This window comes from Callorhinchus milii, unplaced genomic scaffold (assembly GCF_018977255.1).
Source record: "Callorhinchus milii isolate IMCB2004 unplaced genomic scaffold, IMCB_Cmil_1.0 Scaffold13, whole genome shotgun sequence".
NCBI lineage: Eukaryota > Metazoa > Chordata > Chondrichthyes > Chimaeriformes > Callorhinchidae > Callorhinchus > Callorhinchus milii.
The window spans coordinates 4,120,185-4,182,020 of NW_024704754.1; the positions used below are offsets into that span (position 1 = coordinate 4,120,185).

The 61,836-nt window shown below is 42.3% G+C and overlaps 3 protein-coding genes and 1 long non-coding RNA gene across 5 annotated transcripts in view; 2 read left to right on the top strand and 2 right to left on the bottom strand.

The window, feature by feature from the left end:
• The window catches only part of ergic1 (endoplasmic reticulum-golgi intermediate compartment 1), a 28,424-nt gene extending 26,657 nt beyond the window's left edge, over window positions 1-1,767 (top strand). For both annotated transcript variants that reach the window (XM_042339935.1, XM_042339934.1), the window contains exon 10: window positions 1-1,767. This exon is cut by the window's left edge and continues 1,312 nt beyond it. The gene's annotated coding sequence lies outside the window, so the exon portion shown is untranslated.
• Window positions 1,768-30,946: 29,179 nt separating this feature from the next.
• Window positions 30,947-42,066, bottom strand: htr4 (5-hydroxytryptamine receptor 4). The gene is made up of 7 exons (XM_042340156.1): window positions 41,827-42,066; window positions 38,284-38,365; window positions 36,569-36,715; window positions 35,889-36,089; window positions 35,063-35,216; window positions 34,030-34,589; window positions 30,947-31,029 (listed from the first exon to the last, which is right to left on the bottom strand). The coding sequence occupies exons 2-7, from the start codon at window positions 38,307-38,309 to the stop codon at window positions 31,008-31,010; spliced, it is 1,110 nt and encodes a 369-aa protein (XP_042196090.1). The 5' UTR covers window positions 38,310-38,365; window positions 41,827-42,066; the 3' UTR covers window positions 30,947-31,007.
• Window positions 32,594-36,637, top strand: LOC121850067. The gene is made up of 3 exons (XR_006085456.1): window positions 32,594-32,690; window positions 35,849-35,977; window positions 36,374-36,637. It is a non-coding gene; the product is annotated as an uncharacterized LOC121850067 (long non-coding RNA).
• A 9,998-nt stretch (window positions 42,067-52,064) lies between the features above and the next one.
• Window positions 52,065-55,123, bottom strand: slc26a2 (solute carrier family 26 member 2). The gene is made up of 2 exons (XM_007912295.2): window positions 54,542-55,123; window positions 52,065-53,843 (listed from the first exon to the last, which is right to left on the bottom strand). The coding sequence occupies exons 1-2, from the start codon at window positions 55,112-55,114 to the stop codon at window positions 52,344-52,346; spliced, it is 2,073 nt and encodes a 690-aa protein (XP_007910486.2). The 5' UTR covers window positions 55,115-55,123; the 3' UTR covers window positions 52,065-52,343.
• Between the last annotated feature and the right edge of the window lie 6,713 nt (window positions 55,124-61,836).

Consider the following 61,836-nt stretch of genomic DNA (forward strand, 5'->3'; position numbering starts at 1 on the left):
ACATTTGAGTTTGTAGCAAAGACAAATATGATGTAGGATGACGTGTGTATAAAAAAGACAGTTCGAGAAAACTAAAGGAAAAAGCAGTCCACACAAGTGTATTTTTGTAAATGTGAAGCTTTTGAAAGTGAGTATGAATTGGTAGTGAATTATCTAATGCATGCTTCATGAAGGTGCCAAATATTTTGCCTCATTTTATTAAATAATACATTTAAGGCTATATTCAGGCATAATATTTCAGTGTTCATTTCCCCAGAATTATGAAGCAACTGTTTTAACAAATGTTTAACTGGAAACTGAAAGTCCAGAAAGCTGTTGTCCTGAATTGTTTCTGTTCTCTGCGTGATACACAGAAAGTGTATAACAGAGGCTAATTTCACCTTTTCTAGCTTTTGGTTTTTCAGCGACCAAAACATTTGACCAACTTTATTTTTAAAACGTAAGATTTTCCACATTTCCATTACGATGTCAACTTGTACCGTTCACATCAGTGCGGCAACAACCACATCAAATGGTAATTGTGAAATCGTGGCTAAAGTTAAAAATAATGTTTTTGTAATGTTGAGTAGTTGATCACAGTATCCAGTTTTAGAATGACAGCAACATTGACAGTTCTTGCCTTATTTCTCACCCTTTTGGAGTTGAAAAGTGGTACTTGTTTAGCGACAGTTTTAGCTGCTGTTTAATGTTTGCCTGTTTTTTAGTTGCCGTGTACACTGAAGGAGTACTTGTGAAACGTACTGTACCGAGGCAATCGCAGCTGGTGAATCCGGAACCCTGCCACTTTCAATCAATAAAAACCTGCACATGTTTGTATTACCACTGTGGCTCAGTATTAGCAAGACTTCCAATTTGTTACCTGTGGCATAATTCCCTTGAATACGTTGTAATTGAAGGAACACTGTAGTAGTGTAAGAGATCAGGGAGCTAAAAGCTGTTCCAACATGTATCCAGACAATCTTTTCTATGCAAATAAATCCTTGCTGGGTGGGACTCGCAATTCCTGATGGTAAATTTAGTGAAAGTCCCTTGTATTGTGTTCTATGTCCAAATCCTCTGATAATACATGGCCAACGGGATGCTTTGACGTCGATACAAAGTCAGTTTGAAATATCACAGTATTGAATCTTCCAGTGCCTGAAAATGACTTTGACGTCTACAAAGATCAAAAGAATAGTGTTCCCGGGTGTGTGCATGGACATATTGTGTCACATATTGTGAAGGAACCCAACCCTTGGATAGAGATGGGTGCACTGCAACACAATGAAGTAAATAGCCTTGTAAATGCAACGTGTACCGCATAGAAAAACAAGGGAAATTCTGTTTCGTTCCCAATAGAGTTTATGGATACGTGCTTTTATTTGGAAAGTGGTAATCAAAGGTAGATAATTGGGTGGGTGATGGGTGTTGGTGCTGTCAGACTATTAATTTTTATACAAATATCAGAGATGGAGCAGACTTTATTTTATTACATCCAACCTGAACCCAGAGACTGTGAGTTGTGCTTTGTGTACGGAGGAATCCTGGCAGATCTAGCAAATCTTTGCCACATCGAGCAGTGCATCTCTTTTAACTGTTTTAGTGAGCGAATGCTCAGAGAGCAAGCTGATCCGGTTGAAACTAGGTTTGAGTATCTGAAGAGAGTTGGAAACATTGGGTGATGGAAACTTGGGGATCTCTGCAAGACACTTTTAAGAGTATGAATTGTCCTGATTGTTTTTAAAGTATAAAAGAATTAAAAATAATTAAATAGTCATGAGATCAAAATACCATTTGGTGTGTGTGCTTTTTGTTTACGATGTAGTGTTTAGGTAAACATTTTGCTTTCACTTTCCTGGTGAAAACATTCGTAAATGTTATATTATCAATCTGTCTGCTTATCTCGAAATGGTTACATTCATTGAATGCGTTGTCATTGTTTGGTGTGGAGGTGTAAAACACAACCTTCATGTCTTCAGTTAAATGTCCCAACGAGAATAATTAGCAAGAAATTCTTCCACTTAAGCTTGACATTTTAAAAAGAAATGTTTGGAATAATTTTATAATTGCCTTTAAGAGACATTTAATATCCTGAACAAAACATGGTCACTGCCTGTATTCAGTGTGAGGGTCAACAACAACAAATTACATTTGTACAGTGCCTTTCACGTCAGGTGGACGTCCCAAGGCTCTGGACAGTCAGGGATTCAGTGTGAGGGTCAGTCAAGCACGTTTCTTCTTTAACGTCACTTTTGTAAGGCAAAGAATTTTTTTCAGTGGTGACATCTGAGGGTCACACGGGAAACCAAATGATAGTGTGCCAAGACTTTCAAAGGGCCTTTGATAGAGTGCCATATGAGAGATACCTTTGAAACTGCCACTAAGTATCCAGGTTGAGACCCGATTCTGGACTAGAAAACTTCTGAAGATGTAGATGAAAAACTAGGGGAGAAAACAGCTTACAAAAAATTAAGACTGCAGTGAAGACTTTTGTGAGATTTTACACGTTAAGACAAAAATAACCTTGGCAGATTAAGAGGAATGTTGGCTTCAGTGCTTTTTGCTTATATTTAGTCCGTGAGATGAAGTCAAACATCGTGCCCTATTCCCACCCCACCCCACCCTCCCTTTACTTGTCACCCCCATTTGTAACTCCTTTGTATGTGTCCTGGCAAATGTCCATCCACCTCACAGACATCTCCACACACCTGATAAATAGGAAGAGCGTGTCATCAACCCAAAGTACCCGCCAGCATTTTGAAATCCACCACTCACGGCTCACAGCACTACCCCCCACCCCCCACACACACACACACACCATTTCATCACTGTGTTGTACGAATGTTTTCTGTAGGCGGTGTGCAGCCTTTGACGATCCTTCTGTGTTTTCTAGTGTATATTCACTTGTCAAGTCTGGCAAAGTTCTGAAGTAGTGTTGGTCTTGGCTGAAATTAAGATTGCACCTGTATGTTTGCGGTCGGTTAAGATCATTTATACATTTGCCTCGGAACTGCATTAATGAAACAAGAACAACATTGCATCCATAGACATGAATTAACATGACAGCAGATTTTCGATCAAGTGTCGTTTAAAATGAGAGCTCAGTCTTGAGACGTGAAGACCTGGATTTGCAATGGAAGCTGATGAGAATTGGGTTATGTAATGGTCCTGACCTTAGCTTTGTGCGGCTGGAATAATGTAGTGCTTTGAAATGCACTTGGCATCAGTCACCACAGAAAGAAACTCTTAATTGCTGGGCAGTCTGGAAATTGTTCCCTCCCGGCTGACTGCTGTTCTCTGATGTCAGCACTCCACAATCAACAGAGAAGTCAGTGTTCTCAGATGCATTACTACAGCTGACTTTTGTCAGAACGCTTTGAGCAGTGGTTAAAAGCCAACGTTACAGCTGTTTCAAATAACAGCAAATTCCACAGTGGGAAAGGCTCGCAGGAGAACAGTATGTTGTCATTCATATAAAAACACACGCTTGCACATACTTCATTTACAACCCTTCCCCCTCCCCAAAAAAGGATTCTAGAAATATTTCACACAATGTCTTCAGGAAATCCAAAGGCTTGTGTAACTGAAACCCACTTAATCATAATCGTGTGGGCTGAAGGTTGTTTTTGTCGACTTTTTGTTGTGAATTCCGAGGAGATTTTTTCGAGATGAGAACATTTTATATAAAGAGGAGTACTGGAATAGCGATGGTATTCGGAAATGTGTGTGCGTCTGTGTGTGTGTGTGAGTGGTGGGGGTTGATATCAGACCTGCAGTGGCCCGTGAGTGAGTTAATAATAATAATAATCCTTGCATTTGATATATGGCCTTATCATGTCTTCCAGACGTCTCAAAGCACTTCACAGAATATATTGCAAAGTGAACTGATTATGTATTTTGTGGGCGAAATGAGTTATGAAGAACTCCCACACAAACTGATGTAGTTACTTTTGATATTGTATTTTTTCTGTTAGATTGTAAACACACCATGATTACTTTCAAATGCTTATTATAAGTACACGTCACCCTGCAATTCCCCCTTTTAGTTTAGTGAGCTAATGCTCTCCTTTTCACATGCTTTCTCTTTTCCTTTCTCTCCGTGCTTCTGTATTGCTTGTCACGAGTAGGTGACCTGGAATTGGTGCCCGTAAACACGGGGCCGTTAAATAACTGATAACTGAACAGTAGGCAACACAACCTCACTCTCTGATGGCCTATTTTTGCTCCTGGAAGCGATTTCACATCGCCTTCAGCAGTGAAATGATAGAAACTGGAGACTGCTTTAAGCACATGCTCAGAACTCAGCCAAGCAGTGCTGAACACTGCCTTAATGTTACTGTTACTGCCTCAGTTAAACATTGTTCATTGGGCTTTGATGGGGCTATATTTATGGACGGACCGAATGGATTCACATGGATATCAGAGTGCATACTGCAGTGAGGCAAATCACTTTCCAATTAATGAACCGCTTCATGCTGTTCTGTCATCTATTCAGCCTGAAAAGTGCAGTGTAAACCGAGAAGCTTGGCTCGTTCACCAGCTTTGATCGTTGTGGCTCAGAGGATCACGGAATTTCAGCCTTTTTTAAAAATCTAATCTGTTTAACGTGAAACTCTGGGACAGTAGATCTGTTTTAGGCACGAGCATACATCGCAATCCACGACTGTTTACGGGCAATTGGCTGCCAAGTTTTGCTCACAAAATGTACAGTCAATTCACATTACAGTATATTCTGTGAAGCGCTTTGAAGCGTCTCGAAGAAGTGATAAGACGCTGTATCAAATGCAAGGATTATTATTATATTACATCTCACACAGCACGTATTAAACTTTCATATTCTCATTAATTTAAAAAAAACTCTTGAGCATCTACCAGTTATAAAATCTGGATTACTACAACCCTGAAAAAACATAACCCTTCAAATAAGAGCCGAAAATCGAGTCCAACAGATTCCTGATCTCAGGCAGCAGAGAGATTCTGCCTATCTTGGGGATGAAATGAACTATACTTTAAACACAGCACTTAAACACTTTGGAGTTAGTGATAATTTAAATATTTTTGTGAGCGGTGTCGGAACTCCAGTTACGAAACTGTGTATGATGGCTTTTTAGGAATGTAGAACATGGAGTACATTTGTTGATTTTTTTTTGTTGGGAATGAGTCTGACTGCCTGCAACCAGATGTGTTCTGATGTGTTCACATTCCACTCATACTCCTTACGTGAGATCACACTTCCTGTAGTCAGACGGGTACACAATGTTCCGCACTGGCACTGGCTGCTGAAAATGTTGACAGACCGGTGTCTTGAAGCAATTTAGAAATAGCACAGCTTTCAGTTTTATGTTTTTCTGGGTAATTTGCACCCGTGGTTGCAGGAATTGTTACGTAAGCGCAAGTCCCAGCGCCTTGGGACGTCCTCCTGACGTGAAAGGCGCTTTATAAATGGAATCTTGTTGTTGTTGTTGTTGTTGTAATGATTCACAGTTTTTCTTTAAGAGAGTCAATATTAGGGAAAAAATAACTATTCAATATGGATTCAGTTTAAATGGCAGAATAGGTATATAGGTTTGATATTGTTTTTTTTAGTCAGCTGGATGTCTCGACAAATGTGGAAACTCATTACCAGGTTTAAGAATATTTAAACTAGTCCAAAGGTTCCACAAAGGAATATCCACCTACACATACAAATTCGAATGCAAATTATTTAATTACCCAGTACTGTACATGAAAGTTAACAAGTTAAAAGATCAACAATCTCTTAATAGTGATTTAATTCATTTGATGTAATTCTTTCTGCTTTATCTTTCAACTTGGGACATTTTCACAAGTCACTTTCTGCTCACTGATTATTTCCCAATATCATTCTAGAAATAACAGTGCTAAATGTAAAGGCAAGTATTTCATTTCCGCTTGGAAAGTTTTTGTGCTCATTTTTTAATGCTGTGGCTTTGTAAATGAAATATGTTGTTCCATTTATGTTGTTGTTGTTGAATATGTTTCCATGTTTGAAGTCCGTGCAGGGATAGTGTGAGTCAGCATAGACTAAATCCCCTTCTTCAGTGTCCTGTACTGTGTACATTAATGACCCACTCTGTGGTGTTACCATTGCGACTCTATCACCCCATCCTCACCCAACTCCACTGGCTTCCCATCACACAGAGGATATAGTACAAGATCCTGGTCCTCACTTTCAAAGCCCTCCATGGCCTCGCTCTTCCCGCCTACCTCTGCGACTGCCTAACCCCCTACCAACCTCCACTCAGCGGGCTCCGGCCTGCTTCACATCCTCCGCTTCACCCGCCCCACCATTGGCGGGCGGGCCTTCTACCACTCTGCCCTCATCCTCTGGAACTCCATCCCGCAGTCCCTCCACCTCGCCCCCTCCCTTACCTCCTTCAAGACCCATCTCAAGACCCTCCTCTTCGACCGTGCCTTCGGTCACCCTCCTTCCACCCCCTGCCCTCCACCCTCCCCGATCCCAACCCCCAGCTCGGGTCTGAAACATTGAGTGTCCAGCACCTTGGGATGTCCTCCCGACGTGAAAGGCGCTGTGTAAATATTATCATTGTGGCTTCTCTCAGTGAATCAATTGCTTACCAGCCAGAGCTGATGAAAGGCTGGTTTTCACCTCAGTGTTATTGTGTACAGATGCTTTAACATGGTTGTGAGGAGACTTTAATGTGCTGTCTGGCTAGATTCAAAGCTTGGTTCTAACCAACTGACGCCCCCGCCTTTCACCACCACCACCTGCCCAGCCTCTCATTCGTTTAAAATGTTTTACTTTTATAAAAATGACAGCGAATTCCTCTTTTTATGTGAGCGGATACCTTGATTTTCGCAAAGAATTTCGATGGACAAACGCGAGAGTTAAGCGTCTCATTTTTCCTACACTTCACTTTTCAGTGACTTACAGTTTACAGATTTTCTGCATTAAAAGAAGGAAGCGTTTCAGCCACGAAACTCACAGTCACTCCACTTTACAGGAAACCCTGGGAAGCGCATTGAGACATCTCAATGATATGATAAGGTCCTGTATCAAAAGCAAGGATTATGATTATTATATATATTACTATATAAATTATTACAGCAGGAAGGGTATTGGAACATGCCTCTGTGCCACTGGTAAATATTTCCATTGATTATGTGGCGGTGAGGACAGACTGAACTTGTCAGGGAGTTCACAACACACAGGCATGTGTTTCCTTTCATACGTTTTGCAGTGAAAGATGGTCAAAGACCTTGGAGTTTTGGTGACGCACGCCCTTTCTTACTGACAATGTAATTTGGCGCCAGTGTGTGAAACCCACAGGAAAGAGATTGCTGAGAGTCCAATTCCATTCAGTTCTCAATAGTCTAAATGTTTCCTGTGGGTGACCTGATTTTTTTTTGTTACTGATGTATAGTCTTTGTGTCATGTGAAAAGATGAAGTGTTCAGTATGCTTTTTGCACACAATTTACAGTGAGATACAGGCCCTGGCTCAGAAATAAGCATCAGTCATGCTGATTTCATGTGTGTTTCCGTTAGAGATGCTGGACCGAGCAGTGACTTACCAGTAGTGTGGTTGTCCTGACTTTCTAGCATGGAGGGCACATTGCCTGGAATGTGACTGTGAGCTTGCAGTTAATATTAATACTCATAATCCTTGCATTCTGATATATCGTCTTCGAGACGTTTCAAAGCGCTTCACAGAATATACTGCATAGGTTGTGGGTGAAACGCGGCAGCCAATTGCGCACAGCAGCGTCCCACAAACAGTGATCAAATTATTTTTATTTATTTTAGAGGAATTATTACCCCTGGAAAAGCGATCCGCCAATCGACTAACAACTGCAACTTACTGCTAGGTAGACAGAGGTGCGTGGAGTAAGGAAACTTGCCCAAGGTTTCGCCCTGCAGGGAATCGAACCCAGGTCACTCGCTTGCAAGGCGAGTGCTCTAACCACTGAGCAACTGGATTCCACAAGCTCCAGGATTCCAGTTCATAACAGTCTCTGTTCTTCCCGAGTAGGAAATTGACAAGAATGTGGAGCACTGATGCTGATGTTCTGTTTGCAATTACGGGCTCCAAGGAGAGCAGTAACTTGTCCGTCCTTCGCTTGATTGTGGAACAGCATGTGTTAAAGCCTACTGTTAAGTATGATTTTACACAGACAGCTGGTGGTTGGTTAGTCTCATCCCTTCCCACACAGGAGTTAGAAATAATAATGCTGCTCACAGAATAGAACATTAATGACTACAAATCAAACCGCTCACAATCAGGAATATAGTTTGGATGTGATTTGTCGCATGTAAATGCTACATTTTATAGCGAGGAAATGCTACTTTATCAAAGCGAACCAAAGAGCCTTTTTTTATTACGTATAATTGTGTGTCCGAATGTTCCAGAGGATACTGATGCTGAAAATCGCTGTGTGTAACGCTGCTGTCTGCTGTGTGAAGAACAGTTTTGGAAGCAGTGTGTTGCAGTGACTTTGTGTCTGTTTACTACAAAACTATTTTGTTGTATTGGCAACTGTTATCAGCTCAGTGTTGGAGACATCAAACTGACGTCTGCTTGTTCAGGCGGACGTTAAAGAAACCACAGACCTATTTGAAAAGAGAAGGGAGTTTCTCTATCCCAATGTTCTGGCCAATAGCCCCCCCAGTAAAATTGTTCATTCACTTCACGGCTGTTTGTGAGATGTTTCAAAGCGCTTCACAGACTATACTGTAAAGTGAATTGACTGTATATTTTGTGGGCGAAACATGTTTCTTCTCCCAATGCAAAGGGCACTATACCAAGCTTTATTATTATTATTGTTGTGTTTCCCTTCTAAGTCAAAGTCCGCACCTTATCTCAGGCAAACCAATTTGTGATAAAGGATGCACTGTAATCTCTTGTTATGAATAAAATCCTATGAGTGATCGACTGTGCTCCTGGGATGGCTAATTCAATCTCTCTTCCTGTTTTGCTTCACATAAAAATGAGGTCACCGATGTTGGCTGTGCCTAGTTTATGCCTCGCTCATTCCTGAGATTCGCCACTGACATTGAAATTGCTGGGAAAACATCATATAAATCGATGTTCATGTTATTCAACTTATCGAGGCCAGAAGGTAGTCAATTAGCAGAGGCCTTTCAGGTGAATCGATTCAGATTATCAGCCTCTGTTCCAATATTGCTCTTTAAAAGCTGATTAAGGATGTGTTGTGGATGGGGGAGGAGGGTCGATTTGATTGAATTGGGCACAGACGACAGTAATGTCAATTTACTCCACTCTGATTTCATCCCATGTCGCTACAACTTCCTGTACAGCTGTTTCCTTCTCAAGCCTTTGGCTAATTGATTTGTGTATTGTGTTTACACTGTGTGTATTGACAGTATTTGGTGTGTTGTCTTTCCGATGTGAAGAGCGTTATACAACTGTAATTTGTTGTTGTTGTTGTGGTCTCCATTCCCACTGTCCCTCCGCCTTGCTCCCTCCCTTGACTCCTTCAAGACCCTTCTCAAGACCTTCCTTTGACCGTGCCTTCAGTCACCCTCCTACCTCTACCCTCCCCGCGACTCCTGATCCCAAATACCAGATTGTGTGCGGATCCCTGACTTTCCAGCGCCTTGGGACGTCCTCCCGACGTGAAAGGCGCTCTACAAATGTAATTTGTTGTTGTTGTGGTTGTGCTGAGTTACAGAAGCGAGTGCATGTGCAGTTCCTGTCGCTGCCTTTGTATCTTGTTTTATTTTGAACTTTATGTTTAAGGCTCGTTTACTCTGTTTTGGGTTCAGACTTACGCTTACAGAGCTGGGCTTTTATTTAGCCATTGCTGAGAACGCCTGAGAAGATGGTGGTGAGACCATCTCTTTAAAGCGCTTTATACCAAAGAGGCTCTCTGCCTTCATGTGTATTCAAAACTTACCGTAAAACTTTATTTCAAATGTTACTTTATTTTTTTAAAAATAACAAACTCATGCACACTAACAGGCAAAGGACACAGTTGTTGAAAAGTTGATTTATCTGCCAATAGGGTGAAATGTAAACACACACAGTCACTGCACTTTACGGAAGCTTTTGCGATGTGCTTCTAGTTGGTCTCGATCCAATATCAAAGTCAAGAAATATTATAGGTTATCCTACATTGACCCATAAATACTGAGGTAACGCACTTTACTATTCATTTCTGTGAAGTCTTTTAAGGTGTCTCGACATGTTAAGATGCTATTTTATTCATTATCGACCACAAAAAGTTGGATTCAGGCAACGCCCTTCACGTGGATAGAGTCTTGAAATACATGTGTTGGGTTACAGCAGGTTATATTTGTTAAAACAGGAAGAGTATTTAAATAACAAAGATGACTAATCGTCACAATTTATGTCATAAACGTGGTGTGGACGGCTGCTCTGGTGCCCTGCCCAGTCACAGGAACCTTTCAGATCATCATCAGGCACCAGCAGACGTGATTGTGAGCACACACTGACTCACCCTCTGCGCTAATTTACTGCGTGCACTGCAGAACCGCAGTTACCCTCATCGGTTTCAGAATCATCAGAAAAAAAACAGCAAATGTCTCCTGTAAGCACTTTGGTTGCTTTTCCGGGTTCACTGCCTATCTCTCTGAAACCTCTGTTGGGGGTTTCGTTCGGAGAGTCAGTCACACGAGTACAGAATTGAATGAAAGGTTCACGTTTTATTTATATTTTATTTGGCCACCTGCAGAAACCCACATCTTTGCTTAAAGTATCCGAACCAAATCGAGTTCCAATACGTGTCACTTGCACGTGGACATTATTTTTTATTTTTATTTTTTTTTATTTTTTATTTTTTTATTGCTCAGTGTAATAAAACTACCTCAATCCCCATATGTTTTTTTATAGAGCCAAAATCTACATAGAGATGAACAGATCCATGTTAATTATTAACTCATGTTGACTTAATGAGTTCTGACTTGGCTTAAAGGGCATTGTTCGTGATTTCCTTGGTGGGTTTGTGGGAGGTGAATCTATTTACTTGGCGTATACCTGGAGTCCTGTAGCTTAGGGGTTAAAGCATTCGCCTCGCAAGCGAAAGGGTCTGTGTTCGATTCCTGGGCAGGACGAAACGTTGGGCAAGTTTCCTTGCTCCACACGCCTCTGTTTGCCTAGCAGTTAGTAGGAACTTGGTTGTAGTATAGTATATTCTGTGAAGCACTTTGAGACATCTTGAAGACCTGGTAAGTACGATATCAAATGCAGGGATTATTATTATTATACAACAATTCTGTGCTGTTCTGTTGTGTAGAAGATATTGAGAAAACAATAATTGAAATGACTGGAAACTCACAGAAAACTCTGTATGATAGTTAACACTACCTTATGGTGAAAACTATTACATTTTTTTTAAACAACAACTTGTTCAACTCCTGCAGAGAAACATTGTAGATTGGCAGGTCACTTTTCCAGGAGTAATAATCCCTTCCAAAAAAAAATAATTTGTTCACTCAGTCCATGACTCTTTGTGGGACGCTGCTGTGCGCAAATGGCTACCGCGTTTCTCCCCAAAATATACGGTCAATTCACTTTACAGTATGTTTTGTGAAGCGCTTTGAGACGTACTCGAAGAGGTGGCAAGTCACTATATCAAATGCAAGGATTATTATTATTACACGGGCCTACCTGATCTACCTGTATTCAGACTGGTTCTCTCTGGTTTGTACGTGATGGTTAAGCACACTGGCTTCGGGTTTCAATAAGGTGATTTTGTTTACTGGATGTGGTGCACGTATGTATGTGATACCTGATTTCATGCCAACTTCCTAAAGGTAACAAAGTTCCAAATATTCCTTCACTCATTCTCTCACGTCAAAACCATCGTCAGTTATGTTTGATTGCCACTGCGTCCTGAGTAACATGAGCGCTTTCAAGACACGTGTGGAAACCTGTAGCTTTGTAGTTAGAGCACTTGTTCTGCAAGCAAGAGGTACTGTGCAGGGCGAAACACTGGGGTAGCTTCATTCTCTACTCGCCTCTGTTTACCCAGCAGTAAATTGGAACCCATATTAAGTGATTGGAGGATCACTTTTCCGGGGGTAATAAACCCTTCATATAAAAAAAACGATAATTTGGTCACTCAATCCACGACTGTTTGTGGGCACTGCTGTGCGCAATTGGCTGCTGCGTTTCGCCCACAAAATATACAGTCAATTCACTTTATAGTATATTCTGTGAAGCGCTTTGAGACATCTTGAAGACCTGGTAAGGTACGATATCAAATGCAGGGATTATTATTATTATACAACAATTCTGTGCTGTTCTGATGTGTAGAAGATATTGAGAAAACAATAATTGAAATGACTGGAAACTCACAGAAAACTCTGTATGATAATTAACACTACCTAATGGTGAAAACTATTACATTTTTTTTAAACAACAACTTGTTCAACTCCTGCAGAGAAACATTGTAGATCAATTAAACCTTTCTGGTGTTTAGGTTTTTATTATCAGGCGTGTGGATGCAAGCAACCAAATATTCTCTTTTGTAGGTCACTAAAATTTTTAATACAATTTGGGAAAGGTTTCCTATACAGGTAGCTTTACACTGTTGATTCACAGCCACCTTTCTATTGTTCTTAAAATAAACTTGCCAGGAAACTGGCTTTCAAAAATGAAGGTTGAATTTAAGAATTTTTAACAAATTTTAACAAATTCTGTAGTGGTACTTGCGCAGAATAGATCTATCTTGAGGTCTGTCTATTTCAGGATTGATACTCTCTTGTTCTCCACCAGTAACTTTCAGGTGAAAGTGTCAAAGAATCAAAAAACCCACCATAGATCCCTAGATCCCTAAAGTGAAACCTTAGGTAAGTTTACTCCACACGCCTCCGTTTACCTAGTAGTAAGTAGGAACCTGGTGGTTAGTCAATTGGCGGATTGCTTTTCTGGGGATAATAATTCCTTCAAAAAATTAAATTATATTAATAATAATGATTTGGCCACTTAATCCCCGACTGCTGTGTGCAATTAACTGCTGTGTTTCGCCCACAACCCGTACAGTTAATTCACTTTACAGTATATTCTGCGAAGCGCTTTGAGACGTCTAGAAGATGTGATAAGGCAATATATCAAATGCAAGAATTGTTATTATTATTATTATTATTATTATCATCATCACTTATCGCTGAAGGGTGAGAGACTTGGAATTGTGCTGAACCACTTTATTTGGAATGTGAATCATTTGGACTCCCACATTTTGAGACATTTTCAGTGAGAGGATTGGAAACCTGATTCTCAATGATTGATCTCTTTGCCATTGCCTTTCTTTGGAGTCCATTAGAAAGTAATATTTTGAAGCTGAACCATTGTTACGGCCTAAATAACCTACTGTATTTTAGGCCATAACAATGGTTCAGACTGGGATCACAGGCCCTCCTTGTGGTCAGTTATAGAGCTGCAGTGATGAAACCTTAACAACAGATCTCAGTGGCTGCGTGATGTGTGGAAAGCGAAAAGGAAACAGCAGAGTCAAGTGTGTATGTGCTTCACTAAACATAACGGGCGAATAATGACTAAGTGCCTATAGAGAACAGAATGTCGGAGGTTACACAATTAATGTTACCACATGTAACAACACCAGGGTATCTTTTTGCCTGCGATGATATTATTATGATGTACACGGCGGGGCAGGTTTAGTTGTGTCTGCGTCTGGTTTGTAACAGTCTGGAGTTTCCTGTTCGCGGCAAGAAATTGCAAAGGAAAATCTTCGAGGGCTTGATTCCCAATCAGTTAGGTTCAGATAATGATAATAATCCTTGCATTTGATATAGCGCCTTATCACGTCTTCTAGATGTCTCAAAGCGCTTCACCGAATAGACTGTAAAGTGAATAGACTGCATATTTGCGGGCGAAATTCGGCAGCCAATTGCGCACAGCAGCGTCCTACAAACAGTCGTGGATTGAAATGACCCATTTATTTATTTATTTATTTATTTTTCTTGAGGGATTATTATCAGGCGTGTGTGGAGTAAGGAAACTTGTCCAATGTTTTGCCGGGCTGGGAATCGAACCCAGGTCTCTCGCTCGTGAGGCGAGTGCTCTAACCACTGAGCTACAGGACTGCATGATTCCAAATATTCTAAACATTGTGCTAACAGCGAACAGTGATCTGGGGTCAGGCCACACCTCAGTGTTAGTGGACTGAGCTCTGAGCAATAATGAGATACCCCAGAACTCTTCATTCCTGAAAGGACAATTTCAGGACAGACATCAGGAAATGTTTCTTTATCCAGAGGGTAATTAATGGCTGGAACAGATCGCCAGAAAGGGTGTTCACAGCCAGTACGCTGGACTCGGTTTAAGGACAGCTCAATGCTGTGATTGGGAGGGCAGAAGGGTGGGTATTCTGCAACAATTGCACCCAATGGGCTGAAGGACCTTCATCATCTCCCGATTTTGTGATGCTATTTGTCATCACCTGTGGTCGCATTATCTACGTCAGCACGGAGTCATCGAGACCAGCCTCCCACTTGAGCTCCATTATAGTTCACCAGTCACAGGATCTCTGGGCATCTCCACACCACATAACTATGGCAGGGGGTGGGGGGCAGTTTAACGTTCTCGAGTCAACTTCATTCACTACAATCATCTTCTTCCCATGATTAAATGAATTAGGTTGACCTTTGCCAACATGTCATCTGTTGTGTGCTCAACATCAGGATCTGTCTGAATCACTATCCAATGTTGACGTACTTGGGTTCCAAAGCCCCTTTGATGTTAGCCACTTGTTTCTGACTCAATTGCATTACCAGAAATCTAGCAATTTCCAAATCACAGTATTTCAAAGGTCTAGTTTCCTCCTTTCCTCCTGATGTTGAAGTCACCTTTCACGCACAGTGTCACAGTCTGGCCTCAGCGGTGAAACCCAGACAACTCTCTCTGTTGTAAAAAAGGATAAACACTTGGGTTCCAGTGATCAGTGTATAATTAGGGTTGATAATTATGTTAGCTTGGTCTGGGGTTTGTGCCCATTCTTGTCTCTGGGTCAGAAAGTTGTGGCTTCAAGTCTCACATCAAAACTTTTAGCTGATTGACTAGTCTGACAATCTGGGGAGCAGTCTATTGTTGGACATGGCATCCTTTGGATGAGATGTTTTACTGGGATCCCACCTACCTGATCAAGTATTTACAGGATCCATAATAATCTGTATATTATCTCGCAGCACTCTGAGACAGTATCCTGTGAAGGGCACTATATAAATGCAAGTAGAGTCCTGTAGCTCAGTGGTTAGAGCACTCGCATCGCAAGCGAGAGGACCTGGCTTTGATTTCCAGGCAGGACGAAACGTTGGACAACTTTCCTTACTCCGCACGCTTCTGTTTACCTCGAGGTTGGTAGGAACCCGGTTGTTAGTTGATTGGCGGATCGCTTTTCCGGGAATAATAATCCCTTCAAAAACAAAATAATAATAATTTGGTCACTCAATCCACGACTGCTTGTGAGTCACTGCTGGGCACAATTGGCTGCCGCATTTCACCCACAAAATATACTTTACAATATATCTTGTGAAGCGCTTTGAGACGTCTCAAAGATGTGATAAGGCACTATATATCATATGCAAGGATTATTATAAGTTGTTGTATATAATACAGTGCATAAATCCTTTATCTAGTCCTGGAGTAACCTCTCAAAGTTGACGAGTTGCCTTGGGTGGCAGACGCTGATCTAACAATACAAAGTTCAGTGTTTCCCACAGTTGTTTGTTTGTGCTGTCTGTCTTATTTTGCCTGTTAAACACCACAGGAACAATTTGCTAACATCACTGAAGTGTGGTCACAGACACAAAGTGACTGTGTGATGCTCATGGATTTAAGCAGAAAGATTTTGTTTCATGGTTTATCTTTCAGTTAAACCACAGCTCGGTTTGTTTACAGTCTTATCCGTCACTAAAGTTGGAACTTTGAGCTGTGATGGAAGATGCCGTCAGTTAAAAGGTCTGTTTGTGGTAGTTGTGAATTTGGATTAAATAAATGGATGTTTAGGACTGGGGAGTGGGGTGGGGGAGTAGGTGGGGGGTGGGGGAGAGGGGTGTGTGTCTGAGGAATGGATCTCAATGCAACTTCAGACAATTTAGTTAGTTTAACTCGACAGACAGTGACTCCTATCTGGAATTGTCTGCCCTTGTGACATCGTTCGATCATGTCATGGCTGCGATTGCTAAACCAGGCGTGTGTGACTGGACCTGGTGATTACATGTTCGAATGAACTCATGGGGATTTATCCTCGCTGCATACTAATATGTAGGAGGTCACTAGTGTGTACATTTCTCTCGCTCCATCTTCATCTGTATCTCATTAATGCGTCTGCCTTGTGCTGTGGCCACAAGGTTTAGTCAGGTTTAGTTCAGTCTAAGAAAAAATATGATAGAATTGACTTTTATATACACTAGTGCCCTTAACATCGGGACGATGTCCCATTGCCGGGTGGGGTTGTCTCATTGCCGGGTAGGGGTGAGGGGGAAGATGATCAAAAGCCCGGTCAAAAGAGGCAGAAACAGCACAGAAAACGATACCAACAATTGCCACAGTGACAAAAAAGGAGAATAATCTGTGGAGGTTAGAAATCATTACAACAGCCGTTTTAATAACAATAATGATAATAATCCTTGTGTTCGATATAGCGCCTTATCACGTCTTCGAGATGTCTCAAAGCACTTCTCACAGATTATACTGTAAGGGAATTGACTGTATATTTTGTGGGCGAAACACGGCAGCCAATTGAGCACAGCAGTATCCCTCAAACAGTCGTGGATTGAGTGACCAAATTATTATTATTTAATTTTTTTTAAGGGATCCACCAATCGACTATTTATTGCTAGGTAAACAGAGGCACGTGGAGTAAGGAAATTTGCCCAACGTTTTTCCCTGGCCGGGAATTGAACCCATGTCCTCTCACTTGTGAGGTGGGTGCTCTAACCACTGAACTACAGGACTCTGTACACGTTTTATAGGGCCTTTCATGTTCAGAGGATATCTTAAAGGACCACACGGAGCCTGGGCTGGGATGCGGGGAGCTGAGCACGTTTTTTTTTTGATGGTGTGGGGAGAGTGGGGTGGGGGAACGTTACTCACAATTTAAAGCAACAATCTCACTGTTGAACCCCACCTGTCAGGCAGACGAAGGAAGATATCGTTTAAAATATTCATCGGGTTATTTTTAAAGTTATACTATGAAAAGGGTGGTAAACAGGAGGGGAATTCTCATCTGACTTTTAGGGGTGGCTGTCCACCCAGTAAATGGATAAAGTATTATTAAAATGGTTGCTTGGCGATCTTGCTCTTACACACGGGCTTTTGTGGGCTCAATTGCGACAAAAGGCAGGTTTGTGCAACCTTTGCCAATGACCTAATGATCAGCATTAAAGGTTAAGAGTAGATCTCATGAATGTGTCATATTTGGTACTTACTGTCACAGTACTACACACCTGTTACTCACTCCGTGAGTTTGTCACTGTTATTGTTCTGGTTAAACAACACCTCACTGAACACTCAGCCTCATCTGCTCATTCACAGACAGGGGTTCTGTAACATTCTATTTGTGTCGCGTGTCAAAGTAAAATGGAGGAGGAAAAGACCTTTAATCAGCAAATGGAGAATGACATCATTTACCAGGTTTATTTTAGTTTACGACGGTCACTGAAACACGGCGAATTAATGGGATACACTGATCCTTATTCTACGTTTAGTACCAGACAAAACAGACACAAATATCGATGTGAAGTTTGTCAGTTATTCCATGGAAATAATAGGTACAACTTAAACACTGGTATATTTTACAGGTTTGGTTTCAAATATAATTTCAGCTCTTTACACATGTTTCTTGTCTGTGCAACAGCAGTCCATCAACAGTGGCTAAGCAGACATAAAGTTGGAGAAGAGAAGGTTGACTTGACGGGCGGTATGATTGCAGTCTTTAAGGTTCTGAAGGGAGTAGATAATGTAGACCATAATAAGCAGTTTTATCTTGCACTGAACAGTAGAACCAGAGGACACGGCCTGCGATTGAAAACTAGATGGACCCAGGTGTTCTTTCCCCCAGCCAATTCTTACGTTATTGTTTGCATTCTACCTTGCGGATAACCAACAAACAACAAACAAAATGACATTTATATAGCGCCTTTCACGTCGGGGGAGGACGTCCCAAGGATAATGTTTGAGCGATGGTTCAATATAGTCTGTGAAGCGCTTTGAGACGTCTCAAAGACGTGATAAGGCGCTATATCAGATGTCAAGAATTATTATTATTGTTGTTGTTATTATTATTATCCTCCATTTCTAACATGAGTCAGGGCTGCTCCGAGTGCTGTTGACTGGTCGAATCTGCTCCAGATGGGAGTCTTGATACAATGAAGAGCGCCCTCTGGTAGCCAACACGAGCACCGGCACAAACTGTCCATTCCGGGCTTCAAATGTGGTTCTTCCTTTAATCCGGTGTATATCAGCCAGGCCTAAAATTAGTCTTTAATGGGGAATCCCGTCCTTTGGATGAGACATTAGACCGAGGATCCTGTCGGCCTGTTCAGGTGGATGTTAAAGATCCCGAGGCAATATTCCAAAAGAGAAGGGAGTTTCTCCTGCTGTCCTGCCCAACAATCCCCCCACAAAAATACAACTTGGTTATTCACTTCATGGTTGCGTGTGGGACACTGCTGTGTGCAAACTGGCTGCTGTGTTTCGCTCACAAAATACACAATCGTCACCACTTCACAGTGCATTCTGTACAGGAGCCCTGTTGCTCAGTGGTTAGACCATTCGCCTCGCAAGCGAGAGACCCGGGTCCGATTCCCGGCAGGGCGAAACCTTCGGCAAGTTTCCTTACTACACACGCCTGATAATAATCCCTCAAGTAAAAAAAATAATAATTTGGTCACTCAATCCATGACTGTTTGTGGGACGCTGCTGTGCGCAATTGGCTGCCACGTTTCGCCCACAAAATATACAGTCAATTCACTTTACAGTATATTCTGTGAAGCGCTTTGAGACGACTTGAAGACATGATAAGGCGCTATATCAAATGCAAGGATTATTATTATTATGGTTAATGAATTTTGATGATGAGTCAGGTATGTGTGAAGCACTTTGAGACGTCTCGACGACGTGATCAGGCACGATTTCAAACGATTGGATTATTACTATTATAATAAATGCTGCCCACAGCCTAGCGGACATACACGCAGAGCAGAATCCAGGTCCAATCAAACCTGAACAGGCGTTAAATCTGGAAACGGAGAACTGTATGTGGATTGTGTGGGGAAAGATCCTCTCTCTCTCTCTCTCTCTCTCTCACTTGCTGGGCTGTGAAGGTTCCAATAGTCTGTAGCAAACTCGAAGCAGAAACCCAGATGATCTCTTCAGTGTTTCCAGCTGGGTTGATGCCTATGCCTAACCTACTGCCCTGGAGCTAGAAGAGGAGCAGCAACCAAACCATATTTTGACCTGCTGGAACGCCCAGGCCTGTGACAGTGGAAAGATTGAGAGTGTTTGCCTTTCCAACACACTAAATAAACAAAAAAAGTAGATAAACAGATGGGTTTCACACCAAATACTGTTGGTTTTCTTTCCATCAAAAATCTATAGGCAATGTCATTAATGACGTGTTTGTTTTCCTTGAGGCAATTCTTCTGTCTTTAGATTAAATTGATCATAAACTCAAGGACTGAGCACAAAACCAATGGAATGTCCCTTTCGCCTCATCAACAGAACTCAGACGCTTATCATCAGGAAAACATTCATTAACCAGAATATCTGTATTTAGGGGTCAGACAGCAACTTCACAGAACATTGAGTGACCGACTGCCAATAAAGGGAACTCTTCCCTGCAAATACCAACTCTACTGGCGATTTTATTGACCCTAAAACTCATTTTGCGCAGAGTGCAAGTTTCTTATCTTCTGAAAAAGTGAGGTTTCTTCCTGGCTTTAGCTAAGAATGCAACATTGAGAGACTGCACTAAGGTTTCCCAAATCGGCATCCGTGAGAGATAATAATACACTTTGCATTTGGTATAGCGCTTTATCAGGTCTTCGCTAGTCTTAAAATGCTTCACAGGATATACTATTAAAGTGTATTGACTGTATATTTTGTGGGTAAACCATAGCAGCCAATTGTTAATGACACTGAAACTCTTCCACAAATACATTCAGAATTGGGAGCAAAAAACACTCTGGTCAGAACAATTCAATATCCGATTTGTTACAAATAGCCCTTTAGAGCATCACATAATCCTCGGCTCAAAGGCGAGACTTTATAATCAATAATTTAATTATTTTAAAAGTATTTACAATGTATTAACGTAGGATGCTCCAGTACATTGAGAAGTGCTGCATTGGTTCCACCATTTCTGCTCTTTTGCAGACTGTCTGGTAATAATTTGTTGAAGATGTTGCTCACTCATTATGTGGTTCTTGTGGTTTTCATGCTAAATGTGCTCTTGGCTTTATTCAATGCAACGTGAACATTTGCTTTGTTTTCCTGTAATCATTGCTGTATTCATGCACACCTGTTAGCACAGGGTCTGTGGGAGTCACACTAACTCTCACGTTAGTCAAGTGGATTCACTGAGTCTTTCAGATGATGGGATTCAAGGGTCCAATTATTCTGAACTAGTCTGGCTCACCAATGCTGGTTTTGAGAATAACATTAGTTTGGAAATTTGCAAAGAATTCAATGTGATTTTGACTGAAAAATAGCAGAAAGCAGAGACCGGCAAAGTTAGAGACAATAATAATCCTTACATTTGCTACAGCGCCTTATCATGTCGTCGAAACGTCTCAAAGCGCTTCACAGAAAATACTGTAAAGTGAATTGACTGTGTCTTTTGTGGGCGAAACGCAGCAGCTAATTTGCGCACAGCGGCGTCCCACAAACAGTCGTGGATTGTGGATTATTTTTCTCCAGTGATGAATACAAGTGTCGTCACAGTCAGGTTTGGAAGTGTGAAAGAAAAACTCTTCAAAAAACCTTTACTCGTGATGTGTTGGAAGGTGGCACCATCTCTGCCATACCTGTGTCACAGTGTACTTGGGTGCAGAGCCCCAGTCTTCTTGCCAGCGCCTTGGGACGTCCTCCTGACGTGAAAGGCACTATACAAATGTAATTTGTTGTTGTTGTTGTCCTTTTCTTGCGTCGTTGCTATGTTTACAGGCCCTGGGGATGAGTGCCAGCAGACTATTTGACTGTGTTTTGGGGTGTTGGTGGGCGGGTGGGGGATTATTACTTGCCTACGGTTTTGCCCCTTAAAAATGTGACTTTAGTGTGTGTAAATTGCCTTAAACGAAAACTCCACAATTGGAAACCACATTGGGATCTTTATTCATCAGCGAAAAGATTTAAATAAAAAGACAAATTATTCATTGTTAGACTGATGAACCCAGAAGAAAAAAATGCCGAAGAATTAATTTGAGATTTCTCGAGGGAAATTAATTCCAGTGTATAATGTGTCCTGTCTCTGAGATTACAATATAGTAGCTTTATTATTATGTTAATGTCGCTCCCGTGGTAGATACGGAATTATTACTTTCCAAATATTTGAACTGATATAAATGCAAAGCAGAGAATTACTTGGAAATACACAGAACAACACTATTACGTCTGTTGAAAGGGGGTAGGGGTTGGGCTAAAGTGGCTGATGCACCATGTTCTGTACCCATTGACTTTGGTACCCTGTACTTTAGGAGGTGGGAAGGAGGGGGAGTGCACAGAACAGCTTGTGAGTGATAAAGCTGGGTCACAAGTGTCCAGCAAATGAGTTTAATGAGTGGTGTCAAAGTACACAGTTACTCCGCTTTACAGTAAATCCTATGAAGCGCTTTGAGACGTGTCAAAGACCTGATAAGTCACTCTATCAAATGCAAGGATTATCATTGTTACCTGCGCACAATAATATAATAATAATAATCCTCACATTTGGCCCAGCGCCTTTCACATTGGGAGGGCGTCTCCCTCTGTTTCCCAGGTTTCACGGTGAAGTCGACTGACTGCGTTTTGTGGACGAAACTCAGCAGATGGTTAGTGGCAGAGGTGGGAGGGAAATTGCACGAGAGATGCATGACGTCACCTGACGTTTGCTTTGAAGCCCTTTGGAAGTGTCTGAGGTGCTTCTGTGACTTGTGAACGTCAAGTTCCCCTGATCTAGGCCAACATCTCTGTGAAAGGGTGTGTAATGTGTAACGACACCAGCCCATGGACACTTTGCTTGTGTTTCCTTATTATTTATCTCTGGGTTCCCACGTGCAGGTGGGAGGGATGGAACCCTCGGTTGGGCCCGGATGTTCTGTTCTCTGTTAAACATAGTGATGGGTTTCCGCATGTGTCAGACACCCAGTTACCCCCCCACCCCCTACCCCCACCACCGCACACCCAAAACAAAATTACTCATTGGGCCACAAGGAGGAGATGGAGAACAGTTTTACTGAAAATCTGAAGTTTGGTCTGTGTGTCCAATCAGACACAAAATCTCACTTCTGTACAGGATGTTGACAAAGTTGGGTAACTTTCAGGTCTGTCCTAAGTGTCGATAATCTTAAAACAATTGTGCAATGTTAACTTTGAATTGAATCCGCTTTAACCAGAAGGGGATTTCTGACAGAAAGCAGAAGAGCTTTCAAAATCGTTGTGTCACCACCCTTGTCCTTAACACGCTGATAGAGTGTCTGACTACAGTATGAACAGTAATCTGTGTGTGAGTGTTAACTATCCCATGTGCAAGATAATAATAATAATAATAATTATAATCCTTGCATTTGATACAGTGCCTTTTCACGTCTTCAAGACGTCTCAAAGCGCTTCACAGAATATTCACAGAATAGAAGACGTTTGAGGTGGGTTCACTGTGTGCAAATACCTTCAATTCTGCAACTAATAACAACAGCTTGCATTTCTATAGCGGCCTTCACACAGGGCAGCATCTCGGAGCACAAGTGACAAGCTGTGTCAGTAACTTTCCACTAGGCACCGCGGTCAGTATTTGACGTGAATGTGTTAAATTCTGCAGCGTTTCTTTCATTAAAGTTAAATCCCTCATTTATCGCTACACTCTGGGTATCACGTGCCACTCACACCTCCCAGTGAAAGAGGCAGCATCAAGAGCAAAAGTTGCGTAACCTTTAAGGCAAAATAAACAGGCAGTGTTGACTTTGACCAAATCCGCTTTCACCAGGACGCAGTTTGCATCAGTCCAGGAGAGCAGGCTTCAAAACCATTGCGTAACTGCATTTGGTTTTAAAGTAGTGATGGTGTGTATGTTTTGTCAGAAACCACTGGATTTAAGATCACTTTGCTGCCTGGAAACATGCCTCGCTCCTGGCCTGTGGAGAAGGGGAGCTGTTCAGTCACTTGGAAATTGTACAAATTGCGAGTCTTTTCCATGTTGCCAGAGGTCCTGTGTGCTCGACCTTGATTGGAACTTTCTGGGTCTCAGAATACGTCATTGATCAGCACTTAACATGCTTTTATTTACAATTTAGCGAATGTAATTTCACTGCGAGGGAGAGAGAGAGAGAGTGAGAGCGCTTCAGATGATGTGAAAATGATGCACAGAATCTTGACGGAACAGGTTTGCTTCTAAATGTTTTGACACCATGTCTAAAAGGGCAGTGCTGTTTTCCAGGTATCATGGCCAAGGTCTGGGCAAATGCTCTATTTGTTTTTCTGTTTTATAGCTGGTCTAAAATAGCAACAGATTCAAAGCTGAGCCTAGGGCGAACCTCATTATTGCAGATCTCAGATCTCCCTCTTGTTGGAATTGTCTTTCTCTTGATTTGGTGTAAATGTCATTCAAGTCAATGGTGGAGCAAGAAGAGTGAAGCTTTAATAATAATAATAATCCTTGCATTTGATATAGCACTTTATCACGTCTTCGAGACGTCTCAAAGCACTTCACAGAATATACTGTAAAGTGAATGTGACTCTGTGGTGAAGACATATAATCTCCTCATCATAATAAAACCCCCCGGTGTTAATGCCAGAGGTTACAGCAGAGAATTAGCCTCTGATCCTTACAAACTGCCTAGAACCTCGATATAAAAATCTTCACTGAGATTTGCTTCTATTCCGCAGAAGCTATTTGCTGTGTGTATAAGTCATTGAGGCTCCACAATAGTTTGATATCTGCCTTTAGGGCGAGTGAAGAGTCGCTGCAGTAGCCATTGGACAATAAACGGAGCAGACAGTCAGAGCCACTGTATCCTGAAATGGTCACAGAATGTGCTGGTGCTGAGGAGAATTATCCCACCTGGATTCACACATTGAGCTTCCTGCGATAACGCTGTAACTACTTACTATTCCAGCTGTGAGAAGCTTGACACCCATTGCAAGGATTCTGTAATTAATGTATTAGATGTTATCCGAAAGTATAATTGTGATGCTTGATGTTTTTAAGGCTTTAGAATTATGGTACAGCCAACTAATCTCAGAAGGCATGATGGGGGCTGGTTGTCTCAAGCGACCAGTTTAGCAGGTATTAAAAGTATCTTTGCTGAACCAGTTGAGGTCAGCTTCTGATTCCATTTCATATTTTCCTGGGAAAATGTTCGCTCCTCTGGAGACAAACGACCGAAAGAAAAGGCTGCAGCCTCCCTCAGTCACCCGCTCATCTCAAGGTTGAGAAGCACTCAGGTTGGAGAAGGCTGTCAAAGCAAAGGTTGCCCCAATCTCTCTTTCTCCCGATCAGTTCTTTTCTCGTGGGAAACCAGCCTGCTCAAGGTCACTAAAAGCTTGAGGAGGGTGGGGTCTTACTCCATTTTCTTTCGGAGGAAAAACTAGAGACAAAGAAACCATGTTGTAAAAGATAATGGAATCATAGAATTATACAGCACAGAAGGAGGCCATTCGGCCCATCGTGTCTGTGCCGGCTCTTTGAAAAGAGCTACCAAATCAACTCCACTCCCCCGCTCTCTCCCCATAGCCCTGATCAATCCCACTCGCCCGCTCTCTCCCCATAGCCCTGATCAATCCCACTCCCCCGCTCTCTCCCCATAGCCCCGATCAATCCCACTCCCCCGCTCTCTCCCCATAGCCCTGAACAATCCCACTCGCCCGCTCTCTCCCCATAGCCCTGATCAACCCCACTCCCCTGTGCTCTCCCCCTAGCCCTGCATAACCCCATAGATGAAGTAGGTGAAAGGTCATCTACCAACTGGATAAAGAAAGATCGATTCGGGAAGAGAATCAGAAGAGACAGAGAGTTGGCACTTGGAGTCCTGAACCATATTTCAGCTTCTAAAGAAGGAAAATCAAGACTAAGACTGAGACGACTGTCAACAACTTTATCGACGCTCTCAACAGTACCTGGATAGCTTCTCGTTGATCGATTGGGCAGCAGTGCAGCAGTACCTGAATACATTTCGGTGGACACCTTACACCATTCCACTGCTCCTACTGTAGCTCTTTAACAAAAATCTAATGGGATAAATTTGTTATTATTTTGTAGTACTGTACGTGTAAATGCACAATACTTTGGTGTGTAGAAGATGCCACGCGATGCATCCATAAAGGAGAAGGGAACCGAGAGAGAGGACGGGGTGTATCCTGGAGTGTATAAACACTGGCACCGCAGAGGCTGGTGGGGCAGAATGGCCGGTTCCCGTGCCACACCACTCTGTGTGAGTGTTTGTTATCAGATCCCTTCGATATCGTGTTTAACAATCAGTATGAGCACAACCTCGGCCTGTGAGACGCTGCTGTGTACAATTGGCTGTCGCGTTTCGCCCACAAAATATACAGTCAATTCACTTTGCAGTACATTCCGTGAAGCGCTTTGAGACGTCTCGAAGACATGATAAGGCGCGGAATCAAATCTAAGGATTATCGTTATTATTGTTATAATGTTCCTCATTCAGGCTGTGTGGGTGTGTGCAGGGGTCTGATTTACACTAAAGTTAAAGAGACGTGATGGTAGCTTCCTTCCGTGCAGCAAAATTGTTAACAGATTTGAAGTTTTCGCTCTGGTCACAAGTCCTAGAGGTAATTGTCCATTACAGATGCGTCACTGACTTGGGGAGACGGGCAGCATTTGGAACTGAAGCTCGTGATTAGCTGCAACAGGGAACAAGACTCTTCCATCACTTCGTAACTTGTTGAACAAGAATACTTTTCATTTTCCAATAACTGGTTTGCGTCTTCTCTAATACGGTCGGTATTTTAGTAAACTGAGATCATGACTCAAACGTTGGTTGAAAATTGACGGTGTGTTTTGTGGGTGAAACACGGCAGCCAATTTCTTCAAAATTAAATTAAAATGTCACTGGTATTGGAGAAATAAATCAACAAGCGGTGCTAAAGCTTTTACTGATTAGGACATAAATGTGATGAAGTGTCAGACTGACTTTATTTTACACTCAAGACGTTTCTTCTCTGATAACACATCTGTTCATAGGAAATGGCCTCTCTGAGCACAATCCACCGATTTATCCTGTCAGCCCCCTTCGCCAACAGCTTTTAAATCTATTTATATACACTCTTCTTAGATACTATCTTGAAAAATAAATGACAGCACAGGTATACATTAAACATTACTCGCCTTTCCAATTACTAAGGACGTGCAGGATTGATGATAATCTCTTGGGTTCAGTGAGTTAAGTGTCAGCAAAGTACTCCATCTGCTCCTCAATCAGAGGAAACATTTTCCGACTGTCTTGGAAATGATCCTTCTCCCAGTCACCTTTGATGCATTCGACAACGTTATTGTTTCGATAACGTTTAAGACACATTTGCTTAATTTGGTGTTCAGCTTATAAATCGTGCTCCACTTTACTTACCGAGCGGAAAACGAGTGCGTCAGGAACGTGGGCCGCAGAGTGTGTAATCCACCGCCGCGAACAGCTTTTTTTTCATTTTCACAGAATCTTTTTCACTGCAATTTTGTTTTACACATACCGTATTGTTGAAGACAGCTGTCACATAGTAACAGAATACACAAGGTTCAGAAGCCATTCATTAAAAATACCTACAAGGACAATACTTTGGTCACCGTAATAAATAGTATACAAAGTTATAGTCCCGGACGTAAAAGGTCCCACTCCCATTTCCTTTGTGTAGCTGACCTATTTGTGGAGGCGGAGGTTGGCTATTAGAGTGAAGAAAATAATAATTCCAGTGGTGAATTTATGAATTCTGCCTACGAATCCTGGACAGAAACAAGGTCGCTGTGATTCCATATGGTTTTGGAGAGGCCATTGTGTAAAACGGTGTATCTGTGAATGAAGAGTAAACTCAGGGTCAGAACATTCAGCAAAATTAATAATAACAATCCTTGCATTTGATATAACGCCTTATCACGTCTTCGAGACGTCTCAAAGAGCTTCACAGGATACACTGTAAAGTGAATCGACTGTGCATTTTGTGGCCACAAATGTCACTTTCTGACAGGTTTTCTTTTCAAAGTACTTTTAAGGGAAAGGTATTAAACTTGTTGAATTGTTCCCAAAAATATAACAATATTAAATTCTGCTGTAAATAGTGGAATTATCGAGTTTGGCCTCTCACATTCCTCTTTACAGACGTCAGGACTGGATGATAGAAATGTGTGTTTAGACTTAAACTGATTTCACATGATCTTGTAATGTTTTACAAGTCAGACATTCTGGATTTAAAAAAGGTTTGTGAATTTTCCTATGCTCTGGTCTACTGTCTGAGAATATTTAATCCGTATATCCATCCCATTAAGTCAGATATATCCAGTAACCTTGAATATTACGTAACAAATAATTTAATTAAACTGTTATCAATACATATTCATGTGATATTTTTATAGGCCCTGTGATACATTTTCTAAAATGTTTCAAAACAAACCTAGTATTTGAACAAAAATTAGAAATTGCCAGTGACCTATTCTGCAACAGCCTTATTTTTCCAAAGCTGTGAGATGTGTATTTTAAAATCAAGTAACACTGAGAGAGACGCAGCCTGTTGATTTTATAGAGCAATCAATAAATTATATCTGCCGGTCTAGTATCATTGTGTGACTCATGAACATCAGGTCAGCCTTGAAGTGATTAGTGCTGTGAGATTCTGAGCAATCAACATTTTTTATTACAGATTAATTTGGAGGCTGTGGAACAGAACACAATATTGCAATATTCCCTGAGCTGCTCAAAACTCTGCCTTAATTTAAAAATACTATCAATGCCAATCATCTTACTTCATTGGAAAAATCTATTCCGGAGACATTAGCTACTACTTGTAAAGAGTATTGTTCAACATTTTAATCCAACCCAAAAACATAAGCTGCTATTTCGATCAGGATATAGATGGGCAACTGGGGAAAATCAGAATTTATTGAATGAATAATTACTTTTTCTGGAACATCTCAGTTTAGAAATGTGTTATTCATGAAAAAATGAATAAACTTCCCTGAAATCATACATAAGGATAGTTGGTGGGAACCATTGAAAACATTTATTTTCATGAGTGAGATTCTGTCATCCATCAAATCATGAGAGGCAAACACACCACATAATGCATTGACTGTGAGCAATGGAGAAGAGTTGCTTTTGGACTGATATCTTGATTGTATAAAGAAACCAACTGATATTGTTTTGATCATTATTGTCATGTTTTTTCAATTAAAATGACTTATTTTGTTTCCTGATAAAAATTGCTTCCAGCCCTCATGATAGGCTATCAGAAAGCCTACAAAATATACGGTCAATTCACTTTACAGTATATTCTATGAAGCGCTTTGAGACGTCTCAAAGATGTGTCAAATGCAAGGATTATTATTATATTATAAAGGATGCAGCAAAAAATATCCAAACATGAGACATCCCACAGTAACTATGTCCCATTGACAGTTACATGCGTGTGTGTGATGTGAATGTTAACTGTCTTATCAATCTTAGGATTGTAAATTACAGAAATATCTATTTCTAGTACAGAGAGTTTTAAAAATAACATTCCTGGAAAGAAAATGTGCAGATTTAATTAGTTTGATCTGCATTATGTTTGCCATTAAACTCATAGTATAAACTCGTTAAGAAAACCTACGCTAATAAGTTTTCAAATGGCAATTCCAGGCATTTAATTGTGCTGATAGTTTACCTAAAGGGTACTGTGTGACGTTATTGTGGTAAATAAATCAGGTTTTAATGTTGCAGAACGCCCTAAATTGTGTCCTGATTCCAGGCTTTGACATTCCAGCAAACCCTCCACTTTCGGTGCAAAGTCAGGAAAAATCGGCTGCTTTTAAACTGGCAAAACCAAATGCATTGTGTGATTTAGTTGCTGTGGATCCGTGCATCGGGTTGAAGTTCAGTATAAAGTGTCCGTCTGAAGCACAGCACAGAAGAAGCCAGGGCTAACCAGCAGTGTGGTTTGCAGATTGGTTGAGAAGCCAATCTGCTGCGCCAATTTTGCTCACAAAATATAACCAAGTGAATGCGTTGTCTGGGCATGTACAGGGTTCCACGGAGATCGCCTGTACCCTGATCCACCAGATCCAACCAAAATGTTCTGAAATAGCAGGGTGTGAGGGGGGGGAGAGGGGGGTGGGGTGTGAAGGGTCAGCTCTTGCCTGGAGCTGGTGTGAACCTGGTCTGCTATAGACCCAAAGCCTATTTGAGAGAGACAAAAACAGGTTCTTTGAATCATCGACAATGTAGACTGTTTTTTCTTGTGGCATATCTGCAGTGACCACTGTGCACTGTGTGTCCTGCCCAAGGACTCAGTGTCCTCTTGTGACTTCTTCTGTCCTTATCTGGTTTGGCTGTTGAGAAATATTCTGTCGAGGCAAGAGATCCATTAAATACTTTTGGATAGCAGATTCAGTGAAAGTGCAGGAAACCACAGACACAGAGTGAGGATAATACATGTTGTCAGCTCAAGAACATCCAAGTGATGTAGACTGAGGCTTTTCTCGGGCAAATTGATGATTTTAAAAAATTAATACTGGCGAGATGAACAAGGTAAATGTTAGGAAAATGCTTTCAACTGCTTTTAAGTATTAAGAACTTTTCACAGTGAATCTTATTTAATAATAATAATGATAATCCTTGCATTTGATATAACGCCTTATATTACTTCTAAGAGACTTCTCAAAGCACTCCACGGAATATATTGTGAAGTGGATCGGCGGTATATTTTGTGGGCAAAGTATTTCACACTTACTAGATGGTTCTGAGCAATAGGATCGCATTTGGTTCAGACGCTCTGGTTCATGGGAATGCTCTTTCTTTGGAAATTCTGGTCTCCTGTGCTGTGCTTTGCTTGTTGTGCTCCATTGTATTTGCTGCCACTTGAACGCAGTGATACATTTCCTACATGCATGGACCGTGTGTGGAATTGCTGATATTTTGGGTGAGAAAAGCAGAAAAGCAGCACTCTGGGACACTACCCTGCGTGAAGGACGTTATATAAATGTAAGTTATTGTTGAAAAGCCCTTCATCATTAACTGTGGAGTCTGCAAAGACGAGTGCTTGGAATAGGGCATTTGATTTTGTGTTGAAGAAAAGTTCTTTGTATTTTAAGACTTTGGTTGATGAAAATATAGTTGCGTAAAATATTTGTGTAAAATATCCCGCACAAAGTCTCAGTTTTGTGATTTAATCTAATTCATCAGCATTTTCTTAGATAATAATAATACTTGTGTTTGATATAGCGCCTTATCATGTCTTCGAGACCTCTCAAAGAGCTTCATAGAATACACTGTAAAGTGAATTGACTGTGTTTTCTGGGTGAAACGTTCACACTACACTGGGTAGAAGAGGCTCCTTTCCACGTGTTGCAATTAGATTGGTGGTTTGAGATCCTTTTATCTCCTGTCTCTGAATTCAGAAGATGCGTTTCATTATCAAACTCTTTTGCACAGCAATCTGAACTACAGGGCTATGGCCTGGAGTCTCTCCTCGCAGCTGCAAAGCATCATAACCTGATCTTGCACAATTCCTGTCATCTATACCAGGCTTTGGCTTCACATGTGTGTTTGGCTTCTCATGAATTCAGTCAATGTCTGCTCTGGCATCAGTTCTTCTCCGTCACGTTGACATGTCCAAGCTGCTTATTCATTCATTCATTCAATCCGGGGCCAAAGTTATTCTAGGCGTTTTGTTAAACTTAATAAGAATAAGAGAATAATTCCAATTAATGCTCAGTATTTCTCAATATGCATAATGTATGCAATTCCAGGTTTCTCTCTTTCATGTACTCAGATATTATAACAATAAGGAAAACAACCCTATTTGGGGCAATTTCCACTAATTTTTCTTGATAATGTAAAGTTTCCATTGACCTTCCTAACATCATATTACAGAATTACAGAGAGAGATACCCTGCTTACAGTCACCTTCGCTTTCTCTCCAGCTCAGCATCAAACTTCGCCATTGCTCAGTGCTACCCTGCATGAAGAGCGCTGGTTAATGCAAATTGTTGTTGGTATTGATACAGCACAGAAACAGGCCATTCAGCCCAACTGGTCCATATATTGCCAGGTGAGTAATATGCCAGCTTTGCAATGGATGCCGTTTGCTTCTCTGCACAGAAGCGGAGACTAGGCAGGACATGAGGAGAGCCTTCAATACACCACACAAATTCACGTGCCATCGGGCCAAAGGACAGTTTCCTATGCTGATCTGAAGCTTAACAATTGGGGTTCGGTGCAGGATGATTGTCTTTGAGGGGAACTAGACAGTATCATTCCACATCCCTTCAAGATCACACACATCAAATAACGTTTAGAACATGCAAGGGAATGTTCTTAATTTCTGCAAGCTTTGTTCCTGGATTAAACAGTCAGTGGGTAAGAGGTATAAAAGTCAGAGTAACTTACCCGTCTACACTGGGTCAGGGCTAGTGCAGAACAGCAGGAAAAGCTTGGAGAGAGCAGAGCAGCCACTGTGAAGTGCAAGCAGTAAAGATTGAGAGGAACAGAATCAGAAGAGTGAGAAGCGAAAGCTTAATAGGTAGAGAACGTCACAAACAACAAATCAAAATAATAATAATAATCCTTGCATTTGATATAGCGCTTTTCATGTCTTCTCGACGTCCCAAAGCGCTTCACAAAATAGACTGTAAAGTGAATTGACTGTATATTTGTGGGCGAAATGCGGCAGCCAATTGCGCACAGCAGCATCCCACAAACAGTCGTGGATTGAAGGGACCAATTTATTATTTTTTTCTTGAAGGATTATTATTAGGCTCTGTGTGGAGTAAGAAAACTTGCCCAAGGTTTCACCCTGCTGGGAATTGAACCCAGGTCTCTCGCTTGCAAAGTGAGTGCTCTAACCACTGAGCTATAGGACTCCACAAGTAGCGCCTTATCACATCTTTGAGATGTCACAAAGCACTTCACAGAATATACTGTAAAGAGAATTGGCTGCATACTTTGTGGGCGAAATGCGGCAGCCAATTGCACACAGCAGCGTCCCACAAACAGTCGTGGACTGAAGTGACCAAATTATTTTTATTTATTTTGAAGGAATTATTACTCCTGGAAAATTAGCAACTGCAATTAATGAAATATGGCTGATTTGTTATCATGTTGGTACAAAGCAAACAATCCGATAGGTTCAACAAAAGGACAAGAATTTTGAAAAATAACATTTTCTTTTTGTCCTGTAGCTATGTTTCAGCGTACATCAACTCTGAGGTTAGTTGCAATCCGAAGAACATCTCTCTGTCGTGAAATGAGGACAGTTAAGGTTGATTGGAAAATATTGAAGCTGTGGTGGTTAGTGGTAAATGTCAGCAAAGCGGTCAAAGCAAAATAGTCTTTCATGTGAGTATAAAGGGAAACGTTATTTAGTTCATCATGTTCATTGTTACCAAATTGAGGATCTGTTGGCTTGTCTCATCTTGCAATCATCCACTGGATCCTAAATATGCCAAGACTGTGCTCCTTGCACGTCCATTTGTGCTTAATTTGTTGACCACTAAATACCAATGTATTTCTTTTCCAATATTTTGTGTATGATTCACCCAGCTGCCTCAGTAGCAGACAGAGACAAACTCTTACATCAACTCTGCATTCAGCTTTCAGAAGCTCACCACGTGTGTTCTAATCATAGAATCATAGGGTTACCCACCACAGAAGGAGGCTGTTCAGCCCATCATGGCTGTGACGGCTCTTTGAAAGAGCTGTGCAAATTAATCCCACTCCCCCCCCTACAACCTTCCAAATTTGTCCTCCCCAAATATCTATTCACTTCTCTCTTAAAAATTGTTTTCGAATCTGCTTCCACCGGTGCATTTAGGCAGTGCATTGCAGATCCGAACAACTCGCTGTGCGAAAAAAAATTCTCCTCATCTCCCCTCTGGTTCTTTTGACAACACTCCAGTATGTGAGGTACACAGTTCTCTTGGGAGAGAATGAAATGGCAGACAGCACTGCAGAGTGCAGGGCTGACATTAATCACAGACACCTTCCCAGTTATCACAGAGGTGACTTTAACATGGGCCACTGAGCCCGCAGGATGTTTCTCTAGATCTGCGGCACTCCGGGGGTTAATCTGAAAGCACCCTTTTTTTGTATTTTAGCTGATTGTCCTTACCATGGATGGAAAGAGGGAAAACAATGTGAATTTTAAAATCTACAGCATCTTCAAGACAACACATACTGTGTCTGTGAAGTGTATCTGATGACAAGAAGCTTATAAAAAACTGCTCAAGTTTTTCACGAAATGTGGTTATGTGTTATCGCTTGTGAATAGATACCAAACAGCGGTCCTGCCTACTAAATACAAGTTGTTATTGAAGCGATGGGTTCTTGAGAACAAGCCAATTTGAGTTGGATCAAGTGTGATTTATATTACAAAGGGCAAAATACTGCTGAGGCTGGAAATCTGAAATAAAACAGAAGTCACTGGGAACATGCAGCAGGTCAGGCAGTATCAGAACTGGCGAAAGGTCATCGACCTGAAACGTTAACTCACTTTCCTCTCTCCATAGATACTGCCTGACCTGCTGGTGTTCCTAGCGACTTCTGTGATTTATATTACGTTCATCTAATGCAGGAATACAGCACACGACATCGATTAACTTGTATAATAGGAGGTTTTATGCAGGATGGGAAATCGTGGCTAAAGTAGTTTAAAGAATAGTAAACAGACTGGACCTACCTAAGTACCTGTGTGGATCCATTGATGGCTGTAGAAGAGGAAGGGATGGTCTGGCCCAGGAAAGAGGCACGCCTGTACCTTCTGTTCCCACAGCACAGAATAGTCAGGAAGGCACATCTGAAGGATTTGTTGAGAAAAGCATAAAGAAATGGATTGAGCCCCGAATTAATATATCCCAGCCACAGGAAGGCAGTCCACAGCTGGTCGGGGACAGAGTAGTTTATAAATGGGTCCACCACATTGGTGATAAAAAATGGGGCCCAACAGAGACAGAAACATCCCATAATAATGCACAAGGTTTTGGCTGCTTTGGTTTCAGTCTTCATTCTGTGGTGGCCTTGCTGGTCAGCCTGTTGCCCGTTGTCTATGGAGGCTCCTGCCCGTTTCAGTATGTCTATCTGCCTTACATGTTCTCTGGCAGTCACATAGATCCTCTGATAAGCGAGGACCATTAAGACGAGGGGTATGTAGAAAGCCACCACTGAACACGTTATGGCATACGGTTTGTTCACCATAAATACACAATGCTTTGTATCGTTTCTGAATTTTCTGTCTTCTATCTACAAAGTGAGCACAAATTACAAAATTACGTTTGTATAGTGCCTTTCACGTCGGGAGGACGTGAAATGTATAAATGTAATCTGAAGGTCTTCATAAAGGACGTGTGGAGGCAGCTTACTGAATATCACTTAGAAAACTAGACAACCAAAGCGTTGTTTAAAATAAATTCTATATTACTGGTACATTTCATGATTCTCGTCCATTGGGGCTTCGATTGGCTGTATTTAGTTATCTACATCTCCACGTCTCGTTGGTTAGCTGAAAAGGCTGGTCAGCCATTGATCGCCTCGGGACGTCCTCCTGACGTGAAGGCAGCTGTATAAATGTAGTCTGCTGGTGTTGTTGTTGTTGTTGATCTTAATATTCGATAATATTAGATAATTTCTACAGTAATTAGTATTGCATTATGCACTGCCTTCAGCATTGAACATATTCAGTGTTGCATTTTAATACTGTTGCAAATGAAACTCACCAACTCCTGTATCCCAACGCTATTCCAGCCTTTCATGATAGGGAGGAAGGAGATGAATAATGGGATAAACCAGCAACCTCCCAGCATGATAGTCACCCGGATTGGAGTCATTTTATTACTGTACACCAGAGGCTGACAACAAATAGCATAGTACCTGCACGCAAACCACAGGAAATACTTTAATTATAGAATTAATACCCAACGGAAAGGCTGAGTGAATCATTACGTGACAACAGCATAAACCGACACAAACTGATCCCCAGCATTGGAAGGCATGGCGTTTTATGAATAATTAGAAAGTGTGTAGAGGATTTTTTCTTTACAGAAAACAAACATCTTTATTCCCGTCAACCCGCCTCAATGATCCCTCAATACTGTCAGAAAGTCTCTCCTTTTCTGTCATGTGCCTTAATTGCCCAGAAAGTGTAAATTGACCTGAAGACAATTAATTAATATCTTTAATCCTATCATGGATTTTCCTCCCCCCCATTTTCTGTGTGCGTGTGAAGGAGATGGTGTATGTTTGCATGTGTGTCGGTATGTATGTCTTTGTGTGTGAGAGAGAGAGAGAGAGAAAAGGTGTAACAGATAGAGCTATGGAAGAAGTGAAGGACAATTAGTTTATGACGTTTGATGTTTCCTATTTTTGCCTATCAGAAGAAAATCAAAAACAGTACCTAAGGAAATAAAAAAAGAATATATATTATTATATGTAATGACGAAATGACTCTTCTCTTTTATGTTGTAAAACTCAAGCTAATTGGAAGCACTGTTTTATTCTCATAGCTCAATGAACCTGTCTAAAGGGATCAGGGCCTTCACGTACCTATCGAGAGAAATGCAGCACAAATGGAGAATAGATGCTGTCGTCAACAAGACATCTAAGGACGTCCGAACAAGACAGAAAGTATTTCCGTAAGCCCAGTTATTTTCTATCAGCTCAATGGCTCCAAAAGGCATCACCATGACAGACACCAGCAGGTCAGCGAATGCCAGAGACACAATGAAGTAGTTGGTCTTGATTTTGCTGTAAAATAAATGAGTATAATTTAAGGAGCTCGTAAATGATTCGCAACTCAAAATCTGCCCAGACTTAAATATCCAGAGATTTAATTTTTTTAAAAAAACCTTATAAATAACCGATACTTTTAATCGAAAACGGGAATGCATTCTGCTCAATTTTTTACAAATATATTAATTGATATCACTAAAATGACTCTTAGTGTGTGCCTGAGGTATTACTGTGCACGGAACTGCTTTTCATATGTGATAGGGATATGTCATATGTGTAACGACTTTTATTCCTTTCAGAAAATATTCAAAGATAACATTGGAAGTGCAAGCAATCTACAACATATCCTACAACAATGAGTTCACTTGTCATCATACTTGCTACCCCAGGTTCACCACAAAGGAAAATCTGGTTGAGAAATTGTGTTGGTTAACAGAATTTGATGTGTTAACTGACTCGTGAAATCCCAGGTTTGAGAGCATGGAAATACCCACCGTAGCTGCCGATCCTTACAGACAGCCACCATCACCAGAAGATTTCCCAAAACAGTCATCATCATAACAGCAGCAAGAAAGGTGATGAGGACCGTCTTCTGAAGCATAGACAATCCGTTAAGGTCATGTGGCTCACTTTTACTTGCACTAAAAGCCAAGGAGAAATAAGATCTCATCAATGTTAAGGGCCACATGTTGAAACTGCATTCGATTTCAACTGGCTTTTAGTCCTGAAACCAGCAATGAGCGAGGCTACATATGCATCAAAAATAAAAGCAGAAGTCTCTGGGAACACACAGCGGGTCAGGCAGCATCTATGGAGAGAGGAAAATGAGTTAATGTTTCAGTTCAATAACCTTTCGTCATCGAGCTGAAACAGCAACTCATTTTCCTCTTTCCAAAGATGCTGCCTGACCTGTTGGGTGTTCCCAGTGACTTCTGTTTTTATAACAGATTTTCAGCAGCTGCAGTATTTTGCTTTTTGTGTATATATCAGTTTGGCTCAGTCATTAGAATTTTTGCCTCTGAGTCAGGACAAATGATACTGTGATTACAATAAGTAATATCATTGCAAAGATCAATGCTTAAGTCCATCTACTTAAACTCTACATATTTTGAATATAATCTTTTTATTATTATTAAATGACTAACTGTAACTATTTACTATCATTTTTTCCCGTGAGATTAACGTGCACAGGGGAAAAGTATTCAAAGTTCTGCAAACTAATATCCAAGATGTTTATCAAGAATAAACATCATTACCAGTGTCTGTATAAACAGTTAGCTAAGAATATACTTCTACTATTAAAAAACCAGAGAAAGTACTATTTTCTGTGACTTGTCTCTGTGTATTTGTTGATTGATCTGAAGGCTGTGACAGAGCTATTATAAAGGAGGGCTGAGCTTTCTTTCCACTCGAGGCAACAACATTTTGTCTAACACACTGAAAACTATCCTACATTAGCTGGTGAAAGCTCGTGAAAATGGATGTTTGCTCGTTCATTCTTATCTCTAGAAATTCCTCAGCCTCCATCATAGAGCAGCATTGTGCTCGCAGAAACATGCTAAGTTCCTTTGTAACAAAGGTAAAATACTGATGTGGCTAAAGGAAGGAAACAGAGGACAATCTAATAATAATAATAATAATCCTTGCATGTGATGTAGTGCCTTATCACATCTTCGAGACGTCTCAAAGCGCTTCACAGTCAAGTGAATTGACTGTATATTTTGTGGGTGAAATACCGCAACCAATTGTGCACAGCAGTGTCCCACAAGCAGTCGTGGATTGAAGTGACCAATTTATTATTATTTTTTTGAAGGAATTATTACCTCCGAAAAAGCAATCCGCCAATCGATTAACAACCGGGTTCCTACTTACTGCTAGGTAAACAGAGGAGCGTGGAATAAGGAAACTTGCCCAACGTTTCAAACTGCCCGGGAATTGAACCCAGGTTTCTCGCTTGCAAGGCGAGGGCTCTAACCACCGAACCACAGGAATCTAAGGAATGCAATCTAAGGTATTGGGGGAGATATTGAATGCAAACTCCCTTGCTTTTTGAATAATGTTGCCAGGTCTTTACGGTCCACTTGGACAGGCAGATGATAACTGGCGTTATTGTGTATAGAATTATGTCAGCATGGTACCATTTCAGTTTTTAACACTTCAATACATTTTAGAAGACTTCAAACACCATTTGCAATTTTCTCCTCCCTACCTCTCGTTCACATCAGCTTTATCCATCACAAGTAGTTAACATGCATACATTCAGGTTTAGGGCCCACAGAAGATAGGTGGTCCTGTAATAAATAACAAAACGATAGATTAATCTTATTTCTGGCATATTGACATGCAAGAGATGGCAAGTCAAGGAGTTGCACTCTCTGAGCCCTGTTACAGTGACTGTAGCCATCTGAACTCATATAATAATAATCCTAGCATTTGACATAGAGCCTTATCACGTCATTGAGACATCTCAAAGCGTTTCACAGAATATATTGTAAAGTGAATTGACTGTGTATTTGTGGGTAAAACGCGGCAGCCAATTACGCACAGCAGCGTCCCTCAAATAGTCATGGATTGAGTGACTAAATTGTTTTTTTGGAGGTCGAGATTGTGTTGACTCAGTCCTCCCCGCTGATAACCGGAGAAAGCATTCACTTTGCACACTTCTCTCTTGTTGTGAAGCTGCAGGAAATGTATGAGCAGGTAGATCCAAGCTGACACCTGACTGAACTTCACGATTGCTATCCAGCACTAAATAAATTAATGCCTGTTCATTCTGGATTTGCCCCTGAGCCCTGATTGCACTGTTCACTTCAGTACATTCCCCCATCTTCTTATTGACATTTGTCTGCCAATTGGGTGGATTAGTTTCCTACCATTTCACCTCTCCATGTTCAGAACAGTGTGACTTATTTTACGCTTCTTAAAATATTTACGCTAGGGCAGACATGTATGATAGGAGGAATGCACGTTTCATAACTAAAAAAGTCTTTGAAGTGATGAAACTTTCTTGTACTTCCACTTAACCATTGCCACTTTAAATATGAATTGATGAACCTGGAGATAAGCTGTCCCTTCATATCAAACACTGACATTTCCCACCGAGATGTTAGAGAACACACAACCCAGAGCCAGAGTAAGTGGTCCAGAGTTTTGCAATTGGTTTGAGCTGAAACTTCACAGTTCGCTGTCTGTTCTCTGTAGAGTTGATTACTTCTATTACAGAAGCAAACCTCTGTGACAGCCCATTTCACTCTGTCCCTCACACTGTTTACTCTACAAGTGCCATTTTATAAGGTTATTCTGAAGAATTATATTTACTCAGAAACAGCTTTGTGCCAAGGTAGAGTGACTTTCTCAAGCACAGAATTGAAAACTATTCAATCAATCCAATTTACGGTATATTCTGTGAAGTGCGTTGAGACGTTTCGAAGATGTGATAAAGCACTACATCAAATGCAAGGATTATTATTATGATGATTATCTTGGTAGATCTGGATTTCTGTGCCAAGTGGGCAACCATTGTGTTGTTTTCCACCCAACATCCATTTGAATAAAGCATAACATTGGAGGCAATAAATGTGAAACTGTTTGAAATCTGAACCTGCAACATTCGCTGTTGATATTATGAGTCTGGTTTCTGCACAGTCTGCAACTACTCTGCTTTGAAAGCAAACTTTTCCATTCACTTATTTGGGAGCATTTGGAACAACAGTTTGATAACAACAGGGTTCCTTCCACTTGTATGGTTTGTGCGCTCAGCCTAACACACTGACTTTGCTCAGCAACCTTCAGATGTTACTTTTGAGCCATGGTTGTTTGCTGCTTTTTCTCTCTTTGACTAAAAGTCTCGCAAGCGAGATGCCCTGGGTTTGATTCCTGGACAGGGCGAAACCTTAGGCAAGTTTTCTTTACTTTACACCCCTCTGTTTACCTAGCAATAAGTAGGAACCCGGTTGTTAGTTGATTGGCAGATTACTTTTATGCCGGTAATAATTCTTTTTTAAAAAAAATTGGTCACTCAATCCACGAGTGTTTGTGGGACACCGCTGTTCGCAATTGGCTGCCGCGTTTCGCCCAAAAAATATAGTCAATTCACTTTGCGGTATATTCTGTGAAGTGCTTTGAGATGCGATAAAGCGCATGCAAGGATTATTATTATTATTATTACAGCATCCCCTATGATGCCAGCACACTGACAGGCTGGGATGGACAATATAATGGGCTGCTGCTTGGCTAACTCCCCTGATCTCAATCATTGGGGAAAGAAAGATCGTTCTGTGTTTCACACGCTGTGTTTTAGCAGCAGCTACACTCTTTGGGGTTGCGGGGAACCTTTCTGTCAATCGGTTTTATTACTAACATAAAATAACACAGATTGACTCCAAATATACAGTCAATTCACTTTACAGTATAGCCTGTGAAGCGCTTTGAGACGTCTCAAAGACGTAATAAGCTGCTCTATCACATGTAAGGATTATTATTATTATAGATATCAGGTTACCAGCCTGGCCATCGCCAGGTTCAGGGTTTATAATGTGGATTTCCAATATTTGGTTTGCCTTTTGGGTGAGACTGAAAGGTCCCCCAATAAGTCCTCCCAATTATGTGTACTTATGTGAACCAGGTTAGTTTATTGTGGAGTCAGGAATGACTTCTTCACTCCACACCAGCTACAATTCCTGAAGAATCTTGTTTGCTTTTCCTGTGGGTGAAGATGTTACAGGTCTGACAGGACAGCTCAGCACATCGCCCAAGAAAGCCATCTGGGCTTGTTCCCTGGGCTGGAGAGAATTCACTGCAACCCTTTGTGTGGCCTTAATTACTGTTTGCAAGATAAGTTACCATCATCAGTGTCACCAGCATTTCCCAGGCAGTTAGTTGGGAGCAGATAGTTAGGAGCAACAACAATAACAACAACAAATTACACTTGTATATTGCCCTTCACATCGGAAAGACGTCCCAGGATGCTGGACTGTCCGGGTTTTTCTTAGTTAGGAGTAGGAGAGGTTAGTTAGGAGATGTTAGTTTGAAGAAAAGGGACAGACAGATAAATTAGGGTTTATTCAGATAGCTGTCCCTCCGAGCCATTCTCTACCCACGCGATTGGAAAGCTTCCAGCCTGGGTTTGCTGTAACATCAATAATTTACCCTCCGTTACACATCGATTACCCTCAGGCAGAGATGCTCCCGCTGCACCAGCACCGTTCACCTGCACTCTGGTGTCAGGGGATGTGCACAACAACAACAAATTACATTTGTATAGCGCCTTTCACATCGGGAGGACATCTCAAGGTGCTAAAATATACACAGCCCCTTGCTTCTCACACTCCCTGGCCAGGGACCCAAGCTTGTAATACAGGACATAACTCACTCTCTGAGGCTTGTAATAGGGACATCATTCACTCTGAGGTGTGTAATACAGGAACACCCCTCTCTCTCTGAGGCTTGTAATTACAGGAACAGTCAACAGTCTAATTGACAACTTTTGTTTCTGGGTGGATAACGAAATCGATTTACCAATGACAGGAAGGGACTGAAATACAGAGAAAACTTACTACTGCAATTGCCAACAAACCACAATGATTAATTGTGATAATTACCAACAGTTACAAAGCATTGCACATCCCTTGTCTCTAGCTGTCTGTCTGTGTGCAACAGGCAATCCAGCTGGCATCAACCTCACTCATTCACTGAGATGCCCAGCAGAGACCCAGCTTGGCAGGGGGTTAGGTCAGCAAAGAAAATCTCTTACCATTTCACTCTGGCTGAAATATTCCCAAACAGCATGTTACCCTCTCAGGAATGCAGATGGCTTCATTTCCACAGTGAGGGAGGGGGTGGCAATTGGAATAAAGTGGGTAAAGTTTTGAAATTTGATCAAGTCCTGTCTCTCCTTCTGTTCACAGCTTCCAAATGACTTCTTGGATTTTAGCAAAGACTTGTCCCCATCTCTCTCTTTCTCTTTCTCTCTCTCTCTCTCTCTGACTCTCCCCAAAGGGCAGCTTCAGACGTGAGCATTAAGCAGGACTTGCTTTTGTTGGTGAACAAATCATTTCAGGTCTTGTTTGACTCGTCTGGAAATCAAGAGACTTAATCCAGAGAAGAGAGGAGTTGAGTGCCTGGACCTGGGAGTGCTGTGGGTGTGAGTGAGAGAGAGAGAGTGAGTGAGTGAGTGAGTGAGGCTCTCAGAACAAATCAGCTAATGCTCTCACTGAGCTGTAGCTGTGTGGTTAGGAGAGGTTGATGGTGACTGAAGGAATCACAGTCTGTCTGTCTCAGTTTTCTCTACAACAACACAGGCGCCACGACAAGGCAGAGCAGAGAACATTTTTTTCTGCAGGAGGCAGAAATGCACTCACAATCAGAAGTTAGCAATGAGAATAATGCTATATTGCTATACGTGCCTGTTCAAAATATGGTTATTGTACGACAAAACAATGCTATAACTAATTGTTCCAGGTGTTTAAGTTAGAACTGATTGGTATGTGATATTGTACTATATTATATTATATTATAGCTGTACCAATGACTTATTTTTTCAATAATACATAGTAATAATAATCTTTGCCTTTGATGTAGCGCCTTATCGCGTCTTCAAGACGTCTCAAAGCGCTTCACTGAATGTACTGTAAAGTGGATTGACTGTATGTTTGGTGGGCGAAACTCGGCAGCCAATTGCGCACAGCAGCGTCCCCACAAACAGTCGCGGGTTGAGTGACCAAATTATTTATTCTTAAAAATGTATTTGCTCAAAATATAAATATTGTACAATAAAAATATGGCTGCACTACAGACAGGCAACATTGACTTGAATGTATAGAATATATCCTGAATCATCCGTAAGACAGGCATCACTTCATCAAACAGTATTTAAAATGAAAAAGGGCAAAGCACGATGAAGGTATCGGGTGAGTGATTCAAACTGCATTATCTTTCTGCATTAGGAGCAATTTGAGTTCAAGTAGCAAACCAAATGAAAGAGTAGTGTGATGAACATGGGTGTGAATTGATGCAAAGTGCTGAGGTTTACTTTGGAGTGAAAATCCTCGACTGACAAGGGACCTCAGCGTAAGTGGGCTCCAATCTCCCTGTCTTTCATCACTGTAGCCCTTGATCAAGGGCAGTTATGAAGATCATTCATTTCACTAGCATTTTATTGTGCATCACAAATGCATTTAGTTGTGACGCTTTCATTTTATGCTGAAGTCCACAGTAAAACATGCAGCAGCACCGAACAAAGTGTGGAGCAAGTTTGGCATTTTGCAATGTGAGAAACTACGCTGATTTAGGACTAGAGCAATCTAACACTGATGTTAAATGTATACCCTTTGGAACTCCATCCCACATTCCCTTCGCCTCGCTCCCTCCCTTGCCTTCTTCAAGGCACGCTTCAAAACCCTCTTCTTCAACCGCACCTTCAGCCACCTCCTACCCTCCCTACCCTCCACCCTCCCAGATCCCAATTCCCAGCTCGGGTCCTAATCCCTGACTGTCCAGCACCTTTGACCGTCCTCCCGAAGTGAAAGGCGCTATACAAATGTAATTTTGTATTGTATTGTTCCAGTCTGTGATCAGACTTCGATTAACACAGTCATATTCCCATTATTTCCTTCCATTCACACTCGCTGTGCTGCTTTGTTGATTTTCCTGTATCCAACTGATACAAACAATTGTAATAAAAATCTAATGCAAACAAATAAAGGTTTCGTTTATTGTGCTCTCGATATCGGGTATTTACGGGAAGATTTACATCCAAGTTCTAATAATTTACATCTCACAACTTTCTATTCTTATCTATTAGTAACGTATTTAAAGGGGATCGGTTCCTTTAAGGATCAGTAGATTGTATTCTTGAACAAATGCTTACCTAGAAATCATTTATTCGTATTTTTCAGATATTTGCAGTGCGACAGAATGAAAGATCAAGCCTTTGTCATTGAATGTATTGAAACATTGACAGTTGGATAATTGGATAGCAGCCCATCAGAAATATGCTGGTAATGGATAATGTACTTCATTTGAAAGCTGCGTTTTCAAATGGCACTTACAGTTAATCTCTAAATCCCTACATGAATTAACTAATTCAATATTTATTATCTGAATACATCTGCATTCACGTTATTTCCCAACCAGGTGCCAAACTCCAGTACTAAATAGTTCAAGCCCCCAATTATACCAATTAATGACCCATTACAAAAAAGGTGGCTGACAATAATTACTAACGGCACAGAATTAGGCTGATGGCCGCTTTGAGAGCTCGAGTGTTACATTTACACAATAGAATCAAGTCAGGCTTCAGTGATCTGAATTATCAGTGATTATGGAGACTGTCTCACATCTTTGAAAGTAGAGTTCCTGGAGCCTCATATTAATAATAATGATCCTTGCATTTGATACAGCGCCTTATCACGTCTTCGAGACGTTTCAAAGCCCTTCACAGAATATGCTGTAAAGTGAATTGTCGGTGTATTTGGTGGGCGAAACGCAGCAGTCAATTATGCAGAGCAGTGTCCTACAAACAGTCGTGGATTAAGTGAACAAATTATTATTATATATATTTTTTGAAAGAATTGTTACCCCCAGAAAAGAGAGCTGCCAATCGACTAACATACGGGTTAGGGGAGTTTGGAGTAAGGAAACCCACCCAATGTTTGTTTCGCCCTGCATAGATAATCGCCGTGGATTGTACAGGCTAACCCTAACCCTACGTTCACACGCTCTTTCCATGTGGAAAAAAAAATGACTTAGAATTTTGTACTCCAGGCTTCTCATAAAGAATTAGGACTTAGGACCAGGAATTTTAAAAGGTTTTTTTTTAGAAACTATTTATAAACAGTAAAAAGCTTATGAAAAGCTTAGTCTCCTCCAGAAAGTTTAATTTACAATCCAATTCCTTTGACTGCATTATAAATGGAGATAAATGCTATTGTGTGTCAAGTATAAATTCCTGTGTATTGTGCGCTTTGTGAAAACAATTATCTACAAACCGCAGCGGGAGCTAATAAACGGGTCTATCTCAGACTCGGTGAGAGCAGGTTTCCGGAGAAGCTATTCCCACCGTTCTCTGAGTTGATAACTAGAGGGAACAGCTTTAAGGTAATAACCGAAAAGAAGAAAGGGAGAATTTAATGGTAAGTTAAAAGTAATTAGGTTCTTCCCACTCGTCTCCCGATCGCCCTGCAAATCAAAGCATTTGCTGTGCGTGGATGGATTGTGTCTCATCTCATAACTCGGGTTCTTATGCTTTTTGTGCCTTTAAGCAGGTCACATTGGTACAAAATGCACAACTGTATCTGATTAATCGCCCCTGCGCCAAGCAAGACGATAGAGTCGGAGACAGAAAAGGATATCAAGTTGCTTTTGCAATTGATTTAGAGGAACACTTTATTTGGTTTATGCACTGGCATTTCTTTTGTACCACTGAAGATTACACTGCATTCAAATAACTACTTGCTCTTTAAGGAAAGTAAAAGGAAAGCTTTAGTCTGGTTGATCTATACCTTACATGGGCTGAGTAATCCAATTTGAAGGTCAGTGAGTCCTTTTTACATTATTTATTAAGGAGACAAGGTTGTTCTCATTCAGTTGGTTGTACATATTGTGACAATATGTTCAAAGGATTACCATCCCGTTATGCTGAACTATTAAATGTAGTGCCAATCAGAATAATTTCTGCTGTGTAAGAAATTCAAGCTGTAAAGAAAATTACTTACAATTGTCATGGATACTTAAACTGAATGTGCGAAATGGATCCATCCAAATAATTTACGTTCCCTGAACCCTTATAATAATAATAATAATCCTTGCATTTGATATAGCGCTTTTCACGTCGGGAGAACGTCCCAAAGCGCTTCACAGAACACACTCTAAAGTGAATTGACTGTATATTTGTGGGCGAACGCGGCAGCCAATTGCGCACAGCAATGTCCCACAAACAGTCGTAGATTGAAAATGACCAATTTATTATTGTTTTGGGTTTTGGAGGGATTATTATTATATTATATATATTATTATGATAAAACGATGCTGTGTTTTATTTTTATTTTACCTTAAATTGAACAAAGTCCTTTTTTGGGGTAACTTTTCTCCTTGTCTAAGAATGTTAAGAATAGTTCCCGAGATCTTGGCCGACCCAAGTGACAATTTTTCATGACTGAGATCACAATGTATATCTCAGTACAGAACAATATCCTGCCACACCTAGCATTAGCAGAGTAATCAATAGGTAATCTTTTACCAATTATACCAAACAAACTCAACATAAATTCATACCTATATAACAGTGTATGGAGCCCTGTAGCTTAGTGGTTAGAGCACTTGCCTCACAAGCGAGAGACCTGGGTTTGATTCCCAGCCGGGCAAAACTTTGGGCACGTTTCCTTACTCCAATGCCTGATAATAATCCCTCAAGAAAAGAAAATAATAATAAACTGGTCACTTCAATCCACGACTGTCTGTGGGATGCTGCTGTACGCAATTAATAATAATAATAATCCTTGCATTTGATATAGCGCTTTTCACGTCGGGAGGACATCCCAAAGCGCTTCACAGAACACACTGTGAAGTGAATTGACTGTATATTTGTGGGCGAACGCGGCAGCCAATTGCGCACAGCAATGTCCCACAAACAGTCGTAGATTGAAAATGACCAATTTATTATTGTTTTTGTTTTTTGGAGGGATTATTATTAGACGTGTGGAGTAAGGAAACTTGCTCAAGGTTTCGCCCTCTGCCTGGGATTGAACTCAGGTCTCTCGCTTGCAAAGCGAGTGCTCTAACCACTGAGCTACAGGACTCCACAATTGGCTGCTGCATTTCGCCCACAAATTCACAGTCAATTCACTTTACAATATATTCTGTGAAACGCTTTGAGATGTCTAGAATATGTGAAAAGCACTATATCAAATGCAATAATTATTATTATATTACTATGTAGTGGCTGTGCAGTATTGCAGAAGTGCCAAGTACCAGTTAAAATGTCACTAAATGAACCAAAAAGTGATGGGAAAACTTTATGAATTATGACTCATTGTTAGAGTTAGGTATTAATCATGGCTAGATTGAGAAATGTGGTCTACATGAAAAATATTATAAGCGGTAAAAGGCAACATTCACAATAATTATGCAGAACGTGGAATAAACGTGCTCTCTCCTCTCTCAAGAGCTGACAGCAGCCGTCATTAATTCCAATGTTCGAGAATAGTTTCTCACTGTGAACCAATTGCTTATCTCTCTCCTCACAAATGCCACCTACAGGACGGACACACGCTTCACGTATCATCTTTTTATTGTCATGGAAACAACTTGAGCAACTTCTGTTCACAATTTCATGCCTGACCCAAAAGTGCTGAAATAAAGTGAATTCATGGGTGGAAAAAATGGAACAGATTGCCTCAAAAGATGATAGATTTCAGCGCGCTGAGGCATTCAAAGCAGATAAATGGATGTATGCATCACAGGTAAGGAAATGCATGGATATGGAGAAAAAGCAGAGTCGTGAAATTGTTCTGCCTTTGTACATACGTGTCTTAAAGCAGCAGCGGCAGTGAATAGGAAATATTCTAAACTCTGTAAAAAAAAATTCACATAAAGCAGAATGGTTGTGGGGCACTGTTGTGTGCAATTGGTTGCTGTGTTTCGCCCGCAAAATATATGGTCAATTCACTTTACAGTATATTCTGTGAAGCACTTGAGACGTCTTGAAGACACGATTAAGGCGTTATATCAAATGCAAATATTATTATTAGAATCCAAGAGCATCCATGGCAGCTCAATGCTGTCAATATCATTCTTTATTTTTCCAGACTTGGGTCCAAATGCTTTAATAGCCTAATCATCTCTAATTGAGGGAGAAGTGGCTCACATAAGTCACTAGTTTTTTCTACAGAACAATGTGTAGAATCTTAGAACAATCAACTCTAAGATGAGCCAAAAACACAGTTAAGTTGTTGCTTTTATGTAAAGCACCAATTCTACATTTTAATGGGATTAAATAAGAGAAAACTGTGAATGATTTAGATGATGCCACTGTTAGACGTGTTTGGAAACAGCTTAAGAGTTATTAATTGGTATAAAACAGCCCAAACATAAGTTTATGCAGTTCATTTTATTGAACAGTATAAATCATAACAGATATGTAAAAGCCAGAATTAAAGCAAATATTACAAATAATTGATCCATTTTCTTTACAAAATGTTGAATCTTGGCGACACAAATATTTTGATACACAAATTGCCAATGAGATACTTTTCATTCTGGATATGAAGCAAATTGCAGCTTTGTAACTCGGACAAAATCCAAACGCAAGCCTTTTTTAAAACTGTGGACAACTATTGCAGGTAAACATCAATGAAGAATTTCCGTTGACGTAAAATGGGACAAGATATCTCATCGTAAAAAAATTATCCTTGGCTCTCCAGTGCAAAGTTCCCAGGGTTTGGGTACAAAATACAATCAGGTTTAAATGCCATTCGTAATGCGGAATAATTTCACACACACAAAACATTGAAATTTGACATTATTATTAGTGCATTGTGAATTTTGACATTGCAAATATTAAGGTCCATATTAACCAATTACACGGCACGGTACCCTTTTTAAAATTGCGATCGATACCAGGGTGATCAATAGACAGCAAAAATATAGAAAAGATTTCAAACAAATAGACATGTTCATTTAGCTCTGTGCACAACAGCAGCAACATTTGTATAGCGCCTTTCACGTCGGGAGGATGTCCCAAGGCGCTGGATGATCAGTGATTCGGACCCAAGCTGGGGATCGGGGAGGGTGGAGAGCAGGTGGGGTGGGGGGGGAAGACCATGATCGAAGGCATGGTCGAAGAGGAGGGTCTTGAAATGGGTCTTGAAGCAGGCAAGGGAGGGGGTGAGGTGGAGGGACTGTGGGATGGAGTTCCAGAGGGTGGGGGCAGAGTGGCTGAAAGCCCGCCGGTCAGTGGTGGGGTGGGCGAGGCGGGGGACGTGAAGCAGGCCGAAGCCCGCTGAGCAGAGGGAGCAGATAGGTTGGTAGGTGCTTAGGAGGTCACAGAGCTGGCAGGGGGAGCAAGGCCGTGGAGGGCTTTGAAGGCGAGGACCAGGATCTTGAATTGTATCCTCTGTGTGATGGGAAGCCAGTGGAGTCGGGCGAGGATGGGGATGATAGGCACAGAGCCTGGTGCGGGAGAGGACATGGGTTGTAGAGCTTTGGGTAATCTGCAGCCGATGGAGTTGGGGAGGCCGACAAGCAGTGAGTTTGCATAGTCAAGCCTGGACGTTATGAATGTGTGTATGAAGGATGTGAGTCAATGTGTGCACTGTTTTTTTTGAGTGAAATGCATAATAGCTTTGATGCAACTTTCAGAACGCTATTTGTTAAAGGTCAGATGATCAACACAATCTATTTGAAGCACAACTTTCTCACGCGATTAAAAAAAAACTTAGAATTCCAGCAAATACATTTTGTTAAAAAAAATGAAGTATAAATAAAGTTCTCAGAGATGTTTCGACACTGGCTTCATAAAGTTACCAATATTAACACAATGCATTAATAATAATATCCTACAAGTTATGAAACCAAATTAAATTAAAACTATAGAATTTATTCGGTTTGATTTAATGTGATCAGAATACACCAATAGAAAAAAAAAACTATAAAACACCGAGTATAGCTATCTAGTATCTTTCACAGTAGAAAGACATCTGAAAACATTCCACACAGCTGGCGAATTGGGAGGGGAGCCAAGGGTAAATGTGGGCAAACCACATAAATTTTTATTTTTCATAAAATAATAATCCTGGCATTTGATATAGCACCTTACCACGTCTTCGAGACAGCTCAAAGTGTTTCACAGAATACACTGTAAAATGAACTGACTGTATATTTTGTGGACGAAACACAGCAGCCATTGCGCACAGCAGCGTCCCACAAACAGTCGGGTGATGAGTAACCAACTTATTATTTTTTTTGAAGGAATTATTACCCCCGGAAAAGTGATCCGTCGATCGACTAACAACCGGGTTGCTACTTACTGCTAATTAAATAGGTGTGCGTGGAGTAAGGAAACTCACCTTCCTGGGAATCGAACCCAGGTCTCTTGCTTGGGAAAGCGGGTAGAGAGGCTGAAGGCCCATCCAGTGATGGTGGGATGGAATGGATGAGCGGGGAACGTGAAACAGGCTGGCATTTGTGGAGCAGAGAGAGTGGCCCTGGGTCACAGAGGTAGAAACCAGAAAAACACACACATCACGATTTCTAATGACGCTGAATAAATGTAGGATCTGCATTGGGACTAATGTGCAAATGTTGATAAAGACCCCAGCACTGAGCTCAGTTCCTAAAAATAGGTATTGATAAACAATCGTACGAAAAGGATAACGTATATTCTAAAGGTAAACACTTCATTATTAAGACCCCCTTCATATCAATTTCGTAAACATTACAAAAACGATTCCAACAAGTGCAAAATGTTCTAGATTTATATTATTCACAGATCAATCGCGCTCTTTTGAGATGATTTATTATTATTATGATTGAACTCTCCACTCCACCAGCTGATAAAGGTTGGACATTACATGTTGAACTGTCAATTAAGACATACAAGGCAGGATATACTGACAAGGGTTTCCAACTCTAAATGGGGGAGAAATTGTCCCTGAATGTGGATTGACTTGATTTGTATGACATTTCAGTGTCCAGAATTAGACAAATTCCCAAATTCACGCTTTACTTTGAGGATGTTTTTCTGCCAGTTCTTCTCAAGACTAAATTCAAGAACTTCTCCCCAACATTACACCAAGACTTGAGCTGATGAAAGTCAAACTGTCTTTCCTTAAAACAAAGTTATCATTGCAGTTTTTATATTGGTCCTGGACGTCATCAGTACTTGCTGATGACAATGTGATTCTGTACATCTGCACTAAATACCATCTTTCCTCTCGATTTGACACCTCGTTACCTTCTGATTATAGCAACACTTTGGTCCAAAACTGTTAGGCATTGAATTTGTAGCAGCAAATGGCATTGAATTGAATTCAGTCACAAACTCAATATTAAGGCCGATAAATGTTTAACATTTCCCAACACTTCTCGCGCAACTCCTGGGTTTCCCCATGAGTCAACTTCACCGAGTGACAGGAAAGTCCTTGTGTGGTGGTGAGTTTTTCAAGACAGCCATAAAAACAATTATTATTTGCATTTACACAGCATCCTTCATGCAGGGTATCTGGTTGGAGCGCTTAACAGTGGCAGAGCCTGACGTCGAGTCTCGGGGAGGAGGAGGAGACTGTAGGCATAGGTGAAGAGGAAGATCTTCAGGCACGACCTGAAGATGGGGGAGGAAGAGACAAGGTGGACGTATCGAGGAAGAGTGTTCCAGAGTTTTGGGGCGTAGTGGCTGAAAGAGCGGCCGCCAACGGTGGAACGGAGGGCTCGAGGGACATGCAGAAGGCCGGAGCCAGTCGAGCGGAGGCAGCGTGTTGTGGGTTGGGGGATAAGCAGGTTGGAGAGGTAGAGAGGTGCCAGGGTGTCTTCAGGTGTGATTTGAAGATGGACAAGGAGAGGGGAAGTCGGAGTGATTGGGGGAGGGAGTTTGAGTGTCTCGGGGCATAGTGGTTGAAGGCACGGCTGCCAATGGCTATGAGGGACATGCAGGAGGCCGGAAACTCCTCTATTCAAAGTCTCTGCTCTATAAAAGCCAAGGGATCAGCCCTATCTCGAAGCACAATTGTTGACAGTGATGGTTCCAGACCGCACCTCAGATGTGCTTACTTCCTGTAAAGAACGTTTACTCTGATCAACCTTTTACCATTGAAATTAAATGTGTAAACCAGCCATAAAGTGGGAATGTAACAATTGAATTAAAATTTTAGCCATTTTCATATAAAAACATTACACCTCTCACCCCCGTTTGCAGGTTCCTTTAACCTGTTCTTTCAAAAATGTTAAAAACTCTTCAAAAATAAATATTTGATAAATTTGTTACAAAAATACACCTGCGGGAATTTAACATTGTTTTATATGAATGCAATTATACAGGAATGTTTAATTCTAATTAATAGGAGCTGCATAGGATATTTTTACATCTGTGATAAAACAGGTTCTCCAAGTGCATAGGAAACCCACACTCAAAAAGATTAAGGCCAGAAAGATTTTGGACATGAAATGACATAGTTCATGTTTCTTGCCCAAAAAATGTCCCAGAGACAGAAGTTGCCCTTTTGATATTCTCACTGTGGCGTGACAGTGAATATTAACATTGAGTTACTGGCTTGACACCTAACCATTGCTCTGCCCCTTGTTTAAAACGTATGTCACAGCGTCATGAACACTGCAAAATGCTAAAGTGTTGCTATCACTTCCTTCAAAGTAGTTTCCTCTCTGAAGACTATTGATAACTGAAGCATTGCAGTTTGCAAGAAGGATCTGGATGCCGACAAGCTTGTAATCGCGAAAGGTTTCCTTCACTGTGGCTATACCTGCAGAGTCTAAGAACTGAATAGCCGAACAATCTATGATAAGCGTCTGGAAATCAAACTCCGGTTTAAACAGTTGCATCGTCACCTCGTACGACTTGCAAGTCTCGGCATCTTTCTGTTTTTTTTCCCGCAAGTGAATCTTCCTCTCTGCTTTCTTCTGAGCCATTGTTACCTGAGGGGGGTTCACTCCTGTCTGCTTATACAGTGCTGACTTGAAGCCCTCCTTGTTAGCGTAGTACAAGGCGGCCTCAAACCGGAATATTTTAATTCCGGGTACCATTTTGAGATGCTTGTACACCCCCAGATCTTGATAGATTTCAGTCCCATCTAAACGGCCAAGCAGAGAAGCTGTCGGCAGCTGCGTCCGTATAATGACACAGAAGACGGAGAGAACGACTCCAATCAGGAGGCCGAGTTCAGTGCTAATCAGAGCGGAGCAGAGCATGGTAATAAACCATATGCAGGTATCCACCTTGCTCAAATGCCACATCTTGGGCAAGTCAATAAACTTCCTCAAAGCACCTCTGAGATTTACAATAGTCACAACACCCAAGACACATTTCTGGAGCGAGTAAAAGAGAGGAGCGAGCACAAGGAGGACGAGGAGCAAGACTAAACTGGTAACTATGCTAGACAGTTGGGTCTTACAACCCGTGGATTCTTTCACAAGAGTCTTGGCCAAAGCCGCGCTGGTCGTAAAGCAATGAAAAAACGAGGGGATGATGTTACAGAAACCGATCGCGAACATTTCTTGATTGGCTCTCACATTGTAGCTATGCTTCTTGGCAAACATTTCCGAGAGGGAGACGGTGATGGCAAAACCGATGATGGCGATGGGAAAAGCACCAGGAGCAACCCGGCCAAGGATGCTCCAGTCTGGGAAGGACGGTGGCTGGAATCCCGTGGGAATGTCTCCAGAGACACTGGAATCGTATTTGACATTCAGATTTCCGTAGTGTGAGATCAAAGTGGCAACGATAACAACTAGAAGCTCCCCAGGAATCGGTCCTTTCAGCTTGGGTTTGCACCTTGCGTTGACTTCTTTGATAGGTACGAGCACTAAAAGACACAGAATGCTGGTTATCAGGTCACATAGGTTGGTTTTATGGATATTTCTAAAGATTTCTACCCAGGTTAGTATGAGTGATCCAGGACCCCGGGGCTGGTTGATCTTGATCCCTAGAAGGTACTTAACTTGCGACGTGAGGATGGTGAATGATGCTCCAGTGACAAAGCCACTGAGCAAGGAATCAGACAGGTAGACGGACACAAAGCCGATCTGGAAGAGGCCAAAGGCCACCTGAAAGTGGATCAAATAAAACTAGTGATTACTGTGTGACTGACAATGCAAACGGCTTAAGCCTTCAATAACTTCAACCTGCTTCAGGTGGAATTCTCTCCATTTGCTATGACTGTAGTTATTTCTCTCCACACTACGCTGACTTGCCACACAACCCTGTAACTAATATATTTATATTTTGATGAGATATTCTCGTCTCGACCTTGCTGAACTGTAGTGATCTCACACTGTGAAGGAAAAAGTAGCTTTTGGTGTAGATAAGGTTGGGCAAATTGTAACAAAGTCCACAAGTTAATGATTAATCGCAGGAAAACCAAAAGGATTTGACCTGTGATAAGTGGCCACTTTGGTCTATTTAAAGAGTCCACAAATGCTAGAGTGCGTCTCAGTCATAAACCAGAAGAAATTCATTCTAACCTCTTCTATTAATAATTATTATATCAATAAATTTAGCCCAGTCAATCCACTTTAAATATGTATATTATGTGAAGCGCTTTGAGAAGGCTGAATGATGTGACAACGCACTATATCAAATACAAAGATTATTTCTATAACCTCCCCTACACTGTGGCCGGCAATTTGCAATGCATCCCCCCTAGTGCAACGGTCTATGTTTCTGTGTTGCTAACGACTGCTCTACGCTCAATTAGCTGAGTTTGTATTGTGTATCGCGCATGAAACACAGATGGTGGGTTTACCTGATAGATTCCAGCCATGAATGTTACTGTTGAGGCAATAGCGATGGAACGACAGCTGACATCGCAATCGCTTGCTGTTGAATTCTGAACAGCCTCAAACTGCAGCTCTGCATCCACCACCTCTCCAATCATTAGGCAAAGCACGCCGAAGATACCCACCGAGATGTGCTTGGATGTTCCCATCAGGAAGTAGATAATGCAGGCGAAAAATGAGGTATACAGGCCATATTTTGGCTCCTGCCCCGCCAGCAGTGAATAGGCTATGGATTGAGGCACCAACAGGATGCCTACAATCAGCCCAGACATGATATCCCCAAAAATCCACTCTCTCCACCTGTACTTGGGAAACCACTGCAAGACAGGAAAGAAGCCAGTGACATACTGCTTGGCATTTTGGGGGGTACAAGCGCAGTACTTTTTCAGCTTTTTCACGGCAATTTTCTTAATGTCAATTGGTTTTTTTTCATACTTTTCTAAGACAATGGGGGAGTACTGCTGGTGCCTGGGGCCAGGGGAGACTTGTGTTTCGACTTCAGATGTGATTTCGCCGTTGTTAGCTTCTGTTGAAGTCATCTTGGCCGGTGAGTGTCTGAAACAAGAAACAGAAAGCTCTTCGATAACTACAACGACAATCCTCGCATTTGATACAGCGCCTTATCACGTCGTTCAGACGTCTCAAAGCGCTTCACAGGATACGCAGTAAAGCGGAGTGATTGCATTTTGTGGATAAAGCGCGGCAGCCAATTGCGCACAGCAGTGTCCAACAACCCGTCGTGTCAATAATCAGCGATATTTAGAAGAAAGCAGATTTGAGTTTAGACAAGCGTATAAACACGGACATCAGTAGTCTGAGAGAGCAAGGCCTTTCTCAGGGAGAAATGAGACAACACAAACCAAATAACAACACGATTAAACCTGACACTTCACTTTGCTATTTGTTACTGATGTTTATCAAATAACAGCACATGGATTTTTGCAAACACTTTATCAGAATTTAAATTACTTTCATCAAGAACTTAGATTTCTTTCAGACAGCGTCAAACTGTAGGCGTTGTTAGATTCGATCTGAACTTTGCAATGTGGGCAGTAAATCGCCCGTTGTACTACGTTGGCCTGAATCGATCGGTGCATGCTTGAAAGCAATCAAAGGTAATACGGTATAATTAACACCAGAATCAAAGATCACATTGAAGTAATCAGAGATGGACCTCGGGAGCAAAGATCATATCTGCACTTTCATTCTCTCCCCTTGCTCACAAAGATCACTACTCTTTACTCCAGGAACATTGTGAACAGGGAGTTTTCACAACTTACTATTTTCTGTCAGGTTAGGGGAAAGGTTTACAATTTCCACTTTGGCAAACTGCCTCTAATTCATTCCATTGCAATAGTAGGATGCTGAGAACAATGGCAAGTGCACAGATACGGCCCTTAATAGAGCATTGTGGTTTGAGATCATTTTATAGAATAACTTTGCATTCGATATCATCTGACACACACATTGATGGATTCAAACATCCGCTTGGCTCACACATTTAGGATTGTCTTTGGAGACACACACGCACCCACACACAACAAAGAGCAAACACACACACACACACAGCACACAAATACTTGAATCAAATATAATCTGTCATCCTCACTGAAATTATGGCCTTGTAACGTTCATTTTTTTTTTGGATCAGCCGGGTGTCTGACAAACCCATCGCCGTGCTTAAGAGTATCCTAACCAAGCTGAGAATTCCATGCGTCCCACCTACACATATAAATTCCAGAGATAGATGGTTGGAATGGAATGCGTTCTCTCTCCCTGGAGGGACACATCCTGCTTACCTCATTCCGGAAAGTATTAGGTGCAGGTTGGCCAAGAGCTGCAAAATGATATTGCGGAGGTAAGGAATTTGACCCTATTAAAACGTGTTTAGTGACCCGATTACAATACAATAGGTGGCTTTGCGCTCACTCCTAGTTTCCCATGTAAATAAGGGAAAATGGATTCTGTATTCCACACAATAGCTGTCGGGAACCTAATCTGCTTCTGCTTTTATTTCTTGCTGTAGTGGAGACAAGTTTGCGTTGTCTTCCCCTGGTCTCCATCGAAAGGGCTTTGGGGAAACTCATCAATCTAAACTCATCAGTCTAAATGCTATCGCCACCAGCCTGAGCTCTCTCATTGTCACTCATTCTATTTTACACTGCCCGTTGTCACTCTTTGTAAAGAACAGGTTATATATGAACATTTTTATTAACTTAAGAAACAAATCCAATTAACAATAAGGACGTTTGCAATATAAGATGGTTTTAATGGAGGTCTGTAGAGGGTTGGTCCTTCCACGAAAGGGCCGTGAAAGTGGCTGCAATTCTGCAAACCATCTTTCAGGCTCGCACAAGCAGGTCTTGACACAGATGCCAACACTGACAGTGATAACTAACTAACTAACTAACAACAACTTGCATTTATATAGTGTCCCTCACACAGGATAAGCATCGCAGAGCGACAGTGGTAGCTTGGGATGTCCTCCCGACGTGAAGGGCTACACAATTGTAATCTTGTTGTTGCTGCTGCTGTTGTTGTCGAAGGCAGAGTTTCACTTGAAACAGTGGCTTCTCTGACAGAAATAACCCAAAAGCCCTTTCCAATAAAACTTATCAATATAGTTCGGGTTTTAAAGCGATCGCCATTCGGAGGATAGAATGAGACTTTTATGAAACGCTATGTTCCAGACCATTGTTGTCCAACAGGTTATTATTATATTTAATTAACAAATATCTGCCACCCTCAGTGTGAAAGTCTGCAGACTTCTCTTCACTTTCGCAAGACACATCACACCTGGCCCTGCTCTCCATCCAGAAGGTGATTGGATGCTGTTTGCCCTTTGCCATGCAGTAGGAGCTGTTTATTAATAATAATAATAATAATCCTTGCATTTGATATAGCGCTTTTCACGTCGGGAGGACATCCCAAAGCGCTTCACAGAACACACTGTAAAGTGAATTGACTGTATATTTGTGGGCGAACGCGGCAGCCAATTGGCACAGCAGTGAGCGTCCCACAAACAGTCGTAGATTGAAAATGACCAATTTATTATTGTTTTTGGTTTTGGAGGGATTATTATTAGGTGTGTGGAGTAAGGAAACTTGCCCAAGGTTTCGCCCTCTGCCTGGAATTGAACTCAGGTCTCTCACTTGCAAAGCGAGTGCTCTAACCACTGAGCTACGGGACTCCATAATGGACGCGTGAGCTTTCTTCTGCTGGTCTGGAGTGGATATTCTGCTATTGGTTGAGCTAATCATGATCAACAGCTCCCCTCTCCACGCACTCTTAACTGGTGTTTCCATGGTGCTGAAATCTGGAATAGTTTTTAACCTGTGTTACCTACCGTTTTACCAGATAACCAATAACTGTAACTAAAGAAGTAAAGCACACACAACGATCGATACACTCACACACGCTGCTTCATGCCTTGCAAATTTGACAGCAAACTGCACATGTGAACACGAGTATTGAGATCACATGCCCAACAATAATGTCTATTTACTCCGTTTTCCTTAAAATTTACGAACCGAATATGCTATTTCACCAGATCTGGATTCCCAAATCACCACATGTGGCTGATGTACTGGACAACCCTGTTCTAAACAGGCGACGATAATTTAATCGCGAGGGTTCCCGTGCCATGCTCAGTGAGAGTTTGGGATTAAATTAAAATTGAGAACGTTATAAAAACTACAAATGTAAAGATAATCCAATCAGGGGGATTTGAAGGCTCTGACACGAGAAAACCGTTCATTGCTTATTAACTTAACTCGAAAGTGTGTATTGTTACAGATGTGCAATCCATTCGGAAGCTATACCCAAGTGACTGATTTTGTAAGATACAATGCTGCGTGACCCAAATTTTCTCACTTGCATAAATACCCGGAGTTGTACAACATTGAACAGTTTCGAAACAATGCATGTTGCAATTTTGTATTCAGACTGTAGATCGATTTATACAATGCATGGCTTAAACCTGATGAAACATCTACAAATTCACACTATTGTTACTCGGCGTAGTGTCTCGGAGCTCTCTGTGGTGGTGCGCGTGTCCAGCACAGGCTGCCAATGCTGAACTCTAGAGCTAAATTTCAAGTCTGGGCTACTCTACGCTGTTTTAATGACTGTAAAACACTGTCTATATTGAGCGTCCCATAGCGCTGTGTTTAGAGCACTCGCCTCGCAAGCAAGAGGTCCTGGGTTCGATCCTTGCACGGGGGCAAAACTGAGAAAATGGTTTGGGTGTCAGCCTGGCCCCAGTAGGAGCATTCTCACCCAAGTCAGAAAGTTATGGGCTCAAGTCCCACATCCCGACTTAGAATCACACAGTCTAAGCTGACACTCCATTGCAGTGCTGTCGGAGGTGCCATCCTTCCTTCAGATGAGACATTAAACTGCCTGTTTAGGTGGATGTTAAAGATCCCATGGCACTATTTGAAAAAGACACAGGTTCTCTCTCCCCCCCGGTGGTGTCCCAGTCAACCGTGCCACAAAATAAAATTGGTCGCTCATGCCATGGCTGTTCGTGGGGCACTGCTGTGCGCAAATCGGCTGCCGCGTTCTGCCCGCAAAATACACAGTCACTACACTTTACAGTACATCCTGTGAAGCACTTTGAGACGTCTCGCTGATGTGCTACATGAAATGCAAGGATTATTATTATTATTTTCAATGGAACATCCTACATATCTGAGCAATGTCAAAGGTTCTCTATAAAGCCCTTCTCACTATACCCTTACGATGTAACAGGTGCCTTTGTGCGAACCGAGATTAACCCTTTGCTGCGCTATCACATGCAGTTTGTGCTCAGTCAGGAGATCACCAGATGGCAGCCTTATATTGACTGAAGGACCTGAAATGAAAAGACTAGTATAGTGATACAACCCCCTGAAGGTAATCAGTGTTTTCAAAGGTGAGAAAGACCAGCATTTACTAAACTGAGCCGAATTGCATCTGATGTGACGAGGAAATGCTAAAATTTTCAGTTCCATCCGGATCAAAACCTTGGGAATATTTTTCTGGCCAAAGCGCCAGAAATGTCCACAGAATTAGCTCGCCGTTAGTTAAGTAAATGAGTGGCAATGTTTGCGCTGGGCTGGCAGCACAGAGACAGCTTTGTAATGAAGCACTTCCTCTACGTCCCTCCACAGAGTGGTGTGTGTGCTCACTGCCAACTCACAATAGATCTCACACACACACACACACAGCCTCAATGGCTCTCTCTCACACACATACATATACACACACATACACACACAGCCTCAATGGCTCTCACACACATACACACACAGCCTCAATGGCTCTCTCTCACACACATACATATACACACACACATACACACACAGCCTCAATGGCTCTCACACACATACATATACACACACACATACACACACAGCCTCAATGGCTCTCTCTCACACACATACATATACACACATACATACACACACAGCCTCAATGGCTCTCACACACATACATATACACACACACATACACACACAGCCTCAATGGCTCTCTCTCACACACATACATATACACACACACATACACACAGCCTCAACGGCTCTCACACACATACATATACACACACACATACACACACAGCCTCAATGGCTCTCTCTCACACACGTACATACACACACACACATACACACACAGCCTCAATGGCTCTCTAACACACACAGACACACACAGACTGCACACCGGGCGGGGGGTGTAACAGCTGATCCCAGTAACAATGTATCAGTTTCTAACAACAATGTAACGTGAACAAATCATTGTATCCGCCACAGACACCCCCTCCCCACACCCCCACCCCAGACACCCCCTCCCCACACCCCCACACCCCCCAGACACCCCCTCCCCACACCCCCCCCAGACCCCCCTCCCCACACACCCCCCCAGACCCCCCCCCCAGACACCCCTCCCCACACCCCCCCCCAGACACCCCTCCCCACACCCCCCCAGACACCCCCCCCCACACCCCCCCCAGACACCCCCTCCCCACACCCCCAGACACCCCCCCCACACCCCCCCAGACACCTCCCACACCCCCCCCAGACACACCCCCCCCAGACACCCCCCCCACACCCCCCCCCCCAGACACCCCCCAGACACCCCCCCCAGACACCCCCCCACACCCCCCACAGCCACCCCCTCCCACAAACCCCCCACAGACACCCCCCCCACAGACACCCCCCCCCCCCCACAGACACCCTCCCCCACCCCCCCACAGACACCCACAGACACCCCCCCCCACCCAGACACCCCCTCCCCCACCCCCACAGACACCCCCTCCCCACACCCCCCCACAGACACCCCTCCCACACCCCCCCACAGACACCCCCTCCCCACACCCCCACAGACACCCCACCCCCACACCCCCACAGACACCCCTCCCACACCCCCCCACACCCCCCCACAGACACCCCCACACCCCACCCCCCCACACCCCCCCAGACACCCCCCCCACACCCCCAGACACCCCCTCCCACACCCCAGACCCCCCCCACCCCCACAACACCCCCACACCCCCCCACGACACCCCCCACAGACCCTCCCCACACCCCCCAGACACCCCCTCCCACACACCCCCAGAGGTGCTGGGGGGTTGGGGGTGGGGCGGAGGGGTGCTGGGGGGGGTGTGGTGGGTGGGGAGGGTGCTGGGGGGGTGTGGGTGGGGGAGGGTGTCTGTGGGGGGTGTGGGGTGGGGAGGGTGTCTGGGGGGGGGTGGGGGGGAGGGTGTGGGGGGGTGGGGGAGGGTGCTGTGGGGGGGTGGGGGGGGGTGCTGGGGGGGGGGGGGGTGGGGGGAGGTGCTGGGGGTGGTGTGGGGGGGGAGGTGTCTGTGGGGGGGTGTGGGGGGTGTCTGTGGGGGGGAGGGTGGGGGGGGAGGGTGCTGGGGGGGGGGTGAGGGGTGTCTGGGGGGTGTGGGTGGGGGAGGGTGCTGGGGGGTGTGGGTGGGGGGAGGGTGTCTGGGGGGGGTGTGGGGGGTGGGTGCTGGGGGGTGTGGGTGGGGGTGAGGGTGCTGGGGGGGTGTGGGTGGGGGTGGGTGCTGGGGGGGTGTGGGTGGGGGTGGGGTGCTGGGGGGGTGTGGGTGGGTGGGGAGGGTGCTGGGGGGGTGTGGGGGGGGGGAGGGGTGTCTGGGGGGGTGTGGGTGGGGGTGAGGTGCTGGGGGGGTGTGTGGGGGGAGGGTGCGGGGTGTGTGGGGGGGTGTCTGGGGGGGGGTGGGGGTGTCTGTGGGGGGTGTGGCGGGGGGGTGTGG

Coding starts and splice junctions, on each gene's coding strand:
- htr4 (XM_042340156.1), bottom strand. CDS start 38,309: ATGGATAAAGCTGATGTGAACGAGAG. Junction 36,716..38,283: donor AAAGCTGATGTGAACGAGAG/GTAGGGAGGAGA, acceptor CTTGGCTTTTAG/TGCAAGTAAAAGTGAGCCAC. Junction 31,030..34,029: donor GGATCCACACAGGTACTTAG/GTAGGTCCAGTC, acceptor ATTCTTATTAAG/TTTAACAAAACGCCTAGAAT.
- slc26a2 (XM_007912295.2), bottom strand. CDS start 55,114: ATGACTTCAACAGAAGCTAACAACGGCGAAATCACATCTGAAGTCGAA. Junction 53,844..54,541: donor TCATGGCTGGAATCTATCAG/GTAAACCCACCA, acceptor ATCCACTTTCAG/GTGGCCTTTGGCCTCTTCCA.